The sequence below is a fragment of the Anolis carolinensis genome, chromosome 3, assembly GCF_035594765.1.
Source record: "Anolis carolinensis isolate JA03-04 chromosome 3, rAnoCar3.1.pri, whole genome shotgun sequence".
Classification (NCBI taxonomy): domain Eukaryota; kingdom Metazoa; phylum Chordata; class Lepidosauria; order Squamata; family Dactyloidae; genus Anolis; species Anolis carolinensis.
Window position 1 is genome coordinate 55,792,791 of NC_085843.1, and position 70,401 is coordinate 55,863,191.

At 41.4% G+C, this 70,401-nt stretch overlaps 4 protein-coding genes across 4 annotated transcripts; 2 read left to right on the plus strand and 2 right to left on the minus strand.

Annotated features, from left to right (window-relative positions):
• Positions 1-7,581: 7,581 nt before the first annotated feature.
• LOC134297409 (uncharacterized) lies at positions 7,582-12,192 on the minus strand. The gene is made up of 2 exons (XM_062974957.1): positions 11,158-12,192; positions 7,582-7,942 (listed from the first exon to the last, which is right to left on the minus strand). Exons 1-2 carry the CDS (start codon positions 11,992-11,994, stop codon positions 7,835-7,837), a joined length of 945 nt encoding a protein of 314 aa, XP_062831027.1. The 5' UTR covers positions 11,995-12,192; the 3' UTR covers positions 7,582-7,834.
• Positions 12,193-20,743: 8,551 nt separating this feature from the next.
• LOC134297410 (uncharacterized) lies at positions 20,744-20,920 on the plus strand. The gene has a single exon (XM_062974958.1). The coding sequence runs from the start codon at positions 20,744-20,746 to the stop codon at positions 20,918-20,920; it is 177 nt and encodes a 58-aa protein (XP_062831028.1).
• Positions 20,886-37,935, plus strand: bcl9 (BCL9 transcription coactivator). The gene is made up of 7 exons (XM_008107691.3): positions 20,886-21,019; positions 22,486-22,802; positions 27,228-27,417; positions 28,053-28,149; positions 28,347-30,588; positions 33,565-33,825; positions 35,777-37,935. Exons 1-7 carry the CDS (start codon positions 20,967-20,969, stop codon positions 36,877-36,879), a joined length of 4,263 nt encoding a protein of 1,420 aa, XP_008105898.1. The 5' UTR covers positions 20,886-20,966; the 3' UTR covers positions 36,880-37,935.
• A 184-nt stretch (positions 37,936-38,119) lies between these two features.
• Positions 38,120-54,250, minus strand: acp6 (acid phosphatase 6, lysophosphatidic). Its single transcript, XM_003219092.4, has 10 exons — positions 53,882-54,250; positions 48,635-48,763; positions 48,415-48,545; positions 47,566-47,645; positions 44,947-45,034; positions 42,722-42,854; positions 41,646-41,746; positions 41,310-41,405; positions 40,189-40,348; positions 38,120-39,839 (listed from the first exon to the last, which is right to left on the minus strand). Exons 1-10 carry the CDS (start codon positions 54,074-54,076, stop codon positions 39,708-39,710), a joined length of 1,245 nt encoding a protein of 414 aa, XP_003219140.1. The 5' UTR covers positions 54,077-54,250; the 3' UTR covers positions 38,120-39,707.
• Positions 54,251-70,401: the final 16,151 nt, after the last annotated feature.

Consider the following 70,401-nt stretch of genomic DNA (forward strand, 5'->3'; position numbering starts at 1 on the left):
GTACATACAATATATTATATTATTAGCATAGCACAATATTAGCATTATATATTACTATATTGAACTATACCACTATACTGTAATATTATTAGTAATATTATATGTAATATAGAATATATAATTAATATTATTATATGGTATTATTATTAGTGTTATATTGTATTAAATTATAATATTATTATCAATATTATATGTATATACAATATATTATAAAACTGAGGGCGGGGGCCAGGTAAATGACTTCGGAGGGCCGCATCCGGCCCCCGGGCCTTAGTTTGGGGACCCCTGGTCTTAACTGAGTCTCTTATCGATTTATTACGACTTCTTTATTGTGCCATTTATACTTCAGTGTTTGCTGCAATATTTCCCACTAAACCATAAAAAACACCAAGTCTACTTATCTACCCTCAGATTATTGGACATTAACTGCTGGCTAGTGCCTCAAATGTCAGTGAATCCATCTTTTACAATTTTTGCTCTGGAGGCTTGTTTGAAGCAGATTCTGGTAAAAGTTGTTATAGCATCCACTTGTTCAAGCTACTCATTCTAGCTCAGTGTTTTAACACCAAGCTTTAAAAATCTCTTGCTTATCTTCTAGTCAAAAACATATTTTCTCAAGTTTCCATGACTTTATCGTTTCAGTGAAATATTGCTTTGTAATTCTTTATGAATAAAAAACATTATGGAAGCTATTGCAACATTAAAATGAAGTGATATTGCATTAATTAATATAGGTTGGAACTTGTTCCATAAACCCACTTCTAGAAATTGCAAATAAAGAAATTTTGCAAAGTATTACAATAATGTTCAGATATCTCCTCAAAAGTCCTCCAGTTGTGTTAAAGAATAGATTTTTAAAACATTATTTTCCTGATGCCTTATTTTCAGTGTGTTTCTGAATTCTGTCACCCTTGATTCTTTCCCTTAAATTTGCTTCTCTCACTAAACTTTGTATATATAAACTGACATTTAGTTCAGGTTTTTGGTGAATGCTTGCATAGTAATTAAAAAAGAAAATGAATGAATGTGCAACAGCTTTTGCATGTGCAATTTTATTGAGTTGTCTTCATTTGACAATTTTGTGAATGCAGGATTTCAGTCATAATATTTATATGCCTGCTTATATTTGCCAGTCTTAATATTAACAAATCCTATCAAGTGTTGATTTTTCTGTTGGTGGGTCATAATAATAAAGAGATTTAAGGAGTAAGACTATATATTTGGACACTTTTCAGTACAGCCATATTTCATGTGTGTATGAAGCAGTATATATCACTTTTCCTTTAAGCACAACTGTCTTTTTAATATTACAGTTTTAAAATACAGCTATCTAGGACAATTCCTTTAAAAATGCTTTAGCTCTCCAAATCTGGAATTCATTACTTACTTAGCTAACCACCCCAATACTGTTGCCTTTTAGATATTTTGAATGCAGCATCTATCAGCCCTAGGTCTAATGATGAGAAATCATGAAAGCTTAAGTGCGAAATATTTGGTGGTCACTCAGTTGCAGAAAGGTGTGTTGATGAATGTCTGACATGAAAGTACAAATTATTGATTATTCATACTTACTTTCTTGGAGTTAGTGCTGTGATTAACAAAACAATCCTCTAGTCTTATTACTCCAGTGGGCAGCTAATATCATCATAGTTCTATTGGCATTCTGTGTACTTCTAGCAGATACGTTGACAGGGAAATTATGGCCCTTCAGGAAGGGGATTGTAATATCTCTGACAACTACTCACTCACCATTCCTGACAATGCATCTGATATCCCTTTGTCATATGGAGCTGCATGCCAGCACTGCCACTTAGTCACTGCGCACAGAAGAGTCAATCTGCATGCAGCAATAAGCAAGCACTGCCATCATTCTGCTGTCTTCCCTCTTTTCCTACACCCATGATACAACCTTTCCACCACACTATATTATTTTTCTTTTAAACGTTTAAAACATTATTATTGTAAGCACAAGTAGAGTGATACAGATCTCAATAACAATTCTGAAAGGGTAAATATAACAAATAAATGGAGGGGAGAAAAATGGTTGGACACAAGTGGAATTGGTAAGGTTATGAAAATTGGACATATCAAACTGAGAGAAAATGTAAGTGGAATCCCATACTGAACAGGAGCAGCAGGTCTATTCTGGACAGCATGATCTAACAAACAATGCTCTTCTGGGATCTGTGTTGACAGGTTCAAACAGAACTCGCACAGAAACAGTACAGTACCATCCTTTTGACTCAATAATATGCTGGTGGTCTTGTATGTTGACTGTGGTTAGTAGGCATTGTAGTCTAGTACAGCTGAAAGATGTAGTTTTGGAAGGTAGAACAGTCATGTAACCACATTTTACCTAGAATAACATATAGAGCAGTGATTCTCAGCCTGGGGTCCCCAGATGTTTTTGGTCTACAACTCCCAGAAAATCCCAGCCAGTTTACCAACTGTTAGGATTTCTGGGAGTTGAAGGTCAAAACATTTGGGGACCCACAGGTTGAGGACCACTGGTCTAGGGTTTTAGAATAAGGTTTCACCTTCTCTTGTAGGAATAATAATCCTCTAAGGAGAAGGCAAGCTATGGAAGGAAAGGGAAAAAAAACTGGCACTGGGATAAACAAATCTGTATTCTTAAAGGGAAAAAATGCTCAACTGGAAAAAGAAATAGTTGAAATAAATAAAGGCTGCCAGGAAAGTCTGTAAAATCAAAACTTCTTTGTGCATGTGTAGCGGGTAAGATTCCTGCTGGATAATGTGTAAGCAGGTAGGACCATTCATTTCATCTTTGATATTTCACATAATACTGGAACCATACAGTCTAATCATATGGCCATAGAAAAATATAGCAATGATGCATCCTGAAGTATTATTTTAAATTGTTGTTCTTCAGACTTGACCATATCAAGCATAAATGTGACTGCAAAGCAAGTCTCGGCAACTTTTGTGGATGATATTTTGCATCACATCATTGACAAAAAAAGGTTGTTGTTGTTTTTTAATCATTTAATTTTTTTTGTAAAATGCTTTAAAAGCTTTGCTTTTAAAATTTATTTCCATTTCCCCCCCCTTTTGTACTGTCCTCCAAGCCACTTTGGAAAACAGAGTCCAGAAGGAATATACAGGGTGTTTTAAATTGCATACATCTTGTTTTCAAGAAAAAATGGGGTTATTAGTGAATAATTCTGCTTTTAAACAAGGAATATGCTCCTTCCATTTTTTTTAACAGTGTTTGCTGTTGCACTGTTGAAATATGATACGCAGTAGCAGTTTCACTGGGGAGAGCCACGGCTTACAAGGGATGGGGGGTGGTGATCCATGTGTTGCTCCCCTGGCAATAAAATATAATCAGATGGAAGGTTTCAGGCTCAGCATAGACATATAACGCCTGAGTCCTCCATCTAGCTTCACAGAAAGAGAGCCGATCCACCACCACATGAACTGTCAGAGAGGCATTAGACTATTTAGCTAACTACCACACTTTGATCTGACTTAGGATGCCTTTTATTTAATTCATTCCCAGTGACCTCCATGATTAAACTGCCTCTGCTTTTGCTTATTGGTCCAACCAACCTCATGCATTGAGTCACAGAATTGAAGGGAACCTTAATCGCCATCTAGTCCAGTCCTCTGCCAGTTCAGGAATCCATAAGTAACATACCTTGAGAGATGGCCATTCAACCTTTGTTTAAAGACCTGTAGTGAAGAAGGGATCATCAGTGTCTGAGGTAGTCCATTCCAGTGTCAAATAGCTTTTATTGGAGGATTTTCTTCTGCATGTTGATTACACGCTGTAGTGCAATGGTTCTCAACCTATGGGTCCCCAGGTGTTTTGGCTTACAACTTCCAGAAATCCTACCAGTTTACCAGCTGTTAGGATTTCAGGGAGTTGAAGGCCAAAACATCTAGGTATCCACAGGTTGAGAACCACTGCTGTAGTGGAAGAAAACAAACTTTCTGTATCTTCCATGAGAAGGTCCTTTATGTATTTGAAGGTGGCTAATGTTCAACGTTCAGTTTTTTCTTCCTCAAGCCGAATAGGCCCAGCTTGGTTTGACAGTACATATGTCTGATTCCCAGTCACTTTTTATATTTAAGAAAAATGCTCTTGCAAAATTAAAAACCAATTTGGCTTAAATGTACATTTCTTTCTTTTTTTATTTTCCCCTCCCCTTTTCTTCATTCCTCCTTTTTTGTCACCTTGGCTTCCCTTCACTGAATTCAACATACTCTGTGATGCTCGCAAGTAGAGACAATCCAAAAGACTGTGGCATTATTACTTTGCTTGACCTAAACACTGCAATTCTTGTCAATGCAATCTAGAATTGCATTAGCTTTTTTTCTACCTTATCACACACTGTTGACTGATGTTTAACTTGTCATCTATTATGACCCCAGGATCATTGTCCCTTGAGTAAATTTTAACTCCAGCCATAATTGTCTGAAGAAACAATTGACTGTAAGAAACATTTTCTGTTAAGTTCTTGATGAAAAGATGGAATTCATGGAACCTGACAGAATGGGAACTACTGGGTATTTCTCCCATACTTAGTGTTCTTCTTCAAGAAAGTGGGGAGTGAGAAAAAAGGGAGATTAGTGGAGGGGTTTACAACCAGCTGTAGAAGCATTGAATGAGGAAATCCAGAGATGTAGAGACTTCTGAAATGAAGATCCATGGATGAACTGACAGTTCTCTTGTTTCTTCAGAGTTTCTGTGCCTTTGAAAATGGCAAAGAGCAGAGAAACAGGCCTATTTTTTTACCAAGGCATTTCTGATTCATGGTGACCAGCTTTCCCCCCAACCTGATGCCCTCCAGATGTCCTTGACCATAGCCAGTGAACAAGATGGCTTGAGGCTATTGGGAATTGTAATCCAACACATCTGGAGGTCATCAGCTTGTGAAAAATAGGCTGAACATCTATTATATAACTCTTGATCAAAGAACTTGCAAAAGTCCACTGGGTTCGGTTAATTTATATATTTCAGTGCATTCTGTTTCTCACATTTATTCCACCATGGAAGCCAGGGAAGCATGCATAGTATTCCCAAGTGTTTTCTCATCCATGCCCTGATCAGACCTTCTTACTTTCAACCAGATGGTTCTCCTAGCCAGAGATCATGACCTTGCTTGTAGCCTGGCTGGCACAGTTTGGAGGGCTGCCTGTAAAGAGCTTGAATGAGATATTGAGGCAGTAATGAGGAATGTTCAGCAGCTGCAACACAAATACTCAAGCAGTGAAAGAGATACAACTTTTGCTCTTATAACATTTCTCTCCTCTTGATGAATCTCCTGATCACATTTGGAGATTTACGTTGCCGCATCAGACCTCACGTAGGAGATGCAGTTGAAGTGTTTGGTCCCCTGCCTTCTTTTGTTTGTTTGTTCCAGGTTGTGATTTTTAAGCAAAAGGGATCACAGCTATCTGACCAACGATAGCAGTAGGTAGAGTGGCATACCTAGCACTTAGCAAGAGAGGGCTCCATTTATATTATTTTTGCATTTGAAGAATAAATGCATGTTTATACCAGTTTATCCAAAAGACCCTTGTTCCCATCATAAAACAGTAGTTATGAAGAGAGTTGTAGTTCAATATATCTTTTACAATATATATAATGTCATATTGCTCGGGGAGATAGCCTAAGATTTGAGGAAGACCTAAGTTCAACTCTAGCTAACAAATCCTTTACTGGTAGAGTTGTCCTGATACTGAAAGGCAATGTAACATGTTGTTCCTGATTTCTTCAAGGTCCTCTGCATAAGGATTAAGTTGCTGTCCAAAGGCAGTGTGCATTCTCCTCTGGAATTAGCATAACTGGAGCATGGGATACACAAGAAGTTTCAATCTCTGCTGTGTATATTGTTTTTTTTAAGAAGTACTTCCACATTGCTGACATGTGTTTGTGCTATATTATCTGAAAACCAGCCACCTATATGCTATAGACAAATTTTGTTTTACCATAATTTGTTGATAGATCTCACACCTGAATTTCTGCAGCATATCTTTTGTGATGGGGAGGAGTTTGAGGACTATAAGAACAGCCTTGGGAGATCTGTATGCTGCCCTCTTCCATTCTTTTGGCTCTCTAAACTGCAGTCAGGAAACCAGAAGAAGACTTCATAGCTAGGCATCTATGAAGGAACTAGGCAAGATGTATAAAGACATATCATTGACTGCTACACTTTAGATGGTCCATGCCATTGTATTTCCAGTTTCTATGTATGATTGTGAAACCTGGAAAGATTTTTAAAAAGCTGATAGGAAGAAAATTAACTCATTTGAAATATGCTGGAGAACAGTTCTGTGGACTGCTAAAATGACATTTGGGTTCTAAAGCAAATCAAGCCTGAACTTTCCTTAGAAGCCACAGTGACCAAACTGAGACTGTCATACCTTGGTCATATCATGAGTAGACATGACTCACTAGAAAAGACAATACTTGTTAATGTAGAAGCCAGTAAGGGAAGAGTAAGACCACACTGTAAATGGGTAGACTCAGTCAAGGCAGCCACAGCCCTGATTTTGCAAGACCTGAGGGAGGCTGGTTGATGATGGCAAGGGTGACTTAGAGCTCTTTATTCATGTGATCACTATAAGGCAAAATTGACTTGACAGCAGTTAATAAAAAGGAGAGAATTTCAGAGATATGTTATTTGTACCTGGGTTCTGTGACAAGCAACATCTGTTTAAATCCCCTTTTCTAAACAGCTGTATGGCATTTTCAATGTGGCAGCACTAGTCACTGAACTTTGGTACAGTGGGGCCCTAGGTTCATGAGTTTAACTCACCATGGATCGTTCGATTCCATATTATTAAATGGCAGTGACATAAATGTAGCCACACTGGTAGGGTAGAAAGAAAAGGGATAGACCACATTAGAGTTGGTTAGACTTAATCAAGAAAATCATGAACCTTAATCTGCAAGATCTTAGGAAGTCTTGCTTTCATGGGGTCACCATAAGTTGAAGTCAACTTCATATCAGTTAATAATAACAAAAACAATTAGATAGGCTGATCCATCATAGCTATTCTTATGTTCTTAAAGCATGTAAATAAAAAAGAGAATGCAAGAGTGAAAATGTTTTTGAGGGACATTAATATGTGCTCTCTCTACCCTATTTGCATTGTTGTAGGCTGCAATGCCATATAACAGTCAGCATTACATTGGAGAGGCATTATATGATAACACTAATCTGAGGATTAGATGATCAACAGGCATAGTAGTAATACATCTTCATTTAATTCTGTCTTGGGTTTATCACAGGAACCCAACCTTTAATTCTGAAATGTCTGTATATGGATGTGTTGTTTCACCATTCAGGTGTTGCTTGATATGCGTTAGAGCAGAGTTTCTTAAACTGTTATCTTCCAGATGTTTTAAACTTCAGCCCCCACAATTCCTAACAGCTGGTAAGCTGGCTGGTATTTCTGGGAGCTGAAGTCCAAAACATCTGGGAGAGCAGAGTTTGAGAAACATTGCATTAGAGTAAGTAATATTAGTTGGCCGGTTTCCTTTTCTCTGGTACCTGCCATGGATCATGCTTCATTGTCAGGCTCACTTCAAAGGACCAGTCTGAACGCAGATCAAATCCAATCTTTATTGAAGAATACATGACTTTGGAAAAAGTCGAGAATGACCTAATGTTTACATACAATCATTTTTATCACCTCTGATGCAACGTAACACCACACGCAAATATCATCATCAAACCCCACCCCCTGTATCACATTTCTACTATTCCGACACACTCTACCAATTATAATTGTTTACACTTTCAACCCCGAGTTCCCAGGCTCTTCTATCTTCTTCTGCCAGGTGCTTCCAGGATTATTTATGTTATGACTCCAAGTCCAGGGCTTGGAAATTCAGCCCTGGGACTTGGTTCCATGACATGGCGCCCTCTTTTTCTCCATCCTCCTCTTCGGTGCTTCTTTCATCACAATTCTGAAATAAATCAAACAATAACTCTATGTGTCCATTTTGTCCAAAGTACCCATATACTTTTTCAGTAAGCTGCGATGGAATACTGGGTGTATTTTCCCTAAACTTTTTGGCAATGCCAACTGGAAAGTTACTTCGTTGATAACACCCTGTATTCTGAATGGTCCAATATATTTGGGGCCCAGTTTTCTCGAAGGCAGCCCCAATTTGATGTTTTGGGTACTTAACTACACTAAATCTCCTTCCTCCAATTTATCGCCTTCCATCCTTTTTCTGTCTGCGAATGTTTTATACTTTTTGTGTGCTTCCTTTAAGGATGCAGTCACTTGACTCCAGCATTCTAGCATTTGAGTTTTCCATTTCCCTGCCCCTGTTTCTTCATTCTCTGTCCATCTTGGCAACTGGGGCAGAGGCTGTATTTCATACCCGTAAACTACTTCAAAGGGAGTTTTATTTGTTGCGGAATGTATAGTCGAATTAAAAGCTAGTTCTGCGAAAGCCAGCCACTTAGACCAGTCATTTTGTCTCATGTTAGAGTACATTCGAAGGAACTGCCCAAGCGTCTGTTGAGTACGTTCTACTGCCCCGTTTGTCATGGGGTGAAAAGCAGAACTTAGACTCCTTTCTGCTCCTAGCATTTCCAAGAATTTTTCCCAGAATTTTGCTGTGAACTAAACCCCTCTGTCACTGACCACTCTACTGGGACATCCATGAAGTTTGTAAATATGGTTTATGTACAATTCAGCTAGTTTCTCTGCCGATGGTAGTTTCGTCAGTGCTATAAAGTGGGCCTGTTTGGAAAACAGGTCTAATACTGTCCAAATATAACGATGTCCTTTGCTAACCGGCAGTTCCCCCACAAAGTCCATAGCTACACATTCCCAAGGCCTGGTAGGTTCTGCTACTGTTTGTAATAATCCCATTGGCTTCCCTCCTCTCGATTTATTTCTGGCACAATCATCACATTGAACAACATGATTCTTTATGTCCTTCCTCATCCCTGGCCACCAACAATGTTTTGCTATTGCCTTTGTTGTTTTTGTAATTCCTGTATGACCAGCGCTCTGGTTATTGTGAAAACGATGCAAAATCTTAATCCTTAATATTGCTGGGATATACAGTTTCTTGTTCACAAACCAGAATCCCCCCTTCTGCTCCCCCTTTTCTGCGTTGGATGCGATCCACTGATCTCCTTCGTATGACTGTTTCAGTTCTTTTCCCCAACTATTCTCCTCGTCGAATTTAATAATAGCAGTGTTCTCTCTTTGGGTCTGCGCTCTTGTACTGACAGCTAAGCCCCATTGTTTATCAGAGAATACTGTTCCCTCTTTTGCTGTGGTTATGCCTTCGTGTTGAGGCATGCGTGAAAGAGCATCTGCCAAGACATTCTGTTTCCCTTGGAAAAACTTTAATTGGAAATCGAACCTGCTGAAGTATTGTGCCCATCTAATTTGTTTGGGGGACAATTTTCGAGGAGATTTTAAATACTGGAGGTTCTTATGGTCAGACCAAATTTCAAATGGGATTCCGCTCCCTTCGAGGAAGTGTCGCCAGCATTCTAAGGCTTTTAATATGGCTAATGCTTCTTTTTCCCATATGGGCCAACATTTTTCAGTTTCACTGAACTTCCGGGACAAATATCCACAAGGTTTTAAGTTCCCATTTTGATCTTTTTGCAATAGTACTGCCCCGTATGCACAGTCTGAAGCATCGCAATGGATTATGAAAGGGCTCCGGATATCGGGGTGTTTTAGGATGGGTTCTTCTGTGAAGCATCCTTTTAGGGTTTCAAATGCCTTTTGGCATTCTGGCGTCCAACTCAGTTTGGCGCCAGGAGCTTTCACTTTTGCTGTCTCCCCTTTCCCTTTTATTTTTAAAAGTTCAGTAAGGGGTGCGGTTATTTGCGCAAAGCCTTTTATGAACGATCTATAAAAATTTGCAAACCCCAGAAATGATTGCAATTGCCTCCTTGTTTGAGGTACTCCCCATTCTTTTACGTCTGATACTTTAGACGGGTCCATAGCTAACCCTTCTGGAGATATCCGATACCCCAGAAAGTCAATTTGAGTTTTATTAAATTCACATTTGGACAGTTTTGCATACAGCTTTGCTTCCCTTAGTCTCTGCAAAACTTCCCGGACCAATTCCACGTGCTTTTCTTTATCTTCGCTCACGATCAAGATGTCATCAAGGAATATGAATACTCCTCGGTACAACAATGGGTGCAGTATTTCATTTATAAGCTGCATAAAGCAACTGCCGCCATTTTTTAACCCAAATGGCAAAATTTTATATTCAAAATGGCCGAATGCGCAGGAAAATGCAGTTTTCCAAGTATCCTCGGGTTTGATTCTTAATTTATGATATGCTTCAATTAAATCCAGTTTAGTAAATATGCTCCCTTTCTTCAATACGGTAATTAAATCCTTTACTAAGGGCATAGGGTATTTATTGTCCTTAGTAATTGCATTTAAATTTCGATAGTCAATGCACAATCTTAGAGAGTTGTCTTTCTTTCTCCTAAATAACACTGGGGCTCCGAGAGGAGAATTGGATGGCTTAATGAAGCCTCGCGCCAGGTTCTTATCAATATATTTCCTCAATTCCTCCTTCTCCTGAACAGACATGGGATACACTTTTGGTTTTGGTAAGTTTGCTCCTGGGGTTATTTCAATTTCTACTTCTATATTCCTCTTGGGAGGTAATTTACTTGCCTCTTTCTGATTGAAAACATCCACAAAGTCTCTGTATTCAGGTGGCAATAGCTGTGGGTCTATTTCCCCTGCTTCATTTCCCTCGTCCTCCTCTCCTGCTATTTTGCTTATCTCCCATTGCGTTTGTTGTTCTTTAAATGCTAGGCTCTTTCCTCTCCAATCTACTTCAGGATTTGCCTGTTCGAGCCATGAGATCCTTAGTATTACATGGTATGTGGCAATAGGGGCTATCACAAAGGATATTCTTCCTTCCCATTTGCCTATTTTACATGGGACCCCCCGTATTTCCTTCGTAGATACTTCCCCAGCAGCAACTGATCCATCTAGCTGCGAAAATGCAATTGGGGAGTCAAGCAACGTCTGCTGGCATTTCAGCGCTCCTGCTAATTCCGGAGTTATAATGTTCCTAGAACAACCGCAATCCACGAATGCCCTGCAGGTGGCCCGATTCTCTAGCCCCGATAGGCAGATTGGCACTACTAGCATGCGTTTGTCTCGACTCACCAGCCTTTCCGGAGATTCTGGGGCTCGCACCTCCTCCTCCGCTCGTCTCCCGGCTGCTGGCTTGGGCTTTGAGGGTTTTGGCGGCTCCCCCTTCCGGGCCCAACATTCTGCTGCTCGATGGCCCGTCTTCCCACATACAAAGCATCCCGGCTTGGGTTTGTTGTCATCTCCTTTGAAGGGGATCCCCGGCCTCCCTCCGGGCCTTTCCTGCTTCCTCGTTTCTCCTCGACCCCTCGCCACCGGTCTTTGCTGGCCGCCGCCGCCCCTGAAACGCTTTACTTGGGCCAGGGTGGATTCGACGCGCCCCGCTAGTTGTATCCAGCCCTGGAGTGTTTCTGGGTCGTCTCTGTGCGCTGCCCAACTGAAAACCTCGGGGCGTAGTCCCTCTTTGAATATCTCCACTTTGGTCACTTCAGACCACTCTGGCACCCTTTCCGCGAGATGGAGGAATTCCTCTGCGTACTCGGGCACCGTTTTGTCCCTCTGCTTTATTCCTTTAAGCTGGTCTCGAGCCCTCAATTGCTCTAGCCGGTCTCTGAACCGGTTTTCCAGTGCGGCGAGGAAGCGGGGTACTGACCTCAGGCACGGGTCGCGTCTGGCATGTAGTTGCACATACCAGCTGGCTGCTCCTCTCTTTAGTGTGTTGCCGATGGCCCGAACCATGCTTCCTTCGGAGGGGAATGTGTGTGCATTGTCTTCCATATATCCTCTGATGCTAATGAGGAAAAAGTTCAGTTCAGATGATTCCCCTCCGTATTCCAGTTTGAGCTCTTCCCTCCTTTGCATCCATTCTGCGGCCCGTTGATGCTGTCTGGGAGGCATGGGGAAGGGTTGCATCGGGTTTCCTTGGACGGCCCCTTTGAACACGCCGCGCCCCACTCCGGCGGTCGTTCCGCGCGGCTCCCGAAATTCTGCCGCTGCTGTCGGCCCTTCCACCCATCCGAATGCGGGCCTCGCTGTAGCCCCCGCACCTCGCCTTCCCTCGTCGTACGGCACATCCTCCTCCTCTTCCTGGATCTCCGGCTCCTCTCCGCCTTCGTCTGCCAATCCACTGGACCCGATCCCTGGCCCCAGTGGTCTTTCCACCCCGACGCCCATTCGGGGGGTTGGAAGTCCTGTTGGAGTTGGCGGCCTCAGAGTTCCCAGAGCTTGCTGGCGCTCCACTTCGCGTGCCATTCTGTCTCGGAACTCCAGTTCCTGCCAGTATTCCTCATCCCCCTCGCCCCTCGCCGCCACGGGGCTCTGCGTTGAGGCGCGCTGGCCCCTCTGGCTCCAAGCTTCTTCTTTACTTGGCTCTCTCTCGGCGCCATATCGGGTGGGCTCCCTCTGGAGATTCTCTTCCAATAGTGGCACCAACCTCCCCACGGTTTCCGACAGCCTGGATAAATTAGTTTCCAGGATTGATAACCGCAGGGCCACGGTCTCCGGCATGCTTCCTCCAGATCCCCAACTGGTTTCTGCAGCCGCAGAGACGCCTCTTCCTCCTCTGGGAATCCTCTGGGTCACGCCGTTCGGCCTGGGGTACCCCGTAGAGGAAGCTATGGCTTGCAGCGTCTCTTCCCCCAACGGCCGGGCCCCTGGCAAAGGCCTCTCTGCTCCATTTAGGCTTTGATCGCCTTCTCCACTCATTATCACTTCACTGCAAATCCGCAGGAGGGTGAGATCGGGATTCTCGACTTAAATGTCAGGCTCACTTCAAAGGACCAGTCTGAACGCAGATCAAAGATAGCTGCTCTCAAATCCAATCTTTATTGAAGAATACATGACTTTGGAAAAAGTCGAGAATGACCTAATGTTTACATACAATCATTTTTATCACCTCTGATGCAACATAACACCACACGCAAATATCATCATCAAACCCCACCCCCTGTATCACATTTCTACTATTCCGACACACTCTACCAATTATAATTGTTTACACTTTCAACCCCGAGTTCCCAGGCTCTTCTATCTTCTTCTGCCAGGTGCTTCCAGGATTATTTATGTTATGACTCCTGGTCCAGGGCTTGGAAATTCAGCCCTGGGACTTGGTTCCATGACACTTCATGTTGCCTTTGTGCAATCAGAATTTATTAATGACATTTCCATTACCAAATTTTTCAATTAAAAAACCTCCTCATTTTCTTTAAAAGAGAGGGGAGGGTTTGCACTTTCTGCAAGCTTCCGGAAGCATGAATCTCCTTTAAAATGTTAGACCCGTTGAGTTTGATTTAAGCAACACAGTAAAATAAAAGCTCTCACACATACACCCCTCCACAGTACTTTTGATGTCAGTCTCAGAGCACCAAATTCAGCAACAAGGAAGATCTGGAGTTTATATAAATGGCGGAGGGGGGGGGGCTGTGTGTGTTACATTTTGCCCACACCTGCTGTGTGTGTATCATGTAGTGGTATACTGCTGGGATGTAAAGCAGCATCCCCTGGAATGGATCCCTGTTGCTGCAGATAGGTTTGCTTGATGTGCCATGTGCAGCTTTCCCATCTCCAGTTGCTTACTTGACAGATTTTTTGTATCTCAGACAATCTGCCTCCCAGTCCTTAGAGATGGTAGCGTGGATAAGTGTACAAGTGGATATTGAGCTGCTTTGTCCTGGATGCTCTTGAGTCAAACTGTGTTCACGATGAAATGTAGCCCAAGTGATCTGATGTTTTTGCCAGGACCTGATTGCATGACCAAAAGTTCTGTTTTCTGAAGGGATATTGGCATGGGTGCAATGGCAAGCAACAGTAATCCCATGCTGGCGGGACTTTCTAATTTGTTAGCATTAAATGAGGCCTTGGCCTTTTTCCAGGGCTGGACTGATCATACATTCTGATGTTGATTTTTCTTAGTAAAACTTTGGTCTTCTTTCAGGTGATCGTCATTTATTCACAAAGGGCTTCTGAACCCATCTTCAGGATGATCAGCACAATGTTGTGACGCTGGAGTTCTGGTAAGTTCCTGTGTAATGAAAGGAAGAGAATGACAGGATTTTAAAATGCAGGCTCTAGCATGCTGTATTGAATAATAATTAGTTGGCAAAACCACTTAAAAATCTGTTCACTTCATGTTCTGATGTGGCAGGATGGTGAGGATCATGTATCTGAGAAGGAGTACTGATATTCTGAGGCAATGGTATTACTACCTCAGGCTGAAGGTATATTGCGCATTTGTAACAAAGTTCAATATAATCTGATACGATGCCACAAGAATGTGAATGCATATTATTGTTGTTTTAAACTGTTTATTTTATAATGTACTAGCTGTGCCCAGCCACGCGTTGCTTTGGCTTATCGGAATGCTTTGTTGGTCAGGTGGAATAGCAGTGAATAGTCTTGTAGCCTCAAAGCCTGGCCATTTTCTTCTTATGGGAATCCTTGTTTCGTGAGCTGGAATACAAAGGAATAGGAACTTGTGTTCTAGGGGAATGGTTTTTTGGGCTGCTAGAATTGCAATGAGTAGCCTCACTACTTCAAAGCCTGGCTGCTTGCTACTTAGGGGAATCTTTGGTTGGTCAGCTTCAGTAGTACAGAGTAGTATTGCTGCTTCAAAGCATGGCCACCTTCTACCAAGGTTAATCCTCTGTTGCACTGAATAGCCTTGCAGCTTCAATGCCTGGCTGTGTTATACCTAGGGGAGTCCTTGTTTGGTGAGCTGGAGTAGCACCTTCAATCAAAGAGCCGTTTTGAAGCCTGGCTACTTCCTTTGTAGGGGAATTCTTGTTTGGCCAGCTTGAATTGCACTGAATAGTCTTGCAGGTTAAAAGCCTGGCTGCTTTCTACATAGGGCAGCCATCCTAAGCCAGGTTGAATGGGACGGAGTAGACTCGTGGCTTCAAAGCCTGGGGGTTTTCTATCTAGGGGAAATCTTGGTTGGCTAGGTTGAATAGCACTGAATAGCCTTGCTGCTTGCAAGCCTGGCCGCTTTCTACCTTGTGGAATTGGTCACCTTGATTAGCATTTAATGGCATTGCAGGTTTAAAGCCTGGCTGCTTCCTCCCTGGGGAAATCCTTTCTTGGGAGGTGTTAGCTGGCCCTGATTGTTTCCTTTCTGGAATTTCCAAGTTCCCTGCTTTCAGAGTGTTGCTCTTTATTTACTGTCCTGGCTTTAGAGATTATATTGTTCTGTATTATTATACCACAGTAATTATTTCATATTATATTTATAATCTTATATTATCTACTTAGAAGTGGATTATATGAGGCCCCTTCTACACAGCTGTATCAAATCCACACTGAAGTGGATTATATGGCAGTATGGACTCAAGATAATCCAGTTCAAAGCAGATAATATAAGATTATAAATGGGTAATATAGCTGTTTTGAGTCTACACTGCCTTATAATCCAGTTCAAATCAGATAATCTGTATTTTATAGGAAGTGTGGATCAGGCTTAAGTGCACTCTGCCTGTGCCCTGGTGCCATTTTGGCTGAGGGAGTTGCTAGGATACGAAGGGGGCGGGGCCTAAAGGCAGCGGGAGGGGGGGGGGGCTAAAGGCAGCAGAGCCTACCTTTAACTGGCAGTTAGGGGGAGAAAGGCTCTTCCTCATCCTCTGTAATTTGGACTATTTTTCTAGGTTTTTTTTTTTAATTGAAAGACATATTTTGGATGACTATATCTTTTGTGGCCAAATTTAGTGTGATTTGGTTCAGTGGTTTTATTGTTTACTCCATAGTAAAACGAACATTACATTTTTTAATATATATAGATTAGGCTTGATCGATCCATGAAAAATTTGATTCTAAACTCGTTTCAAAACTAGAGGGGGCAGTTTTTCGTTTTTGTTGCTATTTACGAATTTGGCCCCCAAAAATTTTCGAAATTAACGGAAATTCGTTATTTTCTAAATTAATTCGTTAATGGCGGACGCGCATGCGCAATTCCCAAAAACAGCACAGAGGGAGAGGACTTTACAGGACTCTCCCACCCTCATTTTTTGAGTGATCTTCTTCCAACTTGGTACAGTGGTAGAACACATTTAAAACTGATAGCTCACCAAAATTTGGAACGTTTCCCTTATCCTCTGATTTTTGGCGAATTTTCATAGCTTTTATAATAAACCATTTTTTAATAATTGCAGAAATCTGTTCCTGGTTTGAAAGTCTTATTTCCTGTTAAATTGGGTTGTCTTTACTGTGAAAGTCATTGTTCTACTTCAGAAACTTTGTTTTTGTGGCTGAAACTTTGTTAAATTGGTGTGTGTGTGATATATACTGTGTATATATATATAGTCCCTGCATATGTGTGTGTGTGTTTGTGTGTGTGTGTATATAGGTAAAGGTAAAGGTATCCCTTGACGTTAAGTTCAGTCATGTCTGACTCTGGGGGTTGGTGCTCATCTCCATTTCTAAGCCCAAGAGCCAGTGTTGTCCATAGACACCTCCAAGGTCATGTGGCCGGCATGACTACATGGAGTGCCATTACCTTCCCAGAAACACCCAGAAAATGGGAATTCCAGACAGGAAACAATCAGGGCCAGCTAATACCTCCCAACAAAGGATTCCCCCAGGTAGGAAGCAGCCAGGCTTTGAAGCTGCAAGGCTATTCAATGCTAATCAAGGTGACCAATTGCAACATTCACACTTGCCTCCCACAGACAAGAGTTCTTTCTCCCACCCTGGACCTTCCACAGATATATAAACCCCACTTGCCTAGCTTCGCACAGACGTCAAAACCTCTGAGTATCAGGCCTGGCAGGCAGGGAAGGGCGAGCGAGCGAAGGGAGGACAGCCGCCGGAGGAGGACGAAGCAGAGGGGAAGGGGTCTCGATCCGCCGCCTCCGCCCGCCTGGATGCGCCTTGCGAGGAGGAGGCGGAGGAAGCGGAGGAGGGGGCGGCAGAGGGAGAAGCAGAGGCAGGCAGTGAGGGAGGCATGAGCAGCGCCGCCCGCGCCCCTCGCCCGCCTTCGCCTTCCGCCTCCTAAGCGACCCTCCCTCCCTCCCTCCCAGCCCCATCCTCCCCGCAAGGCTTCCGAGGAGGAGGAGGAGAGGACGCCGCCCGAAGGAAAGGAAAGGTCGGTGGGCTCTTCGGGGGAGACCTTGGGGAAGGTCGCGGGAAGGGCGGGAGGGGAAGGGGAAAAGCGCCCCATTTTCAAGAGCCACTTCGGGAGGGAAAGAGGGCAACCAAGGGGGGACCTCCCTCTCCCCCTCCTTCCCTCCTGGAAGAAGAAAGGAAAGACACGTGGACGTGCCTCCTTTCCGACGTGCGGGCCTCGCCTTCCTGGGCGCTGACACGCGAGAGCCTCCCTCCCGAAGACAGAAACCTGGCCCAGTCCTTCCTCGGTAGGCTATTGGGAGATCACCCTTGGGAGGTAATAATAATAAATTATTATCAGCTGCTGAGGCGAGGCGGCGGCGGCCATTTCCCCCCTCCGTCTTCCTCCTCCTCCTCGGCCTCCTTCCCCCTCGCCCCCTCCCATTGGCTGAGCCCGTGACGCCCCTTTTGCTGAGGGGCAAAAGGGAAGGGCCTGAATGGTGGGAGTTTGGGTGCTTTGCAAAAGCTTTTTTTTCCTAACGAAAAAAACGACGACATAACGAAAAACGGCCTCTCGCGATTCGAAACCGCGATATCCAGACGTGTGACAACCAATGCTTCAAAATTGCTTCAAAACAAACGAAAATAACGAATTAATAACGGTTAACGGGGAAAACGAATTATTTGGGCAAGCCTAATATAGATTATACTTTTTATTGGTGTAATTCGCGTTTTATTTTTTTCTAGGAGCTTTTATTAGGAATAAAAGGAAAAATAATCCTTGCTCAACTATTAAACTCAGTTGGTAACCTTGTGCTTAGTTTCTTTTTGCACAGAAACATAAGTAGGGGTTTTAGTGCAAAGAGCATGCTTTTGGAGGGGACACAAAATTTGCATAACAATTGATAGATTTCTATAAATTGTTGGTGTGTGTGTATGAAGGAGAGCAAGCATTGTATAATAGTTTGAGTGCTGGGCTATCATTCTGGAGACTAGGGTTTGATTCCCCCCTCTGCCATGGAAACCCACTAAATGATCTTGGAAGATTCACATATTCTTAGTCCCACAAAACACCATGATCCCAAATACAGTAAGTTACAATTACTTGTAAGATTGCTTTATTGTTTGATGCCCCACCAGTCGCAAGGATTCTTGTTGTGGGCACTGCAAAGCAAGAAGGCAAAATGGAATCAATATTACAGCAGAATCTCATGTACACAACTCATCATTATGCTGGAGTTTTGTGTTTTACCAAACAAAATTTGTTTGTGGGTTGACACGGAAAGTTCTGATTGAAGGTAGGCAGTGGGCAGCAAAGAGCTGTGGACTTTCCGCCACTGCAGATCATTAAAAAGTGGTTGGATGGCTATCTCTCTGAAGTACTTTGGCAGGAGCTATGGACTAGAAAATCTTTGTAGTCCTTCCAGATCTATGATTTTATTATCCAGTCCATTGCTTTCACCAAATCTTAGCATGCTGGGAACCTGATTTTTTGGTTGCTTGACTAGTGATGGGTACCAAGTGTACATGTAAACTGGACACATGGTGAAGCTGGTAAAACTAAGCTGGTAAAACACAGCCTCAGAGGGAACCAGTGACAAACTTCTTCCAAACAGTTATGTCTTGCTGTAGTTTCTCACTTAACTGCAAGCTAAGACTGTACATAATGTAAAATATACACATGCAGTATGCATACTGTTCCAATATTCACATTCTGTGTTTCTAAGATTTTTAAAAAACCCATTGCATTTGTATGACAGTGCATTCATGTAGAATATTCTGCAACTGTGAAATAGGCAATTCCATATGAAGCCGTGACTAGTTTTTGTTTAGATAAAGATGAAAGAAACATGGAGATTGATATTGGGCTGTGGTATGTACAGCTCGTTGATTCAAGTGGTAGTCAGATTTGATACCTGATGCCTGTTGTTTCGGATCTAAATCTGCAATGTGTGGTTTCAGTCATAGAAGGAAACTTGTCCTGTGGTATAGTTTTTTCAAAGAACACAGCTCACAATATGTATATCATAGATGTTGCAGATTCTTCACAGTGTTATTTCCAACATCTTATTGCTTGCAATTGGCTTTGTTCCTCCATTCTTAGTGAAAATATGCTACCATTTTATGTTTCAAGAGCTTTTTTGGTCAAGAGGTGAAAATGCAACCTGGTGTGAACCGATTTGGACTTCACATGCTCAAAACTTATGACAGAGCAGGTCTGCCCACATCCACTTACCACTTTCCAGTTTAATTCATGGGCATCATTATTTTCTCCCAGGCAAAATGAATGAGTGAGGCTTAGGGGTAATTTCTGTGCTTGTGCAAACAAGATCTCACAACAGCTCAGTATGCAGCAACTCAGTATATGCATTTCATATAAAACTCCTGTACACAGATGAGACTGTGTTTGTCGTAGCCTCCTTAAACATTAGAATTACATTAGCTGAAATTTGGCTGCCACATTCCTCTATTTTCAGTAGGCAAATGGTGTTATTCTCTATGTATGGTATGGAGATCCTTTCTCAGATTTCCAGGGAGTAATAGAGATCTTCCTTCAGAGAAGAAAGTATTGGAAGAAAGGATGATAGGCTCAAGAAGAACACCAAAATAATTAAGATGTATTTTCTTAATACTGTCTTGTGATATATTATCAAACACGTTGATGTTGTGTCATGGAGAGTGATACAAGTCAGTATTCATGGATTACTGTCATATCTAGCATAACTTGTCACTTGCAATATATTCTTATAGTTCCTGCTTATTTCTTTAGCCTTCCAAAGGCATTGGTGAGTTTCCAACAAATCAGCATCCAATGAACACCGTTTTCTTGAAATACTAGCTTCTTTAGAGCATGTAGGAACCTGCCTAACTTAACTATCTTCTATATTTATTAAGAAAGAGTACTGGGAATGCCTGATTTGAATAATATTTATCTAGTTACATTAACAATAGATCTCCTTGTTGTTTGATATTTGATGCAAAATTGTTTCAAACCTTTTTACAGTGAAGAGCAAATACTTTGTTTCCTTTAGTAATAATAATGATAACAGTAAGAACATGTGTAAAATATGCCCAGAGTCTGAATGGTCAGAGTATGCTAGAGATTGATTTAGCTGTTCTAAAAGTGGATAGTACCACCCAAAATATGATAAGTTAATTTTTGGCTATATTTATTGTTTGGTGAATATAGTTTATGATTATGAGTAAAAAAATTGTTATGAAAATCCTTTTCACCTTTCTTTTCATTCTATTGCCTTTATATATTTTTAAGAAGTAATGGTTGTCTATGTAAAGGTGATAAAGCTCAATAATTTGATTTTGAAAAAATACTGCGAGTCATGGTACAGATTATGTGTTTGTACATGATCTTAGATTGGACTACAGAGGAACGTAGCCCCTCTGTGTGTTAGATCTTGCACACCTGGTTATTACTTACATATCTAATACCTGAACAGTCACTGGCTGGAATGTACATTCAACTTCCGCCCAACAGAACCCCCTTTTTTTTTTTTAGTAAAGTAGAAAAATGCTTCCACATACAGTATGCCTTAGCAGGTTCTTTGCATTTTAAAAATATTGACTGTTTTTTGTTTGTTCTTTGCTGGTTGGTCTGATGTAGTGTGCCCTGGAGATGCGAGACTTCCTCACCACAGCAGGAGTCACTCATCTGGAGAATGCTGGAGCTGCAAGAGGGAAAGGCCCAGTCCAACAACAGAGAGAAGCCAAGAGGAAAAAAGCAAGCAGACCAACGGCACTGAGGAAAGCACGGGGCAGAAAGTGCTTCAGAACTAATAACAAGGGAACTTGACAAGAGCTTGTCAGTGTGTGTGTTTGTGTGCGTAGGATTTCTGTCAATGCATTCCAGTAACCCCAAAGTGAGAAATTCCCCATCAGGAAATGCCCAAAGGTAAGTAGTATTCATTACAAGGTTATAACAGAAGGGAATACAAAACAATGTTTGCCATATGTAATTACATCATTGAAAATCTCTATCCTGTGTTCTTCATCTTTTTAAAATTTTCTATGAGAAATGGACAATCCAACACAACAGTCACCCTCTCAGTGTGCTGTTTTATCAGGCATGGTCTGTTTCTTCAAAATTCTTTCTGAGAACCATGGTTTTCCCAGCACAGTTTTTCCACCTCTGTTGGATTCACATTGCAGTGAAATGATGAATAATCTTTGACTACCCCCATCCCATCCCCATTGAATCTCTCGGCACCACCTTCTGATTAGATAGAACAGCTTTAGAGAGGGGTGACAGGCTCAGCCTGTCTACTTGACAGCACACTTCACCCATGCTTTTATTTTATTAGTAAATTAAATACTGAAGCAAAGAGGGATATGTTTCCTTGTCAGATCTTTGGCTTGGTGTTCCGGGGAAAACACAACTTTCTTAGGCCAGAGAAGGTAGATTGTCCCTTTAAAAAACCACTTTGAAAATAAGTTGCAAAGGTATCAGCCTTGTAGCAGATATGTTAATTGAGAGATCACTTTGCACGAAGTAAACAAATGCTAAGCCAGAGAAGGGGAGAATAGACAGAGTAGGAACCTCTCTACTTTATTGCTCTAATTTCATCATATTTAGAATGCCCACTAATCTTATGAGTACATTCAGTTGATATACAGGTCTAGCAGTAGTCTGTCCACATAAGTCTATAATACCTATTTTGAACTTGCATGTTTTTGTTATCAAGGGAATCTAATCTTCTGGCTGTTGAATATTATTGTTAATCACTTCCATATTTTCACCACCTCTACCATGTTAAGAGTTTACAAAATAGAAAATGTAATGCACACACTTGTATAACTTGCATTTTCAACTTACTTTCAAAGACAGGTAAAATTTGCATCTTTCGGCTGAAAAGAAATGATAGTGATGTAACTCCTGTTGATTTGGGACAAGTAATTTATGATAGAAATCCACAATTGGGTGTTCGTTCAGCTGTAGTCTTATAAACCGGTTAGATCTTTCTTGGACTAGCTTTTATCCTGCAGTCGAACTGTGTTGCTTGAATCCAGGAGGTTGGCATTATAAAGTTTATGGTGCTCTGCTTATTTACTTTGTGCTGGTCTTAGCGAGAGGCACGTCTTTGTACATAGAAACCATTGTTTTTATTGACAGAAGTCACAGAGGTACATCTCTATATGAATTACTGCTTCCTAGGATCTGGATTGTTGCTGCTTTGCAGTATTCCTTCAAGTAGTTGTATTTCCAGCTGGATAGTAACACAAAATAGCAGCTGGATGGCATGGTTAAAATAGCTTATTGGTGCCGCATTCTATAACAAGACTGAGTTGGTGGCAAGTTCTGTGTACATTGGTATTGTATTTTTAATATAAATTTCTCTTTTCCTAATCTTTGCTTTCCAGTAGTCCCAAATCAAAGCAGGAGGTGATGGTCCGTCCCCCAACAGTGATGTCCCCATCTGGCAATCCCCAGCTGGACTCTAAATTCTCTAACCAGGGTAAACAGGGGGGCTCCACAGGCCAATCCCAGCCCTCTCCGTGTGACCCCAAGAGTGGGAGCCATACACCCAAAGTGCTCCCCGGACAAGGGGCAAGCATGGGGTTGAAGAATGGGGCTGGCAGTGGTTCAAAAGGGAAAGGAAAGAGAGAGAGGAGTATTTCAGCGGACTCGTTTGAACAGAGGGATGCTGGAACTCCCAGTGATGAATCTGAAATCAAAGGTATGTCTGCATGTGAAGATGCACAAATAGGGGATGGTATCAGTCATTAGTAACTTATCGCTTATCTTGCCTGTAATAGTTTGCCTTGTAAACCTCAGGGTTCTAGAAATAGAGCAAGTGAAAAAAAATAAAGTTAAATTTATGTATTGGGATGAATGAAAATTGTTACATAGAAATGGATTTGAAAAGTTACCATGACTAGCTGGTCTCCTGCAAAAATTGAAATTTGCTAGAGTGAGCCCTTGTTACTCAAAAAAAGGAACCTGTGTGACCTGACTATAGAAAAAACAAATTGTTCTTTAATAGTGTGTTGTTTCATATGCTTGATCAGAATGCAAGGCCCAGGAATCTATAGCATGCTAAAGACAATCCAGATGCCTAGCGGTGGGCTTCTCATACTTGGAAAACCAAATATGCATTCTCTGAGCATGTGAAAGGCCAAGGTTTAAAGGGAAAATCCATACTTAAAGATATGTGTATCATTCACAATTAACGTGTGTATATATGTATGCCTGTGAGCCCCCGGTGGCGCAGTGGATTAAACCGCTGAGCTGCTGAACTTGCTGACTGAAAGGTTGGTGGTTCAAATCCGAGGAGCGGATTTGAACCACCAGCTTCTGCCAACGTAGCAGTTCGAAAACATGCAAATGTGAGTAGATCAATAGGTACCACTCAGGTGGGATAGTAACAGCGTTCCATGCAGTCATGCCGGCCACATGACTACGGATAACGCAGGCTTTTCAGCTTAGAAATGGAGATGAGCACCAACCCCCAGTCAGACATGACGAGACTTAATGTCAGGGGAAAACCTTTACCTTTAACTTATATATTTTATACTCATCTACTGTGGGCCCTTTGTATCCACTGGGATTTAGTTGAGGATACCAAAATTCATGGATGCCCAAGTCCCATTGTCTACAGTGGCATAGTAAAACAGTGTTCTTTATATAAAGTGGTAAAATCAAGGTTTGCATTTAGAAATATTTTCATACTATGGATTGTTGAACCAGTTGATACAGAATCAATGAATTTTGAGGGCAGACTGTATTACCAGTAGATTGGAAGTAGCCAGTGGTGTCAATGCTCATTTTTTTGTAAGTCGCATCATTCAGTTTAGCTTTTTAAAGCTATGTATTTTGTAAATACTTCAGTTGGTATTTTCTATATTTGGACTGGCATCATAATGAGTTCCAATGCTGTATCATTAAGACACACAGAAGCTGAAATATTGCTATAAATAGAATTAAAAGTACGTTGAAAATGTACCTATTAAAAATAACAAATACAGATAATATAGCACCTTATTGACTTTATCCACCAGCAGTTAGTTCTCAGTGGCTTCTTGAAAGAAAAATGTTCACACCTGTCTCTGGAAGGACATGATGGAGGATGTCAGTCCAGCCTCTCTGGGATGGTTTCTAGAGCTTGATGCTGCTGCTATTCAGAAGGCCCTCTTCTGTATTGCTACTTGGCATACCTGAAAGGGTGATAGGAAGGCTCTCCTCTGATGATTTCAAGGCACAGGTAGCATTATGTAGGAGATCTTTCTAATAAACTGGACATGAGCCATATCAGTTGTAATGAGTTTTTCCTGGAAACAGACCAGTAGCTGTTTTAACAAGGGAGTTATGTGCTCCCTATAACTAGTTCAGTCAGTAGTCTGGCTGCAGCTCATTTAGTTAGCTGAAATTTCTGAACACTCTTCAAAGGTAGGCCCACATAGAGTGCAGTATAGTAATCCAAATAGCCCATAATGTTAATGTGATGGTATCCCACTGTGATCCCTTGGGATAGAGTGGGTTAAAATAACAACAAAGGAATGTAAGTTCCTCTAGAAGAAAGATGCAAGGAAAGAGAGAGCTCGCAGAACAAAAGAATTGCTCTTCAGATCCTTTATTTGAGCCATGCATTGGAGAGGGATACGTAGTTTTAGAGACTGTGAGTAGAAGCTTTGCTGCCACCCATTTTACCTGAAAGATTTCATTCCCTTTGTGCCAATTTAACAGGCCTAATTTTTACATTTATTAATAATTACTATGTCCACATACTTGAACTAGAGCCTTGACTGAGGTAGGAAAAGCATGTCTGTTAGCACTCTGTGGCATTGGGGGAGGCAGATCTAATCTCTCAGTCCCAGAGGGTCTGTTCTGCTTAAAAGTGTCATAGGAACTGTTCGCACAAGGCTTAGGAGTGCTACTGTTGGGCTTGTGGTAGTGTTGTTTGTGTAAATCCCATGTGCTGTACATGGGAGTTGTCTTAATCGGCTAACATGGTTTACTGCATTCAGCAGTCACCTTCTTGCATTCACACAAATAGCACGCACGCTTGAGTGGTGCTTAACCACAAGTCTGTTTGGCTCTGTGCAAGCTCAAGACACTCAGGGGAGCCACCAGCTGTAGTAAAGCAAGCAAAAGCATGCAATTATATCTGCTCAGCCCAGGTTTTCCCAGTTGACCCTCCTTCTCCTTCACTTATTTACTTTTTCCTTTACCTTTCGTTTGTAAGCCTGCAGGCGAAACCTTTGTATGGTGTTTACTGTTTGTGCAAATGCTTTGCACTGTTAAGTAATCAAATAATTAAGGTTCTGAATTTTTTTATTGGGATTCTTTTTATACTGTCAGCACCTTTGACTTAAGACTGATCACCTGTACTCAAGCGTTCCATTTTTGTGTGAGCCAGGAATATTATATTGTCAGATTTTTTAAGAAACGAAAGTCCTCTTGCATTCAGGCAGGCCCCGAGTTACAAACATCCAACTTACAAACAACTCATAGTTAAGAATGGGGATGAGACAACAGGAAGTAAGAGAAATCTATCCCTTGGAAGGACAATTCACTCTTGGAAGAGTTATCATGGGGAAAAGGTGTCTCCACTGAGCCTTATCACCAATCCTTGTTTCCACATCAAGCCAAAATTTTCAAAATCTAATTCTCACAGGGACAGAAAGTGAGCTGAAATCTTTTGAACAGGGGCACAAACGGCAAAAGAAAAACTACATATGCTATCCAAGGCTTAAAAAAACCCTCTTCCATATGCTATCCAAAGCTAAAAAATAGTTTTGGCTGGATTGGAGTTAGACTTAAAAATGTACCTATTATGACTTACAAACAAATTCAATTTAAGCACAAATCTACAGAACCTATCTTGTTCATAATTTGGGGACTGCCTGTATATTCTGTATATGTTTTAGATAATTTTGCTTAGGATGCAGAAGGAGTATTAAGGGCAAGCAAGAAAGGTGCTCAGGGGTCAGGTGCTGGATAAAAACAGTTTGGAGTTCTTCTGGGGTGCTAGCAGAACAGTTTTGCATGTTTGGTGCTTTAATTTTAGTTCCCGACTCTGAAATGTCTTAGTTGTTTACAAATGTCTTTTTTCAGTAATAGACTTTCTAACATTTTTTTTCTTGCCTTGGGGTATAAAGTTTAGATATCCCATAGCCAGTGACACATTTTTTAAAAAGCTAGGTGGCTGCACTTGAATGGATACAGTGCCTGGATAGCAGGTCATCTTTCCTAATTCTTAAATTTTGTGTGAAAGACTGCAGTTTTGGACTTGGGAGTGTGAAGCCATCTTTTCCGCTAAAACCCATAAAAAATCTTTTGTTTCTTACTGTGTATTATTGTCTTATTTATAACAGCATAAGAATTTATTTTTTTATCTTTCTTAGCCTTTGAATCAAACTTATTCTTTTTGCAGTGGTTCCTACACCAGATAATTTTGGTCTCCAATACCCAAATCCCCAGCCAGCATAGTTGGGGATTCTAGGAGTTGTATCCCAGCCACAGCTTGGGGTACCCAAAATTGAGAACTCCTGCCTTTAAGTGTTGATAGCAGTTTTTTTAAAAATATGGAAATTATATATTACTCAGGGACAAAATCCACACAATGAATATTCTCTTGTCTATTAATATGTTGCTTAGTTATGCTTGCCTTGCTTTTGGTCAATCCCGTTAAGGAAGTGGCATAAATCTCCTTAAAAACACATGTATTATGCACTCCTATCTGATGTGTCAAGATGGAAGCAATTCATCCTGTGTTAGGTTTATATTGGTAGTAATTTGTATATAAAGTATATTAAATATTGTAGGTATACTCATTTGCAGAGAGACAAGTTGAGTTTTGTTAACTGACTCGAACTCTGGAAAAGCCTTTCATCTAGCCAAAATGTAAAAGATTGAATAACTTGCAATTGGAGGGATTTGGTAAAACCTTACTTGAGACCAATCAGATTGGAATATATTGAGTAATGAAGTTTGACAAATACATAATGTTGTTTAAAACAATACTGCTAGTATGTAAAGTGTATTAACAGAGGTCTAGTGGGAGCTCGCAGAACCAAAGTAAATAGGGATGCAAGAGTGTGTGATCGGATTTCAATTTCTATCATGTCTTGATGCTGAGGTCTCTCTGCTTCCTTAATTTCAGATATTGGTTCTGCTGATCATACAAAACCACAAGATTCCCAACATACAATGCACTCCATGACACCTTCAAATCCTTCGGTCCCACGTTCCTCCACACCTTCCCATGGTCAGGCCGCCAGTTCAGAGCCAGGTAGCCTACAAAAGACTCCATCCAAAGTTGTCTATGTCTTTTCAACAGAGATGGCTAATAAGTAAGTGAATCTTTGATTCCATGGGAGATATCTACAGTATCTGGTTTAGTTTATGAGATAACTGAAGACATCTTCACACATGCATGTTCCAACCTGGCTTATGATAACTGCATATTGGTGTGTGTGTGTGTGAGTGTACATGTGTTGCTAGTCACATTGAGTGAAGGTCAGAACACCTGTTGAAATAAGATTTCTGTACCTCCATCATATCGCAAGGCAGGGTTGGTTCAATGTATATTTGTTTTTAAACTGCAGTAGGATTCATGCAGGAAAGTGAAAATTATTTCTCCTATGGACAATGTTATACTTTGTATGGACACGCAGGAGGAGGATGATTGTTTGCAGCCTTACATCATTGGATTCTTGTAATTGGTTACCTTAATTTTGCATAAGAGCAATAAGATTTATCTAAAAAAAAGCATTATGATAGGCTATTTGGAATAAATATTAATAGGCTAGGACTTTTAAGAAATGTGTATGTTTCAGTATCAAGGAGCAGGGCCGAAATTTTCTTTTATGCTGTTGGTCTACATGTGTTTTATTACAGTCTGTGTTACAAAAAAGGATCCAGAGTTTGTGTGAATGAAAAACCAGCATGCTCAATGATTCTCAGTTGCATCTGTTTGTCTTCTCAGGGCTGCAGAAGCTGTGCTGAAGGGACAAGTGGAAACCATTGTTTCCTTTCACATTCAAAATATCTCTAATAAGGCGGAACGAAACACTGTACCTTTAGTAAGTACATCCACTGGAGGAAAATGGGGATAGAGGTGAGAGGAGGTTGTGCGTGGCATAGATGAGAATGTTTTTTGAGTGATTGCTCCAGCTTTAAGGCATAAACAAAATTGGTCAAGTGTAACCTGAATGTTTAGATTTCTTATCCAGATGTTTCTAAGCTAGAACCATCTAAAATCATTTTGTCTTCTCTTTAGAACACACAGATTCCACCACTCCGAAATGATACAAAGCCCCAAGTTCCCTCACAGTTGCCTGTTTCTCAGGAGCAAACTCCTCCCCAGAATGCCAAAATGCAGCAAACTCCACCCATTCCAGTGCCAGCACCAGCACCAAAATCTACTGGCCCTCCTTGCCCTATTGATCAGGACAATCCTGGATTGGAGAGTAAAGGGATGTCTGTAGGAAGTCCTGCAAACTCTACCCCACTGCAAACAGAAGGATTTGGGCAAACCTCAACTCCTAATAATCGACCAGTTAGTCCAGTGTCCCAAGGGAGCAATAGCTCCACTGCAGACCCTAAAGGTCCCAGCCAGCAGGTATCTGGAGGGGACCCACCAAACATGGGTGAAAATCCAGATGGATTGTCCCAGGAACAGCTGGAGCACAGAGAACGTTCGTTGCAGACTCTACGTGATATTCAGCGTATGCTTTTCCCAGATGAGAAGGAATTTGCTGGAGGCCAAGCTGGAGGTCCTCCACCAAATTCTGGAGTGTTAGATGGTCCCCAAAAGAAACCAGAAGGCCCAATACAGGCCATGATGGCTCAATCCCAAAGTTTAGGCAAAGGGCCTGGACCCCGGACAGAAGGAGGGCCCCCTTTTGGTCCCCAAGGCCACAGAGACATGCCATTCTCACCAGATGAAGTTGGACCACCATCCATAAACTCTCAGTCTGGCCCTATAGGACCAGATCATCTGGATCACATGACTCCTGAACAGGTGGCTTGGCTTAAACTGCAACAAGAGTTCTATGAGGAGAAGAGGAGAAAACAAGAACAGGTTGTGCAGCAGTGTTCTTTACAGGATATGATGGTTCACCAGCATGGGCCTCGAGGGTTGGTCAGAGGCCCCCCACCTCCATATCAGATGACCCCAGGTGAAGGCTGGGGACCCGGGGGCCCAGAACCCTTTCCTGAAAGCATGGCTATGCCCCACTCACTGCCCCCAAGGGGCATGGCCCCCCATCCCAATGTACCTGGCAGTCAGATGCGGTTGCCTGGATTTCCTGGAATGATAAATCCTGACATAGAGGGCCCCAATGTCCCTGTCCCAACTCCCCCATCTAGACCTGGGCTTTCTGGTGTGCCTTGGCCAGAGGATGTGCCAAAACTTCCAGATGGCCGAAACTTCCCTCCCGGGCAGGGTGTGTTCAGTGGCCCTGGTCGAGGGGAAAGGTTTCCAAATCCTCAGAGCTTGTCTGAGGAAATGTTTCAACAACAGCTAGCCGAAAAACAACTAGGACTTCCCCCTGGTATGAGCATAGAAGGAATCAGGCCTGGCATGGAGATAAGCCGAATGATTCCCCCTCAAAGACATATGGAGCCTGGCAATAACCCTATCTTTCCACGCATGCCAGTTGATGGATCCATGAGTCCCTCCAGAGGAGACTTCCCAAAAGGAATGCAACCTCAGATGACAGCAGGTAGAGAGATGGAATTTGGGATGGGCCCCAGTAACATGAAAGGAGATGTCAATCTGAATGTTAACATGAGTTCCAATCCACCAATGATACCTCAAAAAATGAGGGAAGCTGGAGTAGGCCCAGAGGAAATGATGAAGATGCGCCCAGGAGTCCCAGAAATGCTCCCCTCTCAGCAGAAAATGGTACCCTTGCCATTTGGTGAGCACCCCCAGCAGGACTACGCAATGGGCCCAAGACCTTTCCATCCAATGTCTCAGGGCCCAGGTGTTGGTCTCCGGAATCACAGAGAACAAGTAGGGCCTGACCAAAGGACTAACAACCGGCTTAGCCACATGCCACCACTACCTCTGAACCCCTCCAGTAACCCAAACAGCCTCAACACAGCTCCTCCAGTTCAACGCAATCTAGGACGCAAACCTTTGGATGTCTCTGTTGGTGCCAGCCAGGTTCATTCTCCAGGCATAAATCCACTGAAATCTCCCACCATGCGCCAGGTCCAGTCTCCTATGTTGGGTTCCCCCTCTGGGAACCTCAAGTCCCCCCAGACTCCATCGCAACTGGCAGGGATATTGGCAGGTCCGACTGCTGTAGCCGCTGCTGCTTCAATCAAATCCCCCCCTGTGATGGGTTCTGCTGCCGCATCTCCTGTCCATCTCAAATCACCGTCCCTCCCTGCACCTTCTCCTGGATGGACTTCATCTCCAAAACCCCCGTTACAGAGTCCTGGAATCCCACCCAACCACAAAACGTCTCTTGCCATGTCATCACCAGCCATGATGGGAAATGTTGAATCAGGTCAGTGCCACTCCTCCAAATCCTGTTTTTGGTCAGTAATGGTTTCAGTTAGAGGCTAATTACTCAAGAAGGCACTGGATCGTATTTGATTCTGGAAGCTAAGCAGAGCTAAGCCTGGTTAATACTTGGAAGTAGGGCTAGGTCTACAAGAGAATACTAGATGCTGTAGGCTATATTTTAGAGGAAGACAGTGGCAGGCCACCTCTTGAGTATTCCTTGCCTAAGAAAAACCTATTTGATTCATGGGGTTGTCATGAGCCAACAAGTGACTTTGAAGATAGGGGGATGCATCTCCCTTCACACATGGATTACAGCACTTCTCTTAACATGGTTTTTCCCAGTTGCCATTTTTCAGCAGTTTGGTTCATATAAACTCGCTGTTTCTGTTGGTAAAGGGCCTGGGGGAATGTTCTTCCATGGGGTGGTGGCTTGTAAGGGTGCATTGAATAGTACTAACTGGTGGATGGTACTTCATACTCTGGAGTGATGTGTGCACAGATGGAACAAACTGATGCATCTCTATAGTTAAACAACGTAACTTTTGGCATACAGACAAGGTTGCAGGATCTGATCTAATCAGAAGCAGGTCGGCTTTGTCTCCCATCTAAATTTGGAGGGAGTACTAATTATGTGTGGACAGGAAGAATGCTTTGCTTAATTCCTGTGATTTCTTGTGCTTCCTGACAATCACAAGAAAATGTAGAATGGGTGTTCTCTGTCATGGGATGAATCCTGTGATAATTTTCTGCTGTAAAGAGAACCCTGTAATTGACTGACTGAAATAAGGAAATTTGTAATGGGGATGTTCTCATTAAATAATTTAGAGTGGGTAAACAGCCCTTGGTAAACACTCTATGCTCTGCCTGACTTCACATATCTTCCTATGGGAGTAAGTTATTGGATCAGAGATTTGGCTCAGATGCCAGTTGAATTCTTCCATGGATCTTGCCATTCCACAAAATGCAGCTCCCACCCTCCAATCTTGATTTACATGGTCTCATTTGCCCTGCAGAATTGCAAGTCCCAGTTAATCTTCCAGATTTATAGCTTAAAGGCGACTGACTGCTCTCATCCTACAAGGTTCTAATAAAGCTACTCCCCAGCGTACAGTGTTTGCATGCAGTTATTTGATGGAGATAGGCTTGGGAGCTCTTCAGCCTGTGAAATCACATTATTCCAGGAATTAGGAAGGCAGCTAAGATACCTGCTGGACTATATTGCCCTCTAGTGTTTTTGAGTAATAGCTGCAATGGCATGCAATAGCATGTTTGCCTTTTTAGATAGTTGAGTGTCTGAAACAGCTTGTCAAGTGGATTTTCCAAGCATGACTGTGGCTTTTCAATTCAAAGGCATAGCCATACTAGTCTGGATCAGTTTGCAGAAGGAACTTGTAACGCCTTTTGGACTGAGAGAAGTTGGTAGCATAAGCTTTTGTAGACCACACATTTCATCAAATGTGTGGAGTACAGTGAGAGATGAAGTAGATTTAAGTCTACAAAAGCTTATGCTATCAGCGTTTTTCTCTCATTTAGTCTCAGAGGTGCTACAAGATCCATTTGTATACTGTGCTTTTCAAAAAAGGCATACACTTTGGAAAAATTATTGTGAATACCATAAAGCCCCCTTTACACAGCCCTCCACCTCTGATCTGGACAACCCACAGCTTGTATTATCTCCACCTTTACAGTACATGAATGCCTGAGGTGGTGAGACCCACAGGTAGATCACAAGACTGTGGTGCGATATATCACTGATGTTGAAAATCAGACATGGAGTCCCTTTTATACTCAGTTAATGTAAGAAGCCATGACAAAGACTAAAGTGGCATTTTGTTAAAATTTGAATTAAATTTGAATTAAAAATTGCATTTGAATTAAAATGACTTGTACCATTATGTAATCAAACACCAAATACAACTGGAATAAGGTTTTTTTCCTTCTATTTTTCACTTGATGTTTTGGCTTATGGGAGTTAATATCCAGTTAAGACCCAGTTTATTTCATTTATGCATCCATTCAGTCTGTCCTAGTCTAGAGTGAAATCTCACTGACAGGATATAAAAAAATCTGCATTCTAAAGTAAATAATTTAATGTTGTTTTTTTCTTATTTTGTGGAGAAAAAGAAAATAATGTTTAACGTATTGGTTAGCTCTTTTATATTGAGCCACCATTTTGTAATACAGTGTTCCCTCACTTATCGCTGGGTTTAGGTTCCAGGACCACCCGCAATAAGTGAAAATCTGCAAAGTAGGGACACTATATTTATTTTAATATTTATACATTATTTTAGTAGTTATACGCTATTTTAAGTCTTTATCAACCAATCGTGTGTTGATAAATCACCTCCTTCTCCTCCCGTTGCCACTTAGGCTCCTTTTTTCTCCCTTCAGTTTCTCCTTCCTCCCTTCTTGTAATTTTTTATGATTTATAATAGTCTTTTAGAGTTTATTGAAAAACCGTGAAACAGCGAATCTGTGAACCGTGAAGTAGTGAGGGAACACCGTAGTTACTGAATTCTACTAGCTGTTTGGCATTACTTTGTATGTGTACATGGAGAAAATCGTGCTTAATCATGTTAGATGATCTGATCTTGAAACTTCCTTAATCTATCAGATGTCTAGGATGTGTTTGTGTGCTGAAATTTGTGGAAGCTGCTTTTTTGAAATATAGAATTACCTATATAGGCTAGGGATTCTGGCCATTATAGCCCAAAAAGTCATTTTGCATAGTGAAGGATTAGGTGTCTTGAAAATCCCAAGGTTCATCTCCTGTCATCTTCAGAGAACCTCAGCCAGTCGGATGATAGGCAAGATTAGGTAAACCAATGTTTTGACTGTGTAGAGTAGCTTCTTATGAACACATTGACATTGAGTCTAGAGCACCAAAAATACTTGAGGTCACAGACCTGTAGAGGAGCTCCCTAAGGGTAATGTTAGATAAGTGTCGACAATGAGTTAACTTGTACTTTTTTTAAAGGTGGCCCACCCCCTTCAACGGTTAGCCAGGCTGCTCCTGTGACTCTTCCTGGAAACCTTCCTTCAAGCAGTCCGTACACAATGCCCCCAGAGCCCACCTTGTCTCAAAACCCTCTCTCCATCATGATGTCCCGGATGTCCAAGTTTGCAATGCCTAGTTCGACACCGCTCTACCATGATGCTATCAAGACGGTAGCCTCCTCAGATGATGACTCTCCCCCAGCGCGTTCCCCAAATTTGCCGCCAATGAACAATCTTTCGGGTAAGAAACAAATCCCCCGAGGTTGCTGCACTTAATAGATAATAGAACTTCATGCTGTTTGTGTGCCAGAGGAAGAAGATATTAAGAAAAATAGCAATTGCTGTGTAATTTACAGAAACTTGTTCAATATCCCTGTTGCAGCTGAGACATTGCAAGAGTTCATGGTGCTAAATGTAAAATTTACATCAGAGTAATTGAATGTTACGTTTAGCAAGAGGTTTTTCCGGCAAAGCAGCGATTCCCAAACTCTTGTCCTCCAGGGGTTTTGGATTTCTACTCCCATAAGCGTCACCTGCTTTGACAAGTGATCAGGAATTCTACAGGGCCAGAGGGCCAACATTTGAGATGCATTGCTGTAAATAGTTCCAGAAATTAGTGTGTCATCCTCCCTTCCTTCAAATTCCATCACCAGCACTTTTGTGTATTTTTCCATGTGGAGTATTGTGACTTTCCAATTTTGGAGCCAATACTTGTTTTCATTGAATAGGATAAAAGAGTGGGGATTCCTCTTTCATCTGAGAAGTTTACATAAAAGGATATGAATTAATTCTCTATTTAAGAATCATTCTGATGTTCAGTGTGTTACTACAGTAGACAGGTCATGTGTGTACTCTTAGTTCTCACACATGTCTTGCAAAAAGTGAGCAGATAGTAATTTTATTTTAGGCTAAGTGGAGTTTAAAATGGTATTGAGCTGTGTCAAGCTGATGTGAATGGTGAGGCCTTGGCTTCCAAAGATGTGGTCCTGTTGTTGATTGAAACTCCAGGATAGTCAGGCTTTATCAGGAGTGGGGAGTTTGTGGGCTACATCTCCCATCAGCCCTAGATGGGCAGCAGTGAGGGATGATGTGGGTTATAGTACATCTGTAGAGGGCCCCATTTTGCTTACCGCTATGGTAGATGGTACAATTCTTGTTTTGTGAAGGCACCCATTTTTCTTCAATAAGCACGTTGGAAACAAAGATGACAAAGTTTTCCAGCAGTAAAGTTCAGTGATGCTGTTGTGGAATATATTAGGCTGGATTCCTACTGATCTTACTTATTTCTTCATTGGATTATCTACTCCTGTGAGGCTATTCTTTGCCTAAAATAATGGTACTTCCTTGTAACATCCTTTTTTCTCATTAGAGCATTACTAAATGTTTTCTACTGCCAGACTACATTAATGGTTTTCATACTTTTAGGAAGATACTGATAATATCCTTTCTGATATTTGACTATTGCTTCTGGGCATGCACTGAGCTAAGAAAGTGGTATGTTCTCAAGGCTTGGTCTTAATGAACTGCCAGCACCCTAGGTTGCCTTTAAATTCTTTACAGCAAGAATGTGTAACTAGAAATCGTGTGGCTGCAGTTCATTTCTCACTTTCATTGTATAATTTAGGGTGATTGAGGTGTATTCAGTTTAGTAATATCTGAAATACTCTTAGGTTGCTCATGTTCCAGTGTAACAGGTAAGTCATATAGTACCTTAGCCAGCCTGAAACATCCACTTTTGTTAGTTGTATTTGTGCGATCAGCATAAGAGCGTAAATCCATACACAAAATAAGTGAATTTGCCTCACCCCTCTATAATTGCTCATGTGAAAAATTATGTAAGTATCTTGTGAATAAGGAAACTGGAAAAACCAGGGCTCAGGCTTCAGTGGAAAATCTCTGTGGACAGAGGAGACTCTATATATTACAAATCCCTTTTTCTGCTAGGACAAAGGGGTGTGGAGCTGGCACACTCACTTCCTCATTATGTCCAACACTTAAAGAGGGCTTTATTGTAAGTGGAAAATAAGAGTCCATAAGGCCAAATACTCTGGAAGAATCATGAATTGAATGCAATAATGAGGACTATAGATACCTTAAAAGTTTGGGGAAAGGGGATTTGTAGTAAAATTTCATAATAGAAAGTTTTTTCTCTTCATTTACTTTGTTCTCCTTTTATTTTTCTCTCTCCCTAGGCATTAATTCCCAGAATCCTCGTCTTTCAGGTCCTAACCAGTCGGGCCCGATGCCAACTCTTAGCCCAATGGGAATGACTCAGCCTCTAACTCACACTAACCAGATGCCCTCTCCAAATGCTATGGGGCCCAGTATACCTCCTCATGGGGTCTCTGTTGGACCCGGCCTCATGTCACATAATCCAATGATGGGTCATGGTTCCCAAGAGCCGCCAATGGTACCTCAAGGACGCCTGGGCTTCCCACAGGGCTTTCCTCCAGTACAGTCACCTCCCCAGCAGGTGCCATTTCCACACAATGGACCTAGTGGAGGACCAGGCAGCTTTCCAGCTGGAATGAGCTTCCATGGTGAAGGACCTCTGGGGCGTCCCACCAACATGCCCCAAAGTTCAGCAGATCCAGCACTTTGCAAGCCTGGAGGTCCTGTGGGACCAGACGCTTTCACTGTCCTAGGAAATAATATGCCTTCAGTTTTTACTGATCCAGATCTGCAGGAAGTGATTCGCCCTGGAGCCACTGGAATACCAGAATTTGACCTATCCAGGATTATTCCATCTGAGAAGCCTAGCCAGACACTACAATATTTCCCTCGTGGGGAAGTGCCAGGCCGCAAGCAACCCCAGGGTGTTGGGCCTGGCTTTTCTCACATGCAGGGGATGATGGGAGACCAGAATCCAAGAATGGGGCTGGCATTACCTGGCATGGGAGGCCCGGGGCCAGTGGGCACACCAGATATCCCCCTCGGAACAGCATCCTCCATGCCAGGCCATAACGTAATGAGACCACCTGCCTTTCTGCAACAAGGCATGATGGGACCTCACCACCGGATGATGTCACCAGCACAAACAGCAATGCCTGGCCAACCCACTCTTATGAGCAACCCAGTAGGCATGATCCCAGGCAAGGACCGAGCTCCTGCTGGGCTCTATAGCCACCCAGGACCTGTGGGTTCCCCTGGCATGATGATGTCAATGCAGGGCATGATAGGACCCCAACAGAACATCATGATTCCTCCACAGATGAGACCCCGGGGCATGGCTGGTGATGTAGGCATGGGAGGATTTAGCCAAGGCCCTGGAAACCCAGGGAACATGATGTTTTAAGCTGCTACATAAAGACTGGATGGTTCCAATCCTTGTTGAGATGAGATTCCAGGTCCTGACAGCTCCAGGAGCACAGTTTGGCCATGCAATAGGTGAAAACGGACCAGAGGATGCTTTGGGAAATCTCGAATGTATGGAATTACCTGAAAACAAATGAATTCATTTTAACAGGTTGTTTTTTTAAGATTTATTTTTTAAAAATTATTTTTGTGTACTTGGGTATCCTGTGATGGCACCTGCTTTGAGAATCTGTAGCTGTATTTTGAGAATTGCCATTTGTCACAAGTTGCACCATTCTCTGTATGTTTACGTCCTTTGGACTGACTTCTCCCAGGACTCTGTTATTTTGGGGGGTTATTTTTGTGTACTGTACTATATTGTAAAAGGGATTTTAGCAGAGACTTTAGTCTTTGGGGTGAGAGGCTGTTTACTTTTAGGTGGAAAATCCATCTTCAAAACTTTGGACTATTTTCCTTCAACTCCAATGTATAGAAAAACCAAACTACGACCTCAGAGCAGAGTATTAATGAAAAGCACAAAAGGAACTTAAGTTCAGTGAGGGGGAATCTTTTAAAAAAAATAAGTTAAGGACATATTTTTCAAATTATGGAGTGCTGTCCAGCACCTTTTTGTCTCTCCCTCCCACTTCTTTAAAAAAAAGCCTCTTGGTCCTCCCTACCCCTTTACTGTCGTCTCCTCTGGCAGCTGCAATACATTGTATTATTTTGGGGAGCATATCTAGGAGAGCCCCTTCTCATGCTGGGAGTGATGCCACTTTCAGGAAGAGGCTGGACTTTGACACTGTTACATCCTACAGTAGTCTTACTGTTTCTTATATCCCTTTTCTTAGAAACCCTGCCCCCCCCCCCCCAAGTGACTATTAACGTGGGAGTGGATCAGACACTAAAAGTTATCCTGACTTTTTTGTGGCTATTTTTTTTGTTCCCCAGCGTAAAACGTTCTGTGTAACCTCCATTAAATTTGGTACAAAACCACTTGCCAGGGCTGTGGTGTCAGAAAAATAAAATATATTGTTTCTTACAAAAAACAAACAAACCCTGAACCATTTCTTTTTTTCCCTCTCCTCTAGTGATGCCATTTGGTAGCTCTTCAAAGCTTGCCTTTTGTGTTTGGTAAAATTATTTTTCAGTTTGTTTCAAAGTACTTCTGAGTAAAGTTTTACATTGCAAGCCCGATAAAGACACATTTTCAGCCATAACACAACTTGATCTACCTTAAATTGTATTACTTGCACATTTTATTATTTGCTCTCAATTGTGTTTCAGTTCTGCTCAGTGTACAAAAGACAGGGCGAGCACAGTCTCATTCCCGCTCATGAGTGCATAGGGCTGGGGAAACAATTTGCCTTGTCATACCGCAATCTTCACAGGTTGCAGCATTTCTACAAGTCTTAGAAATCATGTTCCTCAATACAACCAGATTCTGGGGAAATTTGCTGAGGCTTAAGGGACAGGGTTAAGGGACTTTATATACAGGTCCTTGAAGTTTAGTCATGCTAAATTGTGTTCTAGAGTAACAAGTGCCTTGCACTCTTAAAACAACCAAAATCTCTTACATGCTATCTTTTTATAGCTGGAACTTGAATGCCATAAGATATTTATACCTGATAACTTAAGGGTTTTTATCCACAAGGCTGAAAATCCTCATTTGTTAGGAATTTCAAAACTTTACCTAACATTTTGTTCCAATCAATCTGTGCCTAGCTTCCATTCTCTGCAAGAAACCATAGTTTAGTTTCTGTTGCAATCATTATTGTATCTGGTTTTGGATCCAACTTCTGTTTATATGCAGCTGAGGAAAAACTGAAGAGCAGTAACAACCAGTTCTTCTGGATTAGCATTGTTCAACACTTCCCATTGTTTACAGATGTAAACTTCCAGCAAACTAAAACTGGCTTTTTCTTCAAGTCCCCCGTCTAGTGCTATGCAGTGCTTTCAAAACATCACAAAGCTAAGTCAGCCTGCTCAACTTAACTCATGTTGCAACAGATAGCAACCACTTAGAATCCTCTGATAAGTATTCATGTCTTTGACACTTAACAGCTTTGGGTATTAAATACTATTTGGAATGTGGTCTTGACACTGTCCACAGCCATTCTTTTAACCTGCTTGCATCTGGTTATATCTATCCAGGCTCTCTGAGCTGCTGTAACCTCAGCTTTAACTTGGCAGCATCAATAATGAAAGCCATTTTTGTAATGCTTTTATAACCAATCTCCAACCACCCAGTAAAGTGACTTCTACAGTGTTCTGAGTAATAGACTTCATCCTAGATAATAGCTGAAGTTTCTGAAAAGAAGCATGGTTACTAAGGTACTCTGGAACCAAGATAAAGTTAGATGGATGTGGAAGAGTCCTTGGTCCTATATGTATTAAAATGTGATGGGAATTTGTTAATTTCCCATATCAATGTGATAAATATTAACCAGGATATGTGAGAAATTGATGTCTGTTAAGATTCAACATTGCTGAAGGTCATTCTCTGTCAGTATGAAGTGAAAATGAAAAACCAAAATAAGTGGCAGGTGTAGGATATCCTATAAATCTAGTGCTCTTTGTGCGAAGAGAATTGTGGCATAGTCTGGTTAACCACTTCCAATTCTTGTAGTATGTGGAGTATCTTGAGATGTGGTATGTGGCATATATTTTCATTTTGGTGCTTGTTTCCAAAATGGGGCATTACTGAGGCAGGCTAATTACAATGACATGTAAACTGTCAAGTTAAACCATGAGTGACTAATGCTTTGCTTTTATGGGGTTGAGAAAGAGGAAGTTATAACAACGTATTTAAGCATTCTTCTTAATCAGTCATCTGTTAAAAGTGTCTGTCTGGGAACAAAGTATTTTATATTCCTCAGGCTTCACACTATAGTTCGAAAGAGCACTCAGGAAGTCCTCCAGTGGACAGAGACCAGCTCTGCATCCTCCTGGAACCTGTTCCTGTAAGAAGAAAAAAACCGCAAATCACCGCATGATAGACATTACTATCACTCATCTATATCCTGGATTGTTCCATAGTCTTTCACCCTGGACCAGGTTAATAAGAACTGGAATTCAGCAAAATTTGGAGAGCCATACGCTTTCCTGTTTGTTTAGGCTGCATCAAAATGAACGAAGTCGCTTTGAAAAAAGTAAATGGCTAGAAAAGAGCTTGAAGCTAGGTAGTTATTTAAACATCCTATGGATTAGCTTCAGTAAGCTGCTTGATATTGTATTTGCCAAGTATTCAGATGAAGCATAAACCTGAGTTGGATACTCACTGTCTGCCCAATGTCAAGCAAGTCCATACCTCACCATTATAGGTCAACCGTATAAACCAATCCTTCGACTGCTGGTACAGCTCTAGGGTCACGTCTGCAGCATATGGAGGCCACTTGGAATTAAAGACTCCCAGAGCTATCAGCAATGGAAAAAGGGTGACATCGTGGACAGCATACAGAATGAGCTTCCTAAGGCAACATCAAGATAATCATAATTCAATTTTAGGTTAGCCACAGACATATATCCACCATATAAATAATTTATCTCAGCTACATTTTCTATTTACATAATATCTTTTCTTACAGACAGGTTTCTTCAGTGCATCAAGAACAATTCAATTGAATGGGGGTCTTTAGATTTTGCATACAAATGTCTCATCACGCTTGTTCATCTGACACTACCTGTATAATATGCATTCAAAGACGAAGTCATGTTTAAACTATCAAATTTATAAGTGGGCTTTCCACAGTAAGGAATTCAATCTAGAAATCTCTTTAAGACATAACAGCATGTATATCCTTTTCTTGGAAAAAAGTTTATTCTCTTGGAATGAAGAAAAATAATCTTCACATCATTAAAGTACAGAATTAGTTACTGTACGTCAGATTTTCTCAAACCGTGCTCCTCCAGATGTTTTGGACTTCAGTTCCCACAATTCCTAACAGCTGGTAAACTGGCTAGGATTTCTGGGAGCTGAAGTCCAAAACACCTGGAGGAGCACAGTTTGAGAAACACTGCTGCAAGTTCATGGATAAATTCATGGTCAGTAAGGCTATTTCTAATATCAAAAACACTATCCTTCTGAATTCTAGTTGCCACAGTCCCCATATGCTCACATCCACCTTCTTGGTGGTTCATCACTGTGAGAACAAAATAATGGAATTACACAAGCCTTTGGTTTATACAAGGTGGCTATTATAAAGTCATCACAACTTTCTTCTATTTCCTCAGCATTTAGCTTTTTAAAAGTGTTTTAACCCCCCCCCCCCCCAATTCAAAAATAACTACTCTCAATGTTTGTCTATTGTTCTCGTCTGCAATTTTAGCACGGTATTTCTACCGGCTTGTACTTATTAGGATGAGCTGTACTTTACAAAGCCTTCCTGGAGGCTGCAAGAGAAGAAGAAACAGAGACTGCAGTCTTCATACCTGGCCTTGATCTCAGGAGAAGGAGGATTTATTGCCCCCCTAATGTTTTCCTCTATTGCATAGAGAAGAGGTCCAACTGACATTTGAAGAGTCTCCCTACAGGGGGAGAAAGAATTTTATATTTTTCTTCAAAAGCATGAATTTCATACACCGGAACACCTTTAGCAGTTTAGATTGATTTTACCTCATTCAGAGAAGAGTTGATTTTAAAATGAAAATTAATAGAAGTACATGCTAGAAGTATTTTAAATTCAGGATCACGCTGTGCATTCTATATTCTGCAACTGTAGTTTGCATTTAAGGTCTTCCCACTTACCTCTCACTAGTCCTGCTCACCTTAAATTTTGTTTTGTGATGTAAAGCAGCAAGTCCACAGCCCTCTGTTCAATAATTTGCAGAAAACTCTTCAAAACAGGACAGCTTGGTAGATCATGTGCCTGAAATAATAATGTGTGAAGAAAAAGCCTGGGAAAGAGGTTAATGGAAAGGAGACAAGAGCTCCAAATCAGGCTTCCATCACGTTCAAGGCCATATTTTTGGGACTATGCTAGACATGATGGAAATGGTAGTCTAAAATATATGGAGAACCACAGGCCCCCACTCCTATGTTTTGTTTAATATAGATTGAATCATTTTCTCTTAGTATGAACTCATGGCCATATACTGTATGTGAATGCATATGTTACTGCTCTAACAGGTAGAAGTGGATCAGAAGGACAGCAGTTATGGATGTGTGGAGAATCTGCTAGGGATGGCAAGAACATAAATGGATGTGTTATTTCCTAAAGAAAAAAGTGCTAGCATGCTGGACACTGCAAGGGTGGTTTATAAAATTATGTTGGAGAAAATCTTTGGTTCTCTGAAAGTCCTCAATGAGGTCAAGAAAGGTGGAGAAGCTTTGCTGAGAGACAGATTGGGCCTGGCACAAATTAATTATATTGTATAGTGTCTATAGAGAAGAGCCATATGGACTGGGGGCATAGCATTTCCAATACCACCAGTACACTATAGAACAGGCTTGGGCAGAAATCCCAGCCAGCTCACCGGCTGTTAGGAATTGTGGGATTTGAAATCCAAAACACCTGGAGGGCCAAGATTTGCCCATGCCTGCTGTAGAGCATCATTACTCAAGAAATTGAGCTTTTAACTTCTACTAGGCAATGGAAAAGACATTATATAAGAAAGCTATTGAAGGATGGCTAGTGATGAATGCAAACTAGTATGATTATGTAAAGTGAAAAGTTGGTTATAATTGCACATGAGGATTAAAATATTAGAAGATGTAAGCTATTCCTTTGTCTCCCAGATTTTGCAAATGGCCTGGTTCTACCGAGAAGTTTTTCTACCACAGCTTGCTTGTACTCCTCAGCTAAGTAAAGAAAACAAACTATTTCTATAAAGGTACTGTATACCTGTTCTGCAAAGATGTTGTCGAAGAGAAGAAAAAAATCCACAGCATTTTCATCGCTGATGCCCATCTTTTGTTTGATGGTGTTTAGGTCCTCAGAAATGCCTGGCTGCAATTGTGCATTAGCTAACCCCTCTCTGTCAAGGAAAACCAAATGCTTCAGGTTATTACTGAAAGTTGCCCAAAGAAATAGAGCCTTTCTTAGATATGGGGAGCTAAGATATGAGGACCTTGCAATAAAGGAAAGCAGTCTTGGGCTCTGGCTGCCTATTAGCATATTATGTTCAGGGATTTGTTGTTAACAAATTAGAAAATACCTTGCAAGCAGGATAGGACAATAAGTCTTCCCTGTATGTGCCATGTCAGCCACTGAGATCATCAATGAATTCATTGCTCCACAACCAAAAAAATGCCACCTGGCACTGACATCAAAGCAGGCCTTCTTAGTGACAGTAGCAAAATTTTGGAGTTACTTTTGGGATGCTATAAGGAAGAAAATTACCTTCAAACACCTGATGAAAACTTAACTATTTTCACAAGGATACCCTCTGTTGTCATTATTTTAACTGTTTTTTATAGTGGTATTAAACACTTAGTGCTCATTTATTGTAATAATTTCATTTCTTACCCACCTCTCCTTGTGGCTCAGGGTGGATTACAACATAGTTAAAACACATAATTATTGTAAACACTCTATAAAATAAACATATTTCTATACATATTAAAATACTCAGAACAAAGATTAAAACACAGGATGCGAGTTTAAAATTCTTGATGAAAAACTGTCTGGGTAAGCCTACCAGAAGAGATAGATCTTCAGATGTCATGTGTTAAAATGTTTTGTTTACTTCCACTATAAACCATCTGGAGATGTCTTGATATTAATAGGTACAATACAATTACAGCTTGAGCCTCCCTTATGCATAAAGCTGAAAACCAAAAAATCAAAACCTTGGGGCAGCAGCCAGCCACTTCTGCCTTCAAAGCAGGATCTGTGGCATCCTTGCTCACTGGTCTCTCGGATCCCCAGTCTCCTTTCTCACATCTCATATGCAATACAGTGTTCCCTCACTTATCACAGGGGTTAGGTTCCAGGACCACCCGCAATAAGTGAAAATCTGCGAAGTAGGGATACTATATTAATTTTAGTATTTATACATTTTAGTAGTTATACACTATTTTAAGTCTTTATCAACCAATCCTGTGTTGATAAATCGCCTCCTTCTCCTCCTGTTGGCGCTTGGGCTCCTTTTCTCTCCCTTTGGCTTCTCCTTCCTCCCTTCCTTAGGCTGTAAATTGTAATTTTTTATGATTTATAATAGTCTTTTAGAGTTTACTGAAAAACCGCAAAACAGCGAATCCGCAAAAAGTGAACCATGGAGTAGTGAGGGAACACTGTACAGTTAGCAAATGAGCAAGAGGCGAGGCTGGAGAGAGATGTGAGGAGCTATGAAATAGGAAGAATTGTAAAAATCCAAGACATCTCATATATAAACAAATACAGGTTATACAACCTGTAGTGAGGAATAAACATAGTATGTACTTGGCAGTAAAAAATCAATTGGCCAGCTGCCAGCTGCAACAAATCACTCTGACCAAGAGGTCATGAGTTCGAGGCCAGCTCGGAGCCTACGTCTTGTCTCTGTCTCTGTTCTATGTTAAGGCATTGAATGTTTGCCTTATATATGTAATGTGATCCACCCTGAGTCCCCTTCGGGGTGAGAAGGGCGGAATATAAATACTGTAAATAAATAATAAATAAATAAACATGGAGATAATGGTAAATTTCAGAAAAAGTTGCAAAAGCCCAACAAGTTCTCAGCTAAAGAAAGAGCATATTTCAGAACAAATCAATAAATTGCTGTTGTAACAAGATAGCCCATGGCTATTTTGCAGAATCTCTATAATTGTGCCTATCTTAAAACTAAAACCACTATAAATCTAATTCTTATAGAAGTATAATAGTTCAGGGGTACTGTTTTAAAAATATGCTGGCTGTGTCATGGCTCCTTTATTCAAGATTAAGATTTCCAATTTGGCTGGATACTGGTGTGATAGTTCACCAAATTCTTATGACTTTCAACTGCTATCTTTTGCATACCACCAAAATACACACTGGATTGGGAATTTTTGGAGGATGCCCTATATTTGGAAAGCCTTTGTAAATTCACTTTTAACATACTACTGTGCCTTCCATCAGCATAATGGCACCACACAATGGTATCTTACCGGTTCATATGTCTCAACCTCTTGCAGTTCATTGGGTTGGGATAAAGTATTTCTGATTCTGCTTCATCTGTAACTATGGTAATAGGTCCTGGTTGATAGACAAAAACATTTCATTCTAATAAACTCCGAATTAATGTTCTAAACCTTCAGATGTTAGAATTAGGTCTAACATATCTTGTGCTTCACTCAATTTAAAATAATTTATAATCTTAGAGCTACGTACTGGATTTTAGGAGTTAGGCCAGCCTCCTCCCCATTTCTACCATTATTTCTGCAAGGCTCATTAGAGAACTTCATCTCCATTTGAAAGCATACAAGTCTCTATTCCAATTACATTTCTACTCCCAGCTAACGTTAAATCATGGCTACAAACTAATAAGGGAATGGCCCGACTGTGCTCAATGCCAAGTAAAGTATACCACTTATTAACACATGCCTTCAAACACTTGCTGGTGATATATTCAGCTCATACAAATAATGACTTATATGATTCTTTCCCCATGTAAATTAATTTACACCACAGCATACTATTATCCTAGTCAAAACCATTACAACTGTTATCACCACCATTATAAATACTTGACTTTATGGAATAAGAGTTAAACCCAGAGGATTCTGCCTTTCCCAGTAGTTTCCCAATAATTATGTTTTATGAGCTTTGAGGCACAGAAGCACTAGTTTCTGTAAGGAATTGTGGTTCTGCACAAACTCCTTAGGAGCATTAGTGCATTTACATTTAACAAGCAACTTGATCTCAACAATGAACCTTTACATCAGTTTCACATGATGCTTAGTTCTTCTGGTTCTCTGGAAAACATTTGCTTAAAATGATTCTTTGTGCCCACAAGGTATTTCACCACCTTTTAAACTCGGGGAGATTGCTTTCCAAAAATGGGAATTCCCACCCCTACATTAAGCAGTGTAGACATTACCCTAATCTATCCATTCAGTTTCTTTCTAGCTATCATAATGGTAGATCCATTCTGAACTTTCTCCTCATGACGGATAGCTAAGTGATCTCCCTTTCCTTTGCTGTAATCTGTCACTTTGTGAATATGAAGTTTACTTTCCTTTAGGTATTTTCAAACATCAACCAGTTGCCTATGATCCTATTAGAGTTGGGTCACAAATCATACCGTTTTGGGGGGAGACTGATGGTTGGAACAGTTTGACCAGTCAAAGTGAAAAGGTTGCTAGATACCTGCTTCCACTGCCCATAGTTCCTGAAGCTATAGCAAATCATTAACCCTCTAGTAGAGGTGGTCCTTCAGGTGTTTTTGTACTATAAACCCCATCAGTCCTGGCTTATGAAGGGTGACTGGAGTAGTAGTCTAATGACAACATTCCTTATGTTTGCCTTGGTGCAACATTTGGGGAAAAAACAGCCAAGGTCCCTTTGAAGTCAGTTATGTTGACTGTGTATGTCAGCCTTTTTTAATCAGGTTCTCCAGACTTTAATTCCCATTATCCCGCACCACTCAGATTATGGGAGGTATAGTCCAAAACAAACCAGAGGGTACCACATTCCAGAATGCTGCTGTAAATGATAATCTTCACCTGTCATGATATTAACTTCTGAACCACCTGAAGGTGCCACGGCAGCTCTCTTTGGCCATCTGTTGGTGGATGTTTGATTGCTTACCTGAGAGACCAGGGCTTCAATCGTTTTCTCATTGCTCATTTTTGAAAATATGTCTTATATTTATGTGAAAACAAGACAATCTCCAGTGCTCCCAAGTCCCATCTCAGCAAAGCAGTCCAGAGGAATACCATGGTCAATGGTATCAAAAGCTGCCCTGAGGTCCAAGAGAACCAGAGCGGACACACTCCCACTGTCTAGTTCTATTCATAGGTCGCAAGGTGACCAAGGAGTTGACAACAACAAACTGGCCCTGTGCACTCCACTCCCCACATATTTTACTACCCCATCTCTGCTGACAATTTGATGATAGTCACATCTCCAATATTTCCTCTAAAACAAAGTGTGCAAGGAACCTGCAGCTCATTTTAAAGTAGATTTGTGCTTTTTAAAACTACAATTGCTGCTAAGAGAATGTGGCTCTGGCAGGTTGGGTTCTGACCCTGGTCCTCAGACCTCCACAATTTGCCTGACATAATACCCTTAGAGAATGCTTTAAGACGGACAGAGTTGGCTAAACTGAGACTGGTATACTTTGGTCATATCATGAGAAGGCATGACTCACTAAAAAGACAACAATTCTTGGTAAGATAGAAGGCAATATGAGAAGAGGAAGATTGCATCCCAGATGGATAGACTCAACCAAGAAAGCCATAGCCCTGAGTCTTCAAGACTTGAACAGGGTGCCATGGATATCTCTCATTCATAGGGTTACCATAAGTTGAAGTCAACTTGACAGAAACTAACAAAAAGGACTGAACAGAAGGAAGTCCACTTCAACAGAAGTGGAAAATATGCAGCCCTCAAGACATTGCGGCACTGTAATTCCAGCAGCCATAGCCATCACCAGCCATGGCGAGAAATGCTGAGAGCTGCAGTTCAACATTTCAAGGTCTGTACCCATCTTCCTGAAAAGAGTATGTGAGATCATGGAAACCAGAACCAAGAAAAGAGAAATAAAATGCTCTCCTGTCGCTAACCTTCTTTCTGTTGTTGGAACAACCCAGCCAGCAAACATCTCGTGGACTCCAGATTCCGAACAATATTACTGGATCGGACACTGAAAGACAGAAGGTAGCCAATTAAATGGAGCAGACAAATGGCCACACCTTATTGTGCAACCTAACATGGATGTCATCATTGTTACAGACTATCAGCAGCTCAGCATCACCTGTCCACACCAAACGCTGTGGAAGGACAAACATGGTGGCCAATCCTTTATGCTGGCTGCAGATTTTTAGTGCTTTCTTAGCTATAGTTTCCTGTATCAGCCAGGGATTGGACTGACCCTTGAAGTCCACTCCAATTCTATAATTCTACAAACATAATGTATGAGATGGACACACTAGTCTGAATCTTCTCCACATTGAACCATCTGTATTCTCAGGGACTTGTCCAAAATCTTCCTCTGCATCAGTACAAGAGACAGGGCTTTTTCAGTGGTGGCACCTCATTTTTGAAATGCTGCCCAGAGAAACTGGCCTTGGTTTTGACTATGTGCCAAACAAAGTTTTATTTTTTGCTTTCCCTAGGCATTTTAAGAAATGTCAGTAATTCTACATCATTTGGCTGCTACTTTTATTTTTTGCAGCATATATTACACTGTTCTTAGCGCTGCTAATTTTATTATGCATTGCTTCCATCAATTTTTTTTATTGTTTCTATATTGTATTTGCACAATACCTAGAGTACTCAGGTTATAGAAGGGAGAAAATGAAAATAGACAGGACGTCTATCAGGGCTGATGTAGTGGAGAGCAAGAGCAAAATGACACCAGAAGAAAAACACAAAGCTATTTGAAAGAAAACCGATACCATTAAGAAACTCACAAGACCTCAGATGGTTTAAATGCTGGCGAGAGGAAGTTGGTCTCCTTGATGTATCGTCTCCTTAGCCGTTCTCCCAATGCAAAGACCTGCTGCATGCCTACTTTTGTCAGCTGCCCTGCAAACACACCACCCTGGGAAAAGGGGAAGAAAGCGCTATTTAAGATTCTTGAAAGAGGAAAAGCAAGAACCATTGTTTGTAAAGAAAGCACATTTTCCTCACCTTCATAGTAATTTTTCGGTAGTTTTCTTCATAAGGCGAATAAGGCTTTGGTCCACCAGTGAGATCTGTTACTGTGTAGTCAAACTCTGTCTTAGCAGGAATCTCCAGGAGAGAAGGACTCCATTCCACCTGTTCCAGCAACAGGATCAGAAATGTTCATTAGAGACCAAAAAAGGTGTCAACAACTAGGATGGAGGCAAGAGCATGGTAACATTCCACATATTGCTGGATTACAATTCTTCACTTAAACAACATTATGAATAGGGCTCATCGGAGTCATGGTTCAATAATACATGGAAGGTCACAAGACCCTAAAACTGGAATCAGAAAAAAAGGACCTTATGGAGAATTCCTTTTGTCGCAATGGGCCAAAGAAAACATTACTACTGAGTGAGCGAAGGCAAGATATCTTCTGTGACAAGCACATTCTTCTGAAGGATATTGAAAAGCACCACACAGATAGAACCAATACAGAATTCTGCTTTTGGTGTTTTGTGAGGGACAGAGTTTGGTTATACAGTGTAACTGGTTGCAAAATTAAAATGAGACTATTACAAATATATATTTTCCCTCACACAGGTTCCTTGAAATTAAAAGTAGATCATTTCATAAATGACCTCATATTTGGGAATTCTCAATTAGCTAACCTATTGTGATAATCTCAAAGTAAAAGTAGAAGTGAATAACCATTTAGTCAGTGTAAATTCACAACTACTAATAATGTGCATGGTGGCAGGCGAACCTCAAAGGAAGCCAGGCAATAGCTCCCAATGTTCATTATTTGGTGATGCATCACACAACTGGAAATGACAAAAATATCCTTTTGGGAAAAAGTACAACCCATGAGATTTTATTTCCATCCTGTCCCATCTCCCCAGTGGAGACTCAGAGTGGCTTACAACATATAGAGAGCATATAAAAATACAAAATAACATAAACCAAAAGATAAAACTCAATGTACATTTACACAAGCAAGAAAGACAATCAGACCAACAGAGTCACATTATAACCATTCATATTTAAGAGATTTTTAAAATTTAGTGTTTAAAAGATTCAATTAAAAGCATTTAAAAGCCAAATCCCCTATCACAGCTCCAAAGATGGGTGCTGGACCTCAGTTCTCCAAATCCTGCCGTCCAAAAAATGTGTTTCCTAACCTCTATGCTAGTTTGTCAATGTACTGAGTGTTGAAGATCAATGCAGGAAACAAGACTGCCAGTGTAGATTGCAGCAATTAAACGACTCACAATAATATCACCATGATCACATGGAGTATCTTTCCTCAGCTGTGCAATGTCTTAAATTTTCTGAATCCACCACAGATGTTTGCTTCTGCATTGCCAAACATTTATGCTTGGCAACATAAGAGAAGAAATACTAAACCTTCTGGAGCAAGGTGTGGCATTATAACACTTTGAACTATGTACCAAGAGCTTATCCAAACAAGAACAGAACAACCCTCTGGATCCTTTGTTTCAGTGTACATAATCTAGTTTTGGCTAGGCTAGCAGTGGAGGGCAAGTACGTGCAAAGTACAATTCTGAATGTGTCTACTCCGAAGTAAGTCTCACCCATTTCCAGGTAAGTTGGTTTAAGAATGCAGCTTCAATTACCTCTGCTGCTCTTCAAATGACTTCTGTTTTCTTTTGCAGTGCCAAAATTCACTTAGAAAATTTCCTGGGTTGCCCTAAATTTTTAGTAGGAAAACTTCAACTCCCCAAATCCTGGGCAATAGCCAGGAATACTGGGAGTTAGAGCACAACAACACAGTTAGAGCACAGTCTTTCACACTGTACAGTTACAGCATTGTGGTTCCACTTTAGCTGCCATGGTGACAAACTATGGTTCGTAATTTGGATCTCTCTATCGAAGAATTCCAAGTACAGGCTGAGCGTCCCTTGTGGAAATTTGAAAACACTCCAAAATTGTGCACGTAGGTGGCACTGTTGCTTTTTGACGATTCACAATATATAAAGTTTGTTGCATTCTATGAAGAAATAAAATTACTTTCAGAATAAGTATATTAGGAACTTCATCCCACAAAGAGGGAAAGCGGGTGTAATCATCTTCATGTGGTGTTTCATGGGGTTTAAAGAAGACAAGGAATTCACTCGGCCCCATCACATAGAATTGCCTCCTCCCCTTTCCAGCTCAACCATCCACTTCATTCCCATCACACGGGTGGCTGATGTCTCCTCCCATTTCAAGGATACCTGCACATTTTTTAAAACGGGTATCCTTTGGATTCACTGGAATCAATTACTTTCCGACTTGATAAACCTCAGTTTCTACACATTTCAGAAATGGAGTACCACAGGCAACCAATGGAAGTAGTCTTGTGTTGTTTGATGGGCTCCATTAGACTCTGTCTTTAAAGCGTGCAGAAATGGGGAAAAGCCAAAGTATGGTGAGAGTAGACATGAAGCATAAATGAATTCTGTGCTTGAGACTTGGCTTCTGCTCTCAAGATAGGTTCATAATGTATGTATATTCAACAACAGTAAATCTATTTATTGTACTAACCAAAGGCCATGAGAAAGAACTATAAAATGTACAGAATGTTCACGATAAAAAATGTACAAAAGGAGATAATAACAGTTATTATCATGTTCATATAAAGAATAAACCTTTCAAGCGACATATAATTTTCTAACACCAAAACCCAATTAATACTTTGAGTCTCCATGGCAATTTGTCATAATCTTATTTAGTTCTCTTTTTAATCAGAAACAAAAAAAACCCCATCTTATATGTTACAAATCATTGGAATCCCTCGGGCAAAAAACCCGAACTAATTGTATAGGAGAGTTCGTACTTCCATTGGTCAGCAAGGGTTTGAGCAGTCAAAACATGTATCTATATTGTGGAATGAAACCACTCTGACACCATTGTAAGTGCCGTGGCTCAGTGCTGTGGGATCCTGGGAGTTGTAGTTTTACAAGGCGTCATGCATTCTTGGCCAAAGAGTGCCAATATTTCATCAAACTACAATTCACAGGATCCCATTGCATTGAGACATGGCACTTTGAAGTGGTGTCAAACTGCATTCATTCTACAATGTAGATGCACCCAAATACAGGTATCCCCAAATCCAAACAAACAAACCCAAAACATGTTTGGTCTCAAGCATTTCAAATAAAGGACACCCATTTCCAAGCTATAAATCCCATTCCTGAACTACAAATCCCATAGAAACTGTAGCTTCCTAAACTTTATCCCCAAACTTCAATTCTTCTCTTTTCTAAACTGCAAATCCCACAGAAACCCTACCCGTTCCTAAACTGCAAATCTCATTCTAAAACTGCAATCCTTATAGAAATTATACCCATCCCTAAACTCATTCCTAGACTACACTATGTAACAAAATTTGAAAGTGTGGTTTCCTGTTTAATTGTGCGGTTGTGATACTTTCTTTGAAAGTAGCTGTTATACTTCAGAAACTTTGTTTTTGTGGCTGCCACAAACTATGTTGAAATGATTGAGACTCTTATGATGGGTTTTTTCATTGAAAAAACGATAGCAAAATGTGCAGGATGTCCCGCAAAAGAAAAGTTTTTGCAGTTTAATCAACCTTTTCTCCATAGTTTTTTATGCTAGAGCCTGTGATAGAAACAATTAGGAACTTACTTACTTAGGCGATCCCTTGTTGTCCAAATATGATGGCCCTCTGAGAGTTGTGTCTTGGTGGTGGATATGTAGGTGGCTGTAGAGCCCTATTCTTGACCCGCATGTTCTTCCACAGTGAGGACATTGGTTTCCAGTTGGAAGGTGGTCCTGGTCAGGGTTGGCTTGACGCGCCTTCCTCTTGGCACATTTTGTCCTCCATTTGAGCCTCTTCAAATTCCACAGCACTGATGGTCATAGCTGACCTCCAGTTAAAGCGCTCAAGGGCCAGGGCTTCCCAATTCTCAGTGTCTATGCTGTGGTTTTTAAGGTTAGCTTTAAATCTATTTTCCTGTTCACCAATCTTCCGTTTTCTGTTCTTGAGTTGGAAGTCCAGTAACTGTTTTGAGAGACAGTGATCAAGCATTTGGGCAATGTGGCCAGTCCAGCAAAGTTGATGGTGTAAGAGCATCGCTTCAATGCTGGTGGTATTTGCTTTTCCCAGTACCTGACATTTGTCCGCCTGTCTTCCCAAGAGATTTGCAGGATCCTTCGGTGGCAACGCTGATGGAATTGTTCCAGGAGTTGAGTGTGACGTCTGTAGACGTTCCACGTTTTGCAGGCGTATAGCAAGGTTGGGAGGACAATAGCTTTATAAGCAAGCATCTTGGTACTCTGTAGTCTGTGCTCATTCAGAAGACCCACAAACCACTCTAAACAGAAGCATACGGAAAGCTTGGCCTCTCACTGAACATAGAGAAAACCAAAGTGCTCTTTCAGCAGTCACCAGAAACAATTAGTGTCAGGAAGGCTAATTTTTATTGATTGGAGCGAAGTGCAATCCGATCTGGCGAGACTCCACATTAACGTATATTGCTTTTAAAATGCATATTTATGTTGATGGATTGATTTTTATGTTTATATATGTGCTTTTACTGCTATTGTTATATGTATGGTTGATTTGCGTTGCGAGCCACTTTAGGGCCCGTTCTGGGAGAAAAGCAGGATATAAATAAAAGATTATAACTACTATTATTATTATCCATACCTCACAACCTCTGAGGATGCCTGCCATAGATGTGGGTGAAACGTCAGGAGAGAATACTTCTGGAACATGGCCACACAGCCCGAAAGACATACAACAACCCTACTATTATTATTGTTTTGTAATGTATTTAATACGTTGAGTGCTACTTTATGGGAGAAAAGCAGGATATAAATAAAGATTTGTTTTTATTTCTTTATTAGGAAATGACATTTCTAACCTAGGAACCAAAATTGTGTTGCATAGTGTTACAAATCCCACTCCTAAACTATACAGAAGGCATGGGCAAACTTGGGTCTTCCCTCCAGGTGTTTTGGACTTCAACTCCCACAATTCCTAACAGCTGTTAGGAATTGTGGGAGTTGAAGTCCAAAACACCTGGAGGGAAGGCCCAAGTTTGCCCATGCCTGCTCTCCAGTGTGCCCATTCCTTCCCAATAGCGCAGGTCATTAAATCAGAGCGAGAGCAATGTGAAATGACAGCTACCTGGGTGCCTCCAGCCATGAATACTCCAACTCCCAGAAGCCCCAGCCACGGTGGCCAGCCGCCGGGGATGCTGGGAGTTGAAGTCCCGCCGCCCTCCCCGCGCTTTGGCTCACCTGCCGGGCCCCCGGGATGGGCCTGAGCGGGGTGCGGGCTCCGTGCCGGAAGAGGACCAGCACCAGCTTCAGCTCGGGCCGCTCGCCTGCTCCGCCTGCGGGGCTGCCCCGGGGCTCGGCCATGGCCCTGCCCCTGGAGCCGTGCATGCAGTACGCCAAGGTGCCCAGGATGCCCACCCGCGCCCACAGACTCATGCTCAGCCGCGCCTCTCCCGCTCGCTCTGCTCTCTCCGCCAAGAAGCCGGAACAGTCTGGAGGCTTCAACGAGGGAGGGCCTTAAAGGAGCCAACCCGCATGGCTTTCCCTCTTTCCTCTCATTAGGTGAACCTGGGTACGGCTCAGCCGGGCGCCTTCCCGGGCCTCACAGGGAGGCACAGATGCAGCATGGGAGATGGAGTTTTCCTGACCTCTCGGACATAAGTTTCTCTTCCACGGGAGGGCGCCGCAGAGACTACAACTCCCAGAAAGCATCGGGGCTCTGAACAGCGTGACGTATGGCGGTGGAGAGGCAAGGCACTGGTTTGAGGTTTGAAACAGGAACCCCCGAACCTGCCGGCACTCTACAGTCCTATTACACTCTCTTAACACTAGAGTCTCACTCATCCAACGTTCTGGATTATCCAACGCATTTTTGTAGTCAATGTTTTCAATGCATTATGATATTTTGGTGTTAAATTCGTAAATACAGTAATTACTAGAATCATAGAATAGTAGAGTTGAAAGAGACCTCATGGACCATCCAGTCCAACCCCCTGCCAAGAAGCAGGAAATCGCATTCAAAGCACCCTCGACAGATGGCCATCCAGCCTCTGTTTAAAAGCCTCCAAAGAAGGAGCCTCCACCACAGCCTACATAGCATTAATGTGTAATGAACTACATAGCATTAATGTGTAATGAACTACATAGCATTACTGTGTATTGAACTACTTTTTCAGTCAAATTTGTTGTATAACATGATGTTTTGGTGCTTAATTTGTAAAATCATAACCTATTGTGATGTTTAATAGGCTTTTTCTTAATCTCTCCTTATTATCCAACATATTCACTTATCCAACGTTCTGCCAGCTTGCTTATGTTGGATAAGTGCGACTGCTGTATTTTTGTTCCTGGGTTATAAATGTCATGTCCTAGTTGGTTCTATCATAAAAAAACATGGGAAAAGTGTAGTAAACAGCAAAACTTTTTACGCATTATTGCAAAATGTGTTATAATACATTTTTTAATAATAATAATAATAATGATAATAAACTGGAGTATAGTGTCTAGATCCAGGGAAGTCATGCTACCCCTCTATTCTGCCTTGGTCAGACCACACCTGGAATATTGTGTCCATTTCTGGACAATTTCTGGGCACCGCAATTGAAGGGAGATGTTGACAAACTGGAAAGTGTCCAGAGGAGGGCGACTAAAATGATCAAGGGTCTGGAGAACAAGCCCTATGAGGAATGGCTTAAAGAGCTGGGCATGTTTAGCCTGCAGAAGAGAAGGCTGAGAGGAGACATAGCCATGTATAAACATGTGAGGGGTAGTCATAGGGAGAAGGGAGCAAGCTTGTTTTCTGCTGCCCTGGAGACTAAGACGCGGGACAACAGCTTCAAACTACAGGAAAGGAGATTCCACCTGAATATCAGGAAGAACTTCCTCACTGTGAGAGCTGTTCGGCAGTGGAACTCTCTGCCCTGGAGTGTGGTGGAGGCTTCTTCTTTGGAGGCTTTTAAGCAGAGGCTGGATGGCCATCTGTCAGGGGTGCTTTGAATGTGATTTTCCTGCTACTTGGCAGGGGGTTCCAACTCTATGATTCTAATAATAAAACTTTATTTATATCTCCTCACTATCTCCCAGAGGGACTAGGGGCGGCTCACATAACACTCAAGTGTGTAACAAAAAATACAACAAGTGCAAAACAAAACATAGGCAATAAACAGTCAACACAACATCATAATTTCACAGTAAAAGGTAAAGATTTCCCCTGATGTTAAGTCCAGCCATGTTTGACTCTGGGGGTTGGCGCTCATCTCCATTTCTAAGCCGAAAAGCTGGCGTTGTCCGTAGACACCTCCAAAGTCAAAAGTCCAATTAAAACCTAGTCCCATTTAAGTCCTCCAGCCATTAAATATTGCATTAACCATTATCATGCCATTATATGGCAGTGTGGACTCAGATAACTCGGGGCCCTTCCACACAGCCCTATATCTCAGAATATCAAAGCAGAAAATCCCACCTTATCTGCTTGGAACTGGGTTATCTGTGTCCACACTGCCATATTTTGGATTTTCTGTCTTGATATTCTGAGTTATATGACTGTGTGGAAGGGCCATAGTCTCAACCAATTCAACATAATATGTGGCAGCCACAAAAACAAAGTTTCTGGAGTATAACAACTACTTTCAAAGTAAGTACCATACAATTAAACAGGAAATAAAACTTTGAAACCAGGAACAGATTTTTTTTCCAAATTTTGTTACATAGTGTTATATATAGTATTTGAATAAAATTGTGTCCCATATATGAACTAGAATACTGGGAGTAGGATTACAGTTCCTGCAAATACCCATGAGACAAGGCAGTTGAAGTGATGTCAAACTACACTAAGTCTACAGTGATCAGCCATGGACAAACTTCAGCCCTCCAGGTGTTTTGGACTTCAATTCCTAACAGACAATTGTGGAAGTTGGAGTCCAGAACACCTGGAGGGCTGAAGTTTGCTTTTGGTTGGTGTAGATGCACCCTTAGGAGCATACTACACAGCCATATAATTCAGATTATTAAAGTTTATATTCTGCATTATCTGCTTTGAACCTCATTGTATAAATCTACACTGTCATTTAATCCAGTTGACATCAGATAATCTGGATTTTATATGATAGTGTAGAAGGGTTCTTAGAGAACAGCTGGCTAGTTCCCAATGACACCTGCAAAACTGCATGGATCAAAATAAATGGAGATCCTGTCTAGGACACTGTTGAGATATTGGAATTACCAGGCAGCTGGAGCCAGGAGTTCATGCAACACATTCCCATCATGGTCATGGGCCTTTCACTTCATATCTGTATAAAAATTATTTCCTAAAAATATTATTACTGCTGTTGCTTTTGTTATTTCATGGTGCACAAAAGCGGTAGCTCTTTTCTTAAGTCCTGAGAAGTGTTGCCAATTTGACTCTTGCAAAAGATACAAAGGAAAGGGCTGGCTCTTCCGTTGGGCAGAGTGAAGTAATGGCCTCAAGCTCAAGCTGCAAGAACAGGAAACAGGCCTGATATATATTGAGCTGTTGGGTACATCTACACTCTAGAATGAATGCTGTTTGACATGACTTGACCTGCCACACCTCAATGTTATGGATTCCATAACATTGAGCTGTGGCAGGTCAAGTCATGTCAAAGGAACCGTAATTTGGTGAGGCTCCAGCACTCTTCAGCAGAGAAGGCTAAATATCTCACCAAAGAGTGCTAGTGCCTACAATTCTCATGAATCCATAGCATTGAGCCATGGCAGTAGAACAGTATGTCCCTCCCATTTGCTTTGGGAATGGCAATAAACAAATTGAAAACAGGAGAGAGCTCCATCCCATCCAGCTGCCTTGTTTGGGCAGGGACAGCCCCAATCATCCCAGTTTTTCATCTGGAGTTAAAGTGTCAGACTTTCTCCACATCCCCTCCCACTCCTTGATGCTCAGCTTACTTCAATTACCGCAGGCTGAGTGTGAAGGTAGTTTGTGTTCAATTAATACAGTGGGTGGGGGGAGATAGGAAAGGGGGAAATCTTGCCCTTTCTTAGTAGGCTTAAGCAAAAACAAATAGCTGCAGGACCTGCTAGTTGTGTTCCCTCCGTTCCTACTTTTGATATGTTGATCTTTTTCTTATGCTGCTTGGCCTAGTTTTTAATTTTGAAGTGTCAGAAAGAATGAGGGCTCCTGTCCCATTAAATGTTGCATAGAATCAGGTAACAAGCCACATCTCCCCTCTTCTATTCAAACATTAAAGGCATAGGGACTTTCTCCAGTTTTCACTCTAAGGCCCCTTCCACACAGCTGAATAAAATCCCACATTATCTGCTTTGAACTGGGGCATATTGCAGTGTGGACTCAGATAACCCAGTTCAAAGCAGATGTTTTGCCTTAATATTCTGGGTTATATGGCTGTGTGGAGGGGGCCTAATAATCCTACTACTGGCAAATGCTTTCCTGTTACTAACTGACCGCTGTTGTTCATCTTCTGTATAACCATTGTTGTGTGTCATTTTACCCTTTAGTTCAGGCAACAAAATAGTTTGAACCAGGACTCTTTCAAGCTAACCTAACTGGTCTTGCCACTGTCTAAAAAAACATTACCAAAAAGGTCCTGCAATGTATTTTCGTCTTATCTGTTTTCCCTTTTTATCCATCATTGTAAGTCCCAGCATTGGCAATGGGTAGTAATTGCAGTCCAATAGTATCTGGACGGCGCCATGACTCCTATCCTTGCACAAAAGTTTCCAAAATGTTCCTAAATCATAAAGCCGAAAGGGCCCTTGCAGACTATATCATCTAAACCCTAGTCAGAGCAGGTTCTCTATCTAAAGCAGTGCCTCTCATACTCTGGTCTTTCAGGTGTTTTGGACTTCAGCTGCCAGAATCCCTGACCATTGGCCAAGGCAAATGGGATTTTTGGGAACTGAAGTCTAAAGCCCCTTCTACACTGCTATAGGTAAGGTAAAGGTTTCCCCCTGATATTAAGTGCAGTCGTGTCCGGCTCTGGGGGTTGGTGTTCATCTCCATTTCTAAGCCAAAGAGCCGGCGTTGTCCATAGACTCCTCCAAGGTCATGTGGCCGGCATGACTGCATGGACCGCCATTACCTCCCTGCCAGAGCGGTATCTATTGATTTATTCACATTTGCATGTTTTCAAGCTGCTAGGTTGGCAGAAACTGGGGCTAATAGCGGGAGCTCACCCTGCTCCCCGGATTTGAACCTGGCAACCTTTTGGTCAGCAAGTTCAGCAGATTATCAAAACAGATCCACATTATCTGCTTTGAACTGAATTACATGAGTTTACACTGCCATATAATCCAGTTCAAAGCATTTCATCTGGATTTAATATGGCAGGATAGAAGGGGCCCAAAACCCCTGGAGGGTTACAATTTGAAACCACCCATCTAAAGTAACCTAAGTACGTAGTTGTCCAGCCTCTATTTGAAGACATATCGAGAAGAAGACCTAATCGCCTATCTATGCATTTGAGAGCTCTCTCTCCTTACCCATCTGCAAATATGAAGACATGGGTGGAGTTACAGGTGCTGGCAAGGGTACTTCTCTTCTTTCAATCCCATTTACCCAATGGGATGGGTCCTTTATTTGTATTTATGAGTCCACAGTGTTGGCTTTTGTGAATTTTTCATACTCTCCTTATCCAGTAGAGAGCAGTAGTGGGATTTGGAAATGGGTGTCATTCCTCATCCTTTGTACAGTTTTTGTATGTGGGGCGAAGCAAAATAAAGTTTCTCTCTACTGGGTGTTTCAGGAATGGCATCTCAAAAGCATTATTCCAAAATGTGCTACTAGATGAAGGAATGCTGTGCTACCACCAAGGTGTGTCTACCCAAGAGGAAGGGCAGGGGGAAAGAACTGGTAAGGGAAATACCCTTCCTTTTGGGGAACACTAATTCTAGAACTGATTTAGCATTCACTGCCACTCAAAATTGAGAAATCTCTCAGTTCCTTTAAAAAAACTGACACAGGGAATAAGGAAACAGAAAATAAACTAGAGAGAGAGGGGGGAGGGGAGAGGGAGAAAGAGCAGATAGATATCAGCTGTAGGTGGGCAAACAGGAGGTGCCAATAATTTTACACATTTTACTTGTAGATTGGGGAGAAGGAAAATGAGATCATTGCTCCACTATAATAATTCTGTACACCCATGAAATTTTCTTTCAGTCCCCAAATGTTCAGCATTCTAATAATTTAAAACATCAGTGGAGCAATAGAAATACAAATTACGCCCCCCCCCCCCCCCCGCCCAATGGGTGGAAACTCAATGGGTAACTTTGCAAAAAAGCCACACTTTCTCAGCCTCAGGGGAAGGCAATGGCAAACTCCCTCTTAACAGGAGGAAAACTCAGGAAAACTCTGTGATATGGCTGCCTTATGGTCACCATAAGTCAGAAGTGGCTTGAAGGTACACAACAACAACAACAACAACAACGGAATGCAAATGTGGCACATATAAAAATCTGGGGTGTAAACAAATGTCACTGTCTCTATGCGGTGAAATGAATATGGAAAGTGGAGGAAAATGTAATTTTGGATAAGCAGCATTTTTATTAAGGGGAATGACTTTAATTCCCCCCCCACACACACACACACTATATAACTGGTATAGTCCTGTCGTGTACATAGTGATTTTCTCCTTTAACCTTTTGCTCTCCCTCAGGGCACATCTACGCTGACCACCTAAATCAGTTTCAAACAAGTATTGAGAAAAGGAGTTTCACTGTGCAGATGATTACGGTAAACTGTATAGAGAATTGGGGAGCCTATTTGAGGCCCGCATGGCACTGGTGTGCCTTAAGAACTTTATTTCAGCTTTCATTTTCTAGCCACCACAGTTTGAAGCTAACTTTGAACTGCATTAAATGGTCAGTGTAAATGGCGCTTCAATCTCACCCAGAAGAGCTGCTGAAGAAAGAAGGGAGAAGCTGATGACATGCTGCCATAAGGCAATAATCTAACTTTCCACTGATGAAAGCAAATAGCTCTTATGTGGACCATCTTTCTCATCCTGCTTTGAACTGCTTTCTATTTTAATTGCTACCCAGTGTTTGATATGGAGGCAAGAGGAAGAGATCCAGCAATGGATAGGCGAGAGGGGGCTTAAGCCTTGTCTTAGGGATCCTGGCATGTGCATTCAAGACATTCCTGGTTTTCCCAGCTGTTGCATGTGTGTTATTTTCAGAAACATACTAATCTCTGCAGGGGTCAGGGGTGGAATTGTGCAAATATGTTGGGTACTTGAGGTGCAAAGGGTCAGGAGCCCCCAAAGAGACATATCCACTGCGGACTGGCGAGATAACAAAAGGTAGCAGAGAATTAGAACCAGAGAATCATAGAATAATAGAGTTGGAAGAGACCACATGAACCATCCAGTCCAATTCCCTGCCATGCAGGAGAAGCACAATCAAAGTACCCAATCTAATCCTAAGCACACTGGGTGTATCTACAGTGAAGAATTAATGCAGTTTGACACTACTTTAACTGAAATGGCTCAATGCTGTGGAATCATGGGAGTTGTAGTTTGATGAGGCAGCAGGACACTTTGGCGAGGAAGGCTTAATACTTTGTAAAAATACAACTCCATAACATTGAGCCATGGCATTGAAAGTGGGATCAAATTGCAATAATTCTACACTATAGATTCATCTTTGGGTTAAATGCCATTAAATGCAATGGAACTTACTTTTGAGTAGACACATATAGGCTTGTGCTTTAAAGAATGGTTGGAATGCACTGGTTTCTTCTGAATGAGTTTTGGACAGCCGTGTTTATGAATGGCTTATGGGATGTGTATGTCTCTTTTTAAATGTTGCTTCCAAATACCACCTGTTTCTTACTTAATAATAACTGTCCCACCACTTCTGGATATATTTTTAGCCCATATACATTTTCAAATGTCTCCGACTGATTAGGAAGATGCTGGAGATTATGGTGGTGCCTGGCAGGACTGCTACAATAGTTAACTTTGTTCAAGTTTCCATTACAAATCTCTCTTTTCTTCCCTCTTTGAAAGTTTTATAATATCTCATTCTATTTGTGGCTCATATATACCCTCATAACTTTGTCTCTTTCTCAGTTATCAGTTTGCTGCTCTTGTGATAAGATTCTGAGAATTTATCAGGGTTTTTCCAATATTTTGATGGCAACCATCATACAAACATACTATTATTATCAGAAAGTGTTCAAGAATCTTTTTGTGGTAAAGAGCATTATGATCAATAATGTGCCACTCTGTCATTCGGAAAAGGTTTCACCTGTCCCCATATAGCATTTGGTCAGGAGCAAAGGCTGGGACATGAGAGAAGCCTCCCGCAAGGATGGTAAAACATCAAAACATCTGGGTGTCCCCTGGGCAACATCCTTCCCAAGGGCCAATTCTCTCATACCAAAAGCGACTTCCAGTTTTTCAAGTTGCTCCTGACACGAAAAAAAGGAGCAAAGGCTGCAAAAGTTATTTTTTAAAACTATAACTTTTAAAATCTATCAGTCAGTTGTATAACTATGAAGGGGGTGGGGTGGAATTTTGTTCCCTAAAGTAAGACCTCATCTGCACTGCCATATAATGCAGTTTGAATTTGCATTATATGATCAATGTGGACTCATATAATATAGTTGAACTGCAATATATGAGTCTACTACACAGATCATATAATGCAGTTTCAAACTGCAAAATATAGTAGTGTAGATGGAGCCTAAGTTGTCCAAACTATCCCAAGTCAGGAGGCAAAAGCTACTTTAAGTTGATCATCCTATTTCTAATACTATTTATGTTGCCTGGTTTGACTGCTGCTATTTACTGACATATATAAAAAGTTTGATCATGTCCATCGTATTCCAGGTTGCTGGTTTGTTGAGTTTTGTTTGGTATAGTTTTAATGCTGTTTTTATATTTTGCTGTTTTTAAATTGTTTTTAATTCGACTGTTATTTGTTATTATGGCTTTAAATGCATTTTTAGTTAGTGAATTTTATTGTATGTTGTGTCCTTTCGGTGAGATGGTGGCAGGATATAAAAATAGTTGTTGTTATTATTTCCTTGAAATGTAGTGACTGGCTCCTACCTCAAACATCCAAGTGTCCGCTCTCCCCCCCAGAAAGTAGAAGAAAGAAGGCACTCACCTTATGTCTTGACAGCCTCTGTCCTCTCTCTCCTTCCTTACCCAAAATCTTTGGAACCAGAAGGGTTTTGTAATTTGGAATTCTTGTATTTGCACATAGGTATACCATGACATATCTTGGGGATGGGATTCAAGTCTATACAGGCAATCTCTGGGTTACGAACAAGATAGGCTTTGTAGAAGATTTGTTCTTAAGTTGAATTTGTATGTAAATCAGAACAGATGCATTTTAAGTGTAGCTCCACACACACACACACACACACACACACACAGCGCTTTGGATAGCATAGGGAAAGGTTAACACCCTGATAACATTTGTGTTGCTGTTTGTGTCCCTGTTCAAAAGATTTCACCTCACTTTCTACCCCTGTGACAATTGGATTTTGAAAAAATTGGGTTCTTATGGAAACAAGAGTTAGTGATACAGCTTCAATGGAGACGTCTATTCCTCATGACAATTCTTAAAGGAGCGAATTCCCTTCGTAGGGGTAGATTTCCTCCCACTTCCTATTGCCTTATCCCTATTTGTAATTAGGAGTTGTATGCAACTCAAATGTTTGTAACTTGGGGACTGCCTGTACACAAAAATTCATTTCTGCTTCATATATACCTTACACACATTGGTAATTTCATGCAAAACTAATGTATATACCTAACATGGCGTCAATATGCATTTTGTAATGCTATTTCTTTTGGAAATACAGGCATTCTCTGAATTACAAACATCCAACTTACAAATTACTCATAGTTAAGAACAGGGGTGAGACAATGGAAGTGAGAGAAATTTACCTCTAGGAAGGGAAATTCAGTCCTGGAAGAGTTGTCATGGGGTAAACGAGTCTCCACTAAAGCTTTCTCACCAATTCTTGTTTCCACAACAAGCCAATTTTTTCAAAATCCAATTTTCATGGAGATAAAAAGTGAGGTGAAATCTTTTGAACAGGGACAGCAAAGCAAAGCTATCCAAGCTTGCACACACACACACACATGTATGGAGTTACACTTTTAAAAGGTACGTGTTCTGACTTACATATAACCTACAGAACCTACATTTTTCGTAACTTGGGGACTGCCTGTATTCAATGTTAGCTTTACAATTTTATTCTAATGGCCCTATTAGAAATGCAAACCAAGACATTTTTTTTAGTTTAAATCCCACCTACCAGTATTTTAAATTGGATATTGAAAGGTATGTGTACCAAGTTTGCTCCACTCCATCAAGCCATGTAGGAGTCTTTCTGGAACACATGCACATATATAAAAGGTAAAGGCTTCCCCTGACGTTAAGTCCAGTCGTGACCGACTCTGGGGGTTGGTGCTCATCTCCATTTCTAAGCCGAAGAGCCGGTGTTGTCTATAGACATCTCCAGGTCATGTGGCTGGCATGACTGCATGGAGCGCCGTTACCTTCCCGCTGGAGTGGTACCTATTGATCTACTCACATTTGCATGTTTTCGAACTGCTAGGTTGGCAGGAGCTGGGGCTAACAGCGGGCGCTCATTCCGCTCCCGGGATTTGAACCGGGACCTTTCGGTCCTCAAGTTCAGCAGCTCAGTGCTTTAACACACTTCGCCACCGGGGCAAATACATATTTTCACACACACAAATAATTTTGTAAATTAAATAGAATGTGTGTACATTAAACTATCAGAAAGCAAGGTGTCATTATCTTAGCCACCCATGCGGACAGTTAGGAATTTTGGAGTGTGTTGGATTTTGGAACTCCAGATAAGGGATTCTCAACCTTTGTCTATTATAATCTATCTATCTACTACCATTTATCATCTTGCTGTCTTCATTAACCCACCTTGTTCCTAATGCAAGACCCAATTAAATAAACTACCAGCTTAAAACAGACAAGTAAGAAAAGCAAACAGGAAGGACAGCGAATTGTTACTAATTTTCTTATTGTCTGCTTGTCCATCCATCTCTCTGTCTGTCTCTAAGTATAACTCGTGTCTGGCATGGGGAGATGGGCTTGGGGGACCTCTTCATCATGTGCCAAAAATAACATGTCTTTGCATATGTGCACCTCGATTTGAGTAGGTCATGGAGGACTCTGAGATTTTCTCAGAACAAAGACTTGGGCTGGTTCTCCTCTCTCCTCCCCAATCTAATCCACCCTGTATTTTTATCTATATATTCTCTATATCTATTTTTATAGATATTCACACAAAACTGAGTGACATACATGGCATTGCAATAAAACTACAGACACAACTGATCTTTGTTTGGACACCCTTGTGGCTCTTAGATCTATGCAGAGACTGAGCCTTTTTTCTAGTAAACCATCCCACAATAATGAGAATTATGAAGAATTCTTAGTGTACAGTGTTCCCCCGTTACTTCATGGTTCGCTTATCTTGGATTTGCTGTGTCGTGGAAAATGTATTTATTTATTTATTTACCCACCCCATTGCTGCTTTTAAAAGTTAACTGGCCTTTCTCCCCCTTGTAAGCCCCAGGGAAGAGAGTCCTCCACATTTCCCGGCGTGGCCAGCTGGAGCGCCCGCAGAAAAAGGAGCCTGGCCTCCTCTTCCAGCCTCCTCTGCTGTTGCCCGGCCTCACTCTTCTTCCCTGGCTGCAGAAGCAGAAACAACCAGGGCAACATGGCAGGCAGGAAGCAAGGGGCCTGCTGGCGCCGATAGGAAAGCCTTCACTCTCCCCGGGGCTTGCAAGGGGGAGAAAGGCCACTTAACTATTAAAATAATGTTTAGATATTAAAATAAAAATATTGCCTCTACTTTGCGGATTTTCACTTATCACGGGCGGTCCTGGAACGTAACCCCTGCGATAAGTGAGGGAACACTGTATACTGAAGGTGGATTGTGCTTTTGGATTGCAACAGTATATGATGACGAAAGTTGCAGTCCACTGACATTGGAGAGCTATATGTTGCAGTTTACACAAAAGACTTGGGCTGAGCAGAGTACCACATTTCTTCCTCAGAGCTCAGGTAACATATGATGACTGCAAATAGGTTATCTAATACCAAGCAAATGTACAGCTTCTCTGTTTCACAAAATGCCCATGGGCTACTAATGGCCCTAGATATCAGTGGTAGAAGCTTCTAGCTAAATGGGACAGATTCTGTTTTGTGTACATCAGTCCCTGGTAGCTCCAGTCAGTAAGGGGTCTTAGTTTGCAACACAGGTAGTGGTACATTTTTAGTTTGAGTTCTAAAGACACTATTCAGGAGCTATCTTCTAAATGTATACATCACCTTGGATATTTCCTGTAAAATTCAGAGGAAAAGCTGGAGCAGATTCGCATAACCACTGACGTAGAAACCACTAGCTATTACTAGGTAGCTGCATTACTTTTCTCACACCCTGTTATTATATATTTCTTGCTCTGAGGTTAAAAGAACTAAAGCATAGATGACATGAAAGGCTGGAAACCTTATGCCATTTTGGGAAAATAGATTATACATTTTCTAACAATGTAAATAAATAAAACTGTCCTTGCAGTGATTTTTAATTCATGTTGTCAACCTTCCCATTACATAGCTAAAGCTGAGGAATGAAAAATGCACACAAGAGTTCCAGTCACAGAACTCCGATGTCATATTTGGAGTGATCCTAGGAGACTTTGAATGAATAACATAGTATCATTACTTTATATTGATTTGTGTTATGCAGGCATGCATGCAGACACACACTATACTTTTAATAGAATTGATTCTGTTAGAATTCCTTGGCTTAATTTTGGATTCTTTGTTGGTAGCTCAGGCTTGAGAATGGCATTTTGATCTCAACAGCTGATCATCGAACAGTTTAGAACCAGTGGAACAGAATATTTAGACAGTGGGGGGCAGCCTGAAGATCCAGTCTCTCTGTAACTCCTCCTTCAATGTCACTCCTCCTCCTCCTGTTTTTTTTAACCCACATTTCTTCCAAAGGAGTTCAGGTAAAATATATCATTTTCTCTATACCTCCTCCTTCTCCTTATATTGTCAGAACAAACACTTCAGTGAGCTTAACGGCTGTAGTAGAGAAGTCTGAGAGGTGATAAAATGCTAGTCATTATTGAATATTTTAAGGGATATCATGCAAATGAGGCAAACTTACTTTCTGCTGCTCCAGAGACAAGATCAGTTGTTTCCAACCTGTCGGTCCCCTGATGTTTTGGACTACAACTCCCAGAAATCCCAGCCAGTTTACCAGCTGTTAGGTTAAAACATCTGGGGACCCACAGGTTGAGAACCACTGGACTAGACCATGGACCAGTGGATTCATATTACAAGAAAAGAGATCACACCACTGCTGGGACCTCACTCTGTGAAGACTGTGTGTTGACCGGCCGTGCACCGACCTCCACACATTAAAAAAAAAATCACGCACAGGCGTCTTCCAAGGAATGGAGGACCATCATCCTCGAACTATGAGGGATTGACTAAAAAGAAAAGAGATCCCACCTAAACATTAGGAAGGACTTCTTGACTTTATGAGCCATTTGTTAGTGAAATTGACTTCTTTGAGGGTTGATTGACTCTCTGTAGTTTATCATTTGAGGCAGGCAAATAGCAATTACACCAAGATAACAGCACCTTAACCTTGAATTTGCTGCATGGTGTGGCTTTTTATTTCTGCCACTCCTGATGGGAGACCATTTAAAGGTATTTCTTTTACAAAAGGAGGTATTTATTTGTATTTGTAAAACAAATGATTCCCAAGCTTTTTCTCACTGGGATACCAGTGGGAAAGGAGAAATGTAATGTGATAAGACTGAGGCAAAGACACTGTTTTCCTGCCATAATTGCAATTTGCCTGCCTTGTGTGATAAACCCTTCTGTCTTTTAGAGCCCTTTTAACAGAAGTTGGATGGCCATCTTTCAAGGTGTATTCCTATCGTTGTTTATTCCTGCATGGCAGGGAACTGGATCTTTCAAATTCCTGCATGGGATTTGTGGTTCATTCCAAATCAGTGATTCTACAAGTCTCTAGAGCAGTGGTTCTCAACCTGTGGGTCCCCAGGTGTTTTGGTCTACAACTCCCAGAAATCCCAGCCAGTTTACCAGCTGTTAGAATTTCTGGGAATTGAAGGCCAAAATGTTTGGAAACCCACAGATTGAGAACCACTGCTCTAAAGGAACCCAGTTCTCTCAAGTCAGAGTCTAGCTTTGCTGCCGTCAGCACTGAGATTAACATGGAAAATGTAAGCAGGGGCAATTATTTATTTATTGTTATTTATTTACAGTATTTATATTCCACCCTTCTCACCCCGAAGGGGACTCAGGGCAGATCACATTGCACACATAAAGGCAAACATTCAATGCCATAACATAGAACAGAGACAGAGACAAACACAGGCAGGAGCTGGCCTCGAACTCATGACCTCTTGGTCAGAGAGATTTGTTGCAGCTGGCTGCTAACCAGGCTGTGCCACAGCCCAGCCAATTAGTGCTTTCCAATTCAGTAGTGCACTGAATCAATGTTGTGTATAATTGTAGACTTTAACGAAGCTGTCTAAAGTGTTGAACCCTAATCTGAAAGTAGACCCAATGCCTTAGTTGTTCTTTTAAGGACTGGATATGGACCCCAAGCCTTCAACTGCTCTTGAATAAAGGAGGATATTATAACTATACTGCATACTTTAGAGAAAGATGGCCTTTCTTTTCTCCAGCTCTCCCCTTTCAAACCACTATTAGACAAAAAAGAAAGGCAAGCTCAGAGGTCAGACATTGCAGTATTGGATGATAGCGCTGTACATGTGCGCACACAGATCAAACATGCTAGCATGCTCCTCCATGGGATAGAGAATGCTGCCCCACTGCTATTGTTAAATTGAGACTCATCCAATCAGCCTCTGTACATGGACCTGAGAGGTCCTACCTCATTCTTTGGCTAAGGTAGCACATGTGCAGGGCTGTTCAAGCCTCCAGGACATTTACAGGGACAAAATGTATATAAGCAAGCTAAAGTGTTACCAGAGAAGAGAAAAGTGGAAACTTCTCTCCAAATGAAGTTTCTGGAGAACAAGCTATGAATGAAATAGGGACTCCTCTTGATCTGACCCAGGGCATCATAATTTTGAGTCATGCAAATAGTTTTAAGAGAAAGGCTCTACTAACAAGCTTTGCAGCTGAGGATGCAATGCTCTGGAACGTCCTGACTGGGACAGAATCAATCTTGTGGTGGTTATTATTTGCTGTCAGAATGACTTTATTTTATGACAATCCTATGAAAGAGAGACTTCCAAGACATCAATTTCGCTGTTCAGGTTATCCAAACTCCTGATTGTGGCTTCCTTGACTGACTCCATCCAACTGTAATGTGGCCTTTCTCACACACACACACACACCCGCCCCACTGCCTGTTTCCTCAGCATGATTGTCTTTTTGAAGGACTCACATTGTCTTATGGTATATCCAAAGTTTAATAGGCTCTGTTTAATCATCTTGTTATCTAGTGGAGGTTCAGAACTAATCGGTTCTCAGAACCATTTGTTTGGCTATTTTACTGATTCATGTTATCCATACAACTAATATCGGTGCTACCTTTCCGTAGTGTTGGGACTGCTTCCTCCCATGAGATAAGAGGCTATGCCGATGGTGGCATTGCTAGGAATAGGGTGTCTCAAGTCAGACAGACTTTTGCTGAGTAGCTAGACTAAATGTGTTCAAGAGCTGCTACGTAATACCAGTAATGATAATGTGAGTGTGACAGGTGTAGAATTTCTCAAAAACTACAATATTGGAACTTTAGGTAATTCCTATTAGTAATTTTCAGAAGAAGGCCTGTATTGCTTTCTCTCTGAAAACTCTATAATGAGTAGACACCTACCTACTACCAAATGTGTGTAACCCCCACACATCTTGACTCTTGCATGTATAAGCAGCAGTCTCATATCTGCCATGTTCTTCCCTAGCTAACACCATGGTATAATAGAAAGGAGCTTAAACATACAGATCATCCTTTCCAGAAGAAATCTCACTATGTGAAGGTATCTTCTAATACTTGCAGGATTTCTGTGTGCAAAGAGGGTCACAGGACCATTTTGGGTCTTGTTCATATCACATGGTCTAGAGGCATGTCATTTCCCAAACCCAGAAATGTGGTTTCAATCACTTCTAGACACTTTTAAAATAGATTTTTAGCTGTTTCTGAGACAAAACCGTGCCCCTTAGATGATTTTTCTAGCTGAAAATAGTTGTGCTTTTGTTACAACTTTTTTAAGGACAGGAGATTGGCTGGCACAGGAGCTAAGGGTTCCACTGAATCATCTGATTCTGACCTGTATCCTAAAAGGAACATTTCTATATACTCTCTAATAAGAATTTTAAATGGAAAAGTTCAAGAAGCGTTCATATTCCATGAAAAGGAGCATCTCCATCTAAAACGTAAAGGCATGGTCACACTGACTGGAACATTTTAAGAGTTGTAATCCAAAAACTATTTTTTCCAAGCCTAGCAAAGTGCTGGGAAAGCTTCCATCCTAAGTCTGGATATACCTTTTTTCCTTCTGGTTTAAAAAATTAGAATGAGAACTGTGTGCTTCTGTTGTAGTGTGGTATGCCTCGATGTTACTGAGTCTTAAAATTGTAAGCATAACATCTGACAAGTGACTATCAATATTTGTACACACATATATATATAGTCTCATGATGAGACTATTAGGAGACATTAAGAAAAGCATATGTTTTTCTTCACTGTA

Excerpts from the sequence above, each read along its gene's own strand:
- LOC134297409 (XM_062974957.1), bottom strand. The coding sequence starts at position 11,994 with ATGCAACCCTTCCCCATGCCTCCCAGACAGCATCAACGGGCCGCAGAA. Across the intron at positions 7,943-11,157 it reads CAGAATCTCCGGAAAGGCTG|AATTGTGATGAAAGAAGCAC; the intron begins GTGAGTCGAGAC and ends GATTTATTTCAG.
- LOC134297410 (XM_062974958.1), top strand. The coding sequence starts at position 20,744 with ATGCGAGACTTCCTCACCACAGCAGGAGTCACTCATCTGGAGAATGCT.
- bcl9 (XM_008107691.3), top strand. The coding sequence starts at position 20,967 with ATGCATTCCAGTAACCCCAAAGTGAGAAATTCCCCATCAGGAAATGCC. Across the intron at positions 21,020-22,485 it reads CCATCAGGAAATGCCCAAAG|TAGTCCCAAATCAAAGCAGG; the intron begins GTAAGTAGTATT and ends TTTGCTTTCCAG. Across the intron at positions 28,150-28,346 it reads AACGAAACACTGTACCTTTA|AACACACAGATTCCACCACT; the intron begins GTAAGTACATCC and ends TCTTCTCTTTAG.
- acp6 (XM_003219092.4), bottom strand. The coding sequence starts at position 54,076 with ATGAGTCTGTGGGCGCGGGTGGGCATCCTGGGCACCTTGGCGTACTGC. Across the intron at positions 41,406-41,645 it reads ATCACAAAACAAAATTTAAG|GGAGACTCTTCAAATGTCAG; the intron begins GTGAGCAGGACT and ends CTCCCCCTGTAG. Across the intron at positions 39,840-40,188 it reads GGTTGACCTATAATGGTGAG|GAACAGGTTCCAGGAGGATG; the intron begins GTATGGACTTGC and ends TTCTTCTTACAG.